This window comes from Ruditapes philippinarum, unplaced genomic scaffold (genome assembly GCF_026571515.1).
Source record: "Ruditapes philippinarum isolate M1 unplaced genomic scaffold, ASM2657151v2 ctg501_1_1_1_1, whole genome shotgun sequence".
Lineage (NCBI taxonomy): Eukaryota > Metazoa > Mollusca > Bivalvia > Venerida > Veneridae > Ruditapes > Ruditapes philippinarum.
Genome location: NW_026854871.1, coordinates 448918 through 521006, shown reverse-complemented (window position 1 = coordinate 521006; position 72089 = coordinate 448918). Strand labels below are relative to the sequence as shown.

General features: G+C 32.0%; 5 protein-coding genes across 7 annotated transcripts in view; 1 reads left to right on the top strand and 4 right to left on the bottom strand.

The window, feature by feature from the left end:
• LOC132741381 (GPI ethanolamine phosphate transferase 1-like) overlaps positions 1-15265 on the bottom strand; it is a 52131-nt gene extending 36866 nt beyond the window's left edge. Inside the window, exons 1-6 of one of the 3 annotated variants that reach the window (XM_060729532.1) lie at positions 15176-15265; positions 13505-13731; positions 13130-13251; positions 11897-11995; positions 10290-10396; positions 9318-9442 (exon numbers count right to left, since the gene is read on the bottom strand). In XM_060729532.1, the coding sequence (XP_060585515.1) occupies positions 9318-9442; positions 10290-10396; positions 11897-11995; positions 13130-13251; positions 13505-13731 (680 nt within the window). In that variant the 5' untranslated portion in view covers positions 15176-15265. The other 2 variants (XM_060729534.1, XM_060729533.1) reach the window with 2 other exon arrangements.
• A 4875-nt stretch (positions 15266-20140) lies between these two features.
• LOC132741379 (asparagine--tRNA ligase, cytoplasmic-like) lies at positions 20141-33833 on the bottom strand. Its single transcript, XM_060729529.1, has 15 exons — positions 33753-33833; positions 32514-32593; positions 31407-31472; positions 30374-30466; positions 28123-28209; positions 26887-27036; positions 26209-26295; positions 25495-25638; positions 24768-24923; positions 24339-24460; positions 23461-23596; positions 22965-23078; positions 22418-22549; positions 21545-21676; positions 20141-20864 (listed from the first exon to the last, which is right to left on the bottom strand). The coding sequence occupies exons 1-15, from the start codon at positions 33760-33762 to the stop codon at positions 20733-20735; spliced, it is 1641 nt and encodes a 546-aa protein (XP_060585512.1). The 5' UTR covers positions 33763-33833; the 3' UTR covers positions 20141-20732.
• Positions 33834-35615: 1782 nt separating this feature from the next.
• On the top strand, positions 35616-51689 carry LOC132741380 (isoaspartyl peptidase/L-asparaginase-like). The gene is made up of 8 exons (XM_060729530.1): positions 35616-35752; positions 39736-39949; positions 46175-46317; positions 46894-47057; positions 47924-48042; positions 48683-48793; positions 49179-49426; positions 50135-51689. Exons 2-8 carry the CDS (start codon positions 39763-39765, stop codon positions 50141-50143), a joined length of 981 nt encoding a protein of 326 aa, XP_060585513.1. The 5' UTR covers positions 35616-35752; positions 39736-39762; the 3' UTR covers positions 50144-51689.
• Positions 51690-52982: 1293 nt separating this feature from the next.
• Positions 52983-59085, bottom strand: LOC132741376 (acyl-coenzyme A diphosphatase NUDT19-like). The gene is made up of 4 exons (XM_060729527.1): positions 58881-59085; positions 57096-57985; positions 56089-56302; positions 52983-54993 (listed from the first exon to the last, which is right to left on the bottom strand). Exons 2-4 carry the CDS (start codon positions 57810-57812, stop codon positions 54752-54754), a joined length of 1173 nt encoding a protein of 390 aa, XP_060585510.1. The 5' UTR covers positions 57813-57985; positions 58881-59085; the 3' UTR covers positions 52983-54751.
• A 10611-nt stretch (positions 59086-69696) lies between these two features.
• Positions 69697-72089, bottom strand: part of LOC132741378 (acyl-coenzyme A diphosphatase NUDT19-like) — a 4770-nt gene continuing 2377 nt past the window's right edge. Inside the window, 1 exon segment of the mRNA XM_060729528.1 lies at positions 69697-71734. Coding sequence (XP_060585511.1) covers positions 71499-71734 — 236 coding nt within the window. The 3' untranslated portion in view covers positions 69697-71498.

The following is a 72089-nucleotide window of genomic DNA, read 5'->3' as shown; positions in this document are numbered from 1 at the left end:
GAACATGCGTTCTGCACGTCATCTTGATGTGGTAAACATTTGTCTGAAGTTTCATCAAAAATTCTTCAAAGGGTTGAAGAGTTACAGAGCGGACAGGATTTTCAATGTTAATGTCACTGTGACCTTGACCTTGGAGCCAGCCATGCGGAACATGCGTTCTGCACGTCATCTTGATGTGGTAAACATTTGTCTGAAGTTTCATCAAAATTCTTCAAAGGGTTGAAGAGTTACAGAGCGGACACAATTTCGTTTGACGCCCATCCGCCCATCCGCCCATCTGCCCATCCGCCCATCCGCCCGCCATACCCCAATCTAATAACCAGGATTTTCAAAATTGAAAACCTGGTTAAAAATAAAAATTATTAAAGGGCCATAACTCTTGACAACAAGAGCTGTCCGTAAGACAGCGCGCTCGACTTTTTTAGTGCTTGCCTATAATACAAAACATTGACAGTTAAGGGCCATAATTCAAATAAAATCTTTGACAGAATTACCTTCTCCTGGACATGTTTGGGAATCATGATTGTAAACAAGTATTCCAACTTTCAAATTAATATCTCAAACAGTTCAGTCAAAAAGTGGACTGGTACTAAAAACTTAACCAAGATTCTAAGTCGATAAAAGGCCTTAATTTTTAAAACAAATCCTTGACAGAGTTACCTTCTCTTGCGTACAGATGGGGGTAATGATGTGAAATAGCATTAAAAGTTTCAAAGCAATATCTCAAAGGGTTAAGGCAATAAGTGGATTTTACCCATATTCAATGTATTTTCTAAGTCAAAAAGGGCATAATTCGTCAAAAACCTTGACAGAGTTATGTCCTCTTGTCTGTTGATGAAGGTCGTGATGGTAAACAAGTATGGTCAGTTTCAAAGCAATACCTCCAATGGTTTTGAAATAAAGTGAGGTGGTACAAAAAACTTAACCAAGCTCAATACACTTTCTAAGTCAAAAAAGGGCCATAATTCTGTCAAAAACCTTGACAGAGTTATGTACTCTTGTCTGTAGATGGAGGTTATGATGGTGAACAAGTATGGTAAGTTTCAAAGCCATACTTGTAATACTTCTGAAATAAAGTGGGGTGGTACGAAAAACTTAACCAAGGTGTGACGCCAACGCTAACGCTAACGCCGACGCCGACGCCGGGGCGAGTAGGATAGCTCCCCTTTTCATAGAAAAGTCGAGCTAAAAATCATTGAACCAGAAAATTCTGACAATATGCACAACTAGACTTGGTACTGATCATTCCTGTAAAGTTTGGATGAAATTGCACCAGTAGTTTATGAGGAGTAGTTCGGACAAGCTTTTGTGTATCTGGCAACACACAGAAAAAAACACCTTTTTTATCAAAGGGCCATAACTCGGCCAAAAGTCATTCAACCGGAAAACCCGTGCAATATGCGCAAGGACTTGAGCTACAGATCAATCCTGTAAAGTTTCATTGAAATTGCATTAGTGGTATAAGAGAAGTAGTCCGGACAAACTTTAAAAAAAAAAAAAATTATTGAAGGGCCATAACTCTGACAAAAATCATTGAACCGGAAAATTATGAAAATATGCACAACTAGACTTGGTACTGATCATTCCTGTAAAGTTTGGATGAAATTGCACCAGTAGTTTATGAGGAGTAGTCCGGACAAGTTTTGTGACGGACAGACAGACGACAGACAGGCGACGGAGAAGTGATCCCTATATGTCGCCACTACTCCGTAGAGGCGACACAAAAACCCAAATGTTGAAGCTGAATGATGCACAACTCCGTGGTCAGGTGAGCTAAAAATATTTCAGTATTCATGCATCAGTAACATCAACACTGCAAATAGGGAACATTAATATACACTTGAATGGAAACTTGTTTCAGACTAGAAAAATAACCTTTCAGCTTGTGGAGAGACCATATTATTCAGGAAATTTATCTGAAACAAGTCTAATTATACTTATTTTCCCTGATGATTACAAAAAACAAGGAAATGTTATAAAAATCTTATATCCCTGATGATTACAAAAAATAAGGAAATGTTATAAAAATCTTATTCAAGTTCTCATTTACCAGTAAATTAATATAATCCTACAATTTTTATATATTTCGGTTTCAAAAAGTTTTCAAGGAAGTTAACGTGTATAAAATTATATTCATGTTGATAATATTTTTCAAGATTATTGTTAATTTTTCTATATTATTTCTACATACAACATTCAAAGTAAGTTTAAAACCTTATTTCTTAATACACAATTTTTCATTTATACAGAACAAATTATGTAAGAAAGTAGTTCAAGCAATATTTTAGACAGTGCTTTTAATTTTTGTGCCTCCCTTTCATCAATCTCTAAAAAGAAAATATTTGTTTAAATAAATTATGTATTTTAATTAAACAGAAATATAAATAATTATGTTTTACATTATAATGTATTTTTACAATAAATTGTGGTGTTATATAAATCTAAATTTCCACGTATCAGGTCATATGAAAAAGAAATATTTTCTCTTGATTATTTTCAAGAAATTTAAATCCAAAATTCAAAGTAAGTTTAAAACTTTATTTTATATACAAAATTTCTCATCAATATTGGATGAATAATGTAAGAAAGTGTTACATGAATATTCGAATGAGTGTTTAATTTTAGCGTCTCTCTTATATCGAAATTCTGAGAACAAACATTAAAATTTACATAATAGAGAAGAAAAAATACCACAACCAAATAGAGACAAATATACAATATTCTTGATCAATTGATATCTACACCAAATTATTTATCTTATGTTTCATAATGCCCAGATTGGCACTCCTGTTCTGTTCTGTTCTAGGACATAAAGGACAAATAAGTAACAAGTAGAAGTAATTGTGATAAAATCAATTTGACTACTGACTATAAGAATTTTCTCTTTTTCTAATATATTACAGAATGTTTCAAGAACCGGACTACAGAGAAAACTTATCATTGATGTTATCAGAGGTTTTACATGACATTGATGTCAATGAAAGAACAGTGATGGGAATGAGAAGAGGAGTCATGCTGATGGAGAGTATGAGAAATATCTTAAACAGTTTAACTGGTGTAATAAGTGAGTATTATCTAGGGAGTCGAAGTGAAGGTACAACTACTAGAGGACTTAATTCAGACCTTGATGTACTAGAATCTTCTAATAATTTCAATATAATACAAGACTGGTCAGAGTGGGAACATGGCAAGGTTAACTATCTCATGATACAGGATGAGAACACTACTCCTGGGTATTGTTTCTTACAACGACTCAGAAGTTATGAACCTCTTCCTCTCCCTTTTATAATTCCTAATGAACATTTAATTCTTGACAGAAGAGGAAGAATATTGCAAAAAAACACAATTATAAATGATTTTAGAATTGAAATGTTCAGATCTTCACAAGATGACATGATACACAGACATCAGTATATAGACGATTGGATGGACTGGGCTGTAGTTGATTCTCTACCTTTCTTGTATTTCCTACAATACAAGATCTATCGTCATCTACAAAGACATCAAGATCAACAACAAGCACTTGGTAAACTTATAAGAACCATAGTCACAGCTAAATACCTCAGACATAGAGAAACATCTCTAAACATTTTAGGACAATGTATGGAACAAGAAAACAGACCTCAAGCAGCATTAAAATGCTACATGCTTTCTTTTCGACAAAGGGCAAGGAACAATGTTGCAAACATCCATTTATGTAAGCTCCTTTCTGGCTTACTGGTTAGCCAATAAACTTAGATAAAAAAAAGAATGTATGAAGACTTTAGTTTTTAATGATATTAAACAGCTAAAATGACAAAATGTAGGCCTGTCGTTACACTTTTTATCACATATTATTTTGAAATATCGTTAAACATGTTAAATTGAAAGAATGATTCCACATTCATTGACTTGGAATATCTGACTTTACATTTAAGAGTTAAGAGCATATTGTGTAGAGGACCAGTATTGCTTGTGAAAATGTATTTTAAATTTTGGTTTATAAGGTGAAGTTTTTTTCAAAGCTTTTTTTATACAGTAGTCAAAACAGTTTAAGCTTCTATTGTTGGCAATATTTATTAAAAGTCTTGTTTTATAAATGTTTCTTGTAGTTCTTGTTCTTATTTTATAGTTTGAACCCTGTATACATCTGTATATAATCAAGTGCTTATTATATATATGTACCCTGTATATTAAATGACCCTGTTTAATGTAGTCATCAGCCACAATTGTCTCAGGTCAATAAGAATAATGAAATAGTCAACAGTAGAATGAACAAAACAATACAAGAGGGCTATAATGGCCCTATATCACTCCACTAAATTTCTAGAAAAAGTCACAATTCTTAAATGCTAAGGCAAGTCATTAGGAGGGATCAATTTCGATCAAAGGGGTATGACTAAATCAATTTGTATAGGTGTTCACTAGGCAATGCTATTATAATAGAAGATTTTTTGTTGTTTTTACTATATAAATGTGACGAAAATCAATGACCCCCCGGGGCAGGGGCCAATTTTGACCCAAGGGCTATAAATTGGAACAAACTTAGTAGAGGTCTACTTTTATTTGAACAAACTTGGTATTCACTCCCTAGAAGATTTTTTCTGCAAAATAATTAAGCTTTAGTTCTTTGGGGTAATTCTTTTTTTAAAAAGATTTTTGAAGTTGTTTTGTTCTGGTTGCCTTGGCAACCAGACTTTTTCATGGAATTCATCATTTGAACAATTTTTAAAGGTGATCTCGCACAGAACATTTCTGTAAAGTTTAGATGAAACTGGCTAGGCGGTTTATGAGTAGATGTTGTTTAAAGTAAAAGATTATGTATGGCTGTTCACAAAATTGCAAATCACAAAAGTTCACCTTGTCACTTTGTGACAGGTGAGCTAAAAAACAAGGGAATTTCATTAATTTGACCTTGAAAGTCAAAGTATACAATATAAATAAGTTTGTTTGTGAGCAGGTCTGCTTTTGTCCAAGTACATTGTATAAATCATAAATAACAAAATTATGACAATTTAACAAAAAGTCAATCATTTGACTTTGATAGTCAAGGTCACTTAAAGCTTAGGTAAGGTCTTCGCCTCAGGTTATTTTGTCAAAGTCTGAAGATAATCCATTTATCAATTATCAAGTTACAATCAATTATAACAAAAACCAATGAAGATTCAATAATTTGACCTTCAAAGCCAAGGTCATAAATGATCCAAGGTCAATTTGAGTTTGATATACATATAGGTTTTATCCTAAAGAATGTTTGTCTCATTGTGAAGTTAATCCATTCATTAGTAACAAAGTTATAGCCAGGTAAAGCAAACAAGAGGGCCATGATGGCCCTGAAGTCGCTCACCTGTATATAGGCCCCCAGAGCGGGGCCAGTTTAAACCCCAGGGCTTTTGTTTGAACAAACTTGGTAGACACCCATTAGAAGATATTTCATGCTAAACATCTAAGGTTTGGCTCGTTGAGTTTTTTAAAAAAAGATTTTTTAAGATTTAACTAATCACATACAGTCCGACCCCCGTTATTCGACAACCCTTTATTCGAATACCCGGCATTATCCGAAGTAGATCTGCGTTCCTGTTTTTATCTCTATATAAATCAATATAAATACGAGCGTATTATTCGAAATGCATTATCCGAATACCTCCTATTTTTCGAAGTAAAATTTCGTTCCCAATAATACAATTATGAAAGAATTTCACACCTATTATTCGAAGCCAGCTTAATTATTATTCGAAGCCAGACAAATTGGCGCAGATCCACTCAATGACCGGTCGACTTGTGAAAAACATCAACAGTCAGGCGTGTATTTAGACAATCATGATAATAACTCTTTGTGTGCTCTTTAATCAATTTTAATTACCGAAAATGAAAAGTAATGCACCGTGTCCGATTTTGTTACTGTTATTGCTTGAAGATGACAGCAATAATTTTCATACATAACGTTTATGTAAATTTGTCAAAACATCCAAAACATTTTTGTATTAATTGTAACGCTACATGAGAGCCTTTTTCCTAATCGAAAATACCAGAGTTTAGCTGTAAATACCGTAGTGACAACACGGCCATTATCAAGGCTTTGCGCGAAACGAAACGATACATAATGTAGAATAAAATGCAAGTATTTATGTCTTCAATGTCAATACAATAATTTTTATGCATCTTTTCTTTAATATTTATTTTTCTCAATTGATTACAGGAAGTAAGTGTGTTGTAAAAGGTAGTTTTGCTACGACTGGTCAAAATGGAGTAGTTTTCGTCTATCACAATATTCGGATTTCGATTATTCGAACCCATCGATTATTCGAAGTAAATATTCAGTCCCAGGCACTTCGTATAAACGGGGTTGGACTGTATTGTTAAAAGCAATGACACCCCTAGGGCGGGGCCAGTTTTGACCCCATTTGACACTCACTAGAAGATGTTTCACGCTTAATATCTAAACTCTAGCTATTTGGTTTTTTTTAAATCAGATTTTTAAGTTTTTGCTATACACATATAAGGAAAATCAATGTCCCCCGGGGCAGGGCCAATTTTGACCCTAGGGCTTTTATTTGAAACAAACTTTGAAGACACTAACTGGAAGATGTTTCATGCTTAATATCTTAACTCTAGCTATTTGGGTTTTTTCAAAGAAGTTTTTTTAAGTTTTTGCTGAACACATAAATAAAATCAATGACCCCGGGGCGAGGCCAATTTTGACCCAAGGGCTTTTATATGAACAAACTTTGTAGACACTCACTAGAAGATGTTTCATGCTTAGTAACAAAACTCTAGCTATTTGGTTTTTTTTGCAAGTTTTTGCTTTACACATATAAGGAAAATCAATGACCCCCGGGGCACCCATTAGAACATGTTTCATGCTAAATATCTTAGCTCTAGCTCTTTGGGTTCTTTAAAAGAAGATTTTATAAGTTTTTACTATATGCATATAGGGAAAATCAATGACCCCCTTGGGCGGGGCCAATTTTGACCCCAGGGCTTTTATTTGAACAAACTAGGTTGACTACCATTAGAAGATGTTTCATGCTAAATATCTTAGTGCTAGCTCTTTGAGTTCTTTAAAAGAAGATTTTTTAAGTTTTTACTATATGCATAAAGGGAAAATCAATGACCCCGGGGCGGGGCCAATTTTGACCCCAGGGCTTTTATTTGAACAAACTTGATAGACACTCACTAGAAGATGTTTTAATGCCAAATATCTAAGCTCTACCTTTTTGGTTTTTTTAAAAGAAGATATTTTAATTTTTTCTATCGGTTGCCATGGCAACCAGAGTTCTGCATGGAATTAAATTCTTTGAACAATTTTGAAAGGTGACCACCAAAGGAACATTCCTGTGAAGTTTGGATGAAATTGTCTCAGCGGTTAATGAGGAGATGTCATTTAAAGTAAAAGTTTACGGACCCCGGACGAAAAGCGATCACAAAAGCTCACCCTGTCACTTTGTGACAGGTGAGCTAAAAACCTTTAACCCCCCAGGGCGGGGCCAAGTTTGATACTAGGGACAAAATTTGATCAACTTTGGTATTGGACCTTCAGATAATACAATATACCAAATATCAAAGGTCTAGGCCATTTACTTTCAGACCAGAAGATTTTTCAAGTTTTCACTATATGTATATAATGAAAATCAATGACCCCCCGGGGCAGGGCCAATTTTGACCCGAGGGCCATTATTTGAACAATCTTGGTAGAGGTCAACTTTACATTGTTTCATGCCAAATATCTAACCTGTAGCCTTTACAAATTCAGAGAAGTAGATTTTTTTTAGGTTTTACAATATACATATAAGGAAAAACCTATGACCCCCCAGGGTGGGGCCAATTTTGACACTAGGGACAAAATTTGTACAACTTTGGTATTGGACCTTCAGAAGATACCATAGACCAAATATCAAAGCTTTAGGGCATTTACTTTCAGACCAGAAGATTTTTCAAGTTTTCACTATATGTATGTAATGAAAATCAAGGACCCCCCAGGGCAGGGCCAATTTTGACCCGAGGGCCATTATTTGAACAATCTTGATAGAGGTCTACTACACAATGTTTCATGCCAAATATCTAATCTGTAGCCTTTGCCAAATCAGAGAAGAAGATTTTTTTATGTTTTACTATATACATATAAGGAAAAACCAATGACCCCCCGGGTTGGGGCCAATTTTGACACTAGAGACAAAATTTGAACAACTTTGGTAGAGGACCCATAGATGATACCATATACCAAAAATCAAAGCTCTGGCCCATGTACTTTCAGACAAGAAGATTTTTTAATTTTGTGTTTTTTGAAATCCTTTTCTGGCCCTATGACCTACATATGCAACGGACCGAAACCATTTGAACAACTTTGAAAGGGGACCACCCAAGGATCATTTCTGTAAAGTTTGGTTGATGTGCAGTCATTGGTTTCAGGGGAGATGTTGTTAATGTTCAAAGTTGACGACGCACGACGACGCACGACGGACACAGGGCCATCACAATAGCTCACCCTGAGCATTGCTCAGGTGAGCTAAAAATAGAGGAAAAATATTCAAAATATAGGAGAATATAGGAAAAATAGGAGGTTTTTTAAAATATAGGATTCGGACCCAAAATATAGGAGTTTTATAGGAATATAGGAATCAGTTGACAGCCTGGGTCTCTAATAAGCTTGCTTAATGTCAAGTTTTATTACAATACCTCATTCCTAACTCTAGTTTATTATCCGGAAACTATTTTTCTACTTTTATTAACAGCAACATGTTTTTTGTTTGTTTTGGGTTTTACGTCACATCGACACAGTATAGGTCATATGGCGACATTCCAGCTTTACTGGTGGAGGAAGACCTCAGGTGCCCTTCTGTGCATTTTTTCAGGCACAAACGGGCACCTGAGTAGAACCACCGACGTTCCGTAAGCTAGCTGGATAGCTTCCTCACATGAAAGAATCCAAAGTCCCTGTCGGGATTGGAACCCACAGCGGTGAGGGGCAAGTGGTTTGAAGTCAACAACTTTAACCACTCGGCCACGGACGCCCCTAACAGCAACATGAGAAATCCCAATCAGGGTTCCCCATAACATTCCTAGTACAGGTTTCTTATTGTTTGTTTGTTTGATTGGGTTTTACACCACACCAACACAGTATAGGTCATATGGCAACGTTCCAGCTTTACTGGTGGAGGAAGACCTCGGGACCTTCTATGCATTATTTCATGTACAAAAGGGAACCTGAGTAGAACCACCAATGTTCTGTAAGCTAGCTTTCAAATGAAAGAATCCAAAGTCCCTTTCGGGATTCGAACCCACAGCGGTGAGGGGCAAGTGACAGGCTTCGTAACTACAATTATCTGATTGTCACATACCTTGAGTAGGGTTTGCTGGAGTGACCGCTGGTGTCTATACCCAGCAGATGAAGGAAAAACACAATCTTATCCTGCTGTAATTTTTTCCTCAATTCATCATCGGAACCACTGTCTTTAAAGAATTGCTGAAACAAGTATCACAGAAGATATAAAATGGAAACAAAATTCTCTATTTTGTTCAAATTGATGGGCAAAATCCCTATGAAGTACATTATTAAGGGTTACTACATTATTTAGGGTTACTTCTGTTACCACAGGAACTGATAGTGTTCAGTCTATGTTACCAGTATTGAGCCAAGGGTCTAATCTGCTGGCCTGCGTTTCATAGCAAGTCTGAAATGTATCCTAAGTCCTAAGACATAAAACCATGATTAGGACTAACTTTTAAGACTGTTTCAACAAACATTTTTTATCTTCTGTCAAATACTGTAGACTATAAACAAATGCATTCTCCTGAGAAAAGTTAAGAAATACAATAACAGACCCTTTGATTCACAATGTGTAACTGCCAATCAGCATTGCAATTCAGTAATTACAAGATTCTTAACATAGGTGTCATAAGTTAGGACATTTTCTTTGAAATACAAAATTATCTCAGTTTTGGTCATAAGACTGATTTTAGACTAAGGACTTTCAATGAAACACCACCCAGGTAGTTCAACTATGGAATTTTTATGCTGGAATCCCTTTAAACTTTGAATGGACTGTAGCAAATTGAACGTGAGGCAAATACACAAATTACACAAATTAAGCAGGTTAATGTTTAAATACAACATTTCACCCTTAATGCTTTAATATCATTCAAGTAACCCATGTAGAAAATGTATAGGTTTGTTCTGTCAGAAATGTAATTTTATAATTCAATTGTTTTTTTTTTCTCAAGGAAATCTGTAAAAATTACTGAAATTTACAATATAACAAATGAATGTTCATTTTTCACCTATTTGTAAGTAAAGGAAATAAGCACTTTACCTTAACCTCTTCAAATACCCAGGTATCCAGTTTTGTATGGTAAGATCCGCTAAAATCTTCAAATTCTGCTGGGTAGCACTTTGTGAACACATGGCCCCCACTAGCCCCTGTAATATATAAGGTTAATATTTCTTTTACAACATCTCTTTTTTATAATTATTATTTCAAGCTCTTGGTCAGTTAACAGATTTACATGTAGAAATGTTTTATAACAGTTTTTACTCTCTTTTGTCTCTTGTGTTTTTGTTTTTTTGTTGTTGTTAAGTCTCCAGTTGATTATTATATTAAGTCACAAAGTAACAGTTTGTTTGTAGACAGTTCCCATACATTTTCTGTCTTTCAGACCAAATAAATGTAGTTATATTTTGGTCTGATTTTGAATCAACTATGGATTCAAATATCAGTACCCGGTAAATAAAAATGGGTCAATAATGACTGTATACCAAATATCAAGAGGCTGTGATGTTACGGAAAAAAAACACTAAAAACAATCGAGTATTATGAAGAAATTGATGTACTTTAAACGAAATGCAATTTATTTCAATAACTTGACGATTTCTACTTTGCTCTTATCTTACACACTGAGCATTACTGTCTAAAATTTAACTTGGTCGGTAAACAGGAAGTGGATAAGCGACAGACCTGAAATCGAGTCCAACAGTATGAGACCTTGTGTCAATGCTGTATGCCAAATATCAAGAGGCTGTGATAAGTAGTTGCTGAGAAAACTGTTACGAAAATTTCCTACCATTGAACATTAATGTTGAAAATTTATCTAAGTAGCGAAACAGGAAGTGGATGAGCAACAGACCTGAAATTGAATCCCACACTAAGGGATGATGTATCAATGCTGTATGCCAAATATCAAGAGGCTGTGATAAGTAGTTGCTGAGAAAAAAACTGTTACAAAATTACCTGACTGTTTATGTCGAAAATTTAACCAAGTCTGTAAACAGGAAGTGGATGAGCAACAGACCTGAAATCAAATCCCACGGTATGGGACCATGTGTCAATGCTGTATGCTAAATATCAAGAGGCTGTGAAAAGTAGTTGCTGAGAAAACTGTTACAAAAAATTTTCCCTGCCTGCCCGCTGCCCATCATTCACCATATTATAACCCGGGTTTGCAAATGTGCAACCCGGCCAATAAAATGGATCCTTTTATATTATGTCATTTTAGCAGAACTGGGACCTTTATCATTGAAATTTGAATTTTTGAGTTGAAAATTTACATAATTGAGGAAAATAACTAAAATTCAGGAAAACATTTAAACCATAGATATTGTAAAATGATCAATGTATCAGTTTATGTTGCTCAATATTGTATAGTGTTTATATATAATATAAATAACTGCTATATCATGAAGATTGTAGGTATACTTTGCTTCAATAATCCCCATTTCATCCTCTATTGTCCATTAGATATCCCAGTTTCACATGTTTACTTACCAGGACTATGAAAGGAAACAAAACAGAGAATCAATTTTTTGTTTGCCCTGGAAATTTTGATAGCATTATCATATTAACTATAATTTTATATTCCACTAATATCTCTTGTATTAATCCTATCTTTAAATATACATACATACATTATATATTATAGTTACCTTTAGCAAACATTGGAAGTATATCTGGACTTCCCCATGACCATGTGTTTGTTGTCTCATTAAATACAGAGTCAAATTCTACAGGGTTTTCCTTCCAGCCTGAAATGTATGAAAGTAGATTAACATGAAATTTTGACTTACTGTATAATTTACTGAATAAATTACATTTGAGCCACGTCACAACAAAACCAACATAGTGCGTTTGCGACTAGAATGGATCTAGACCAGCCTGCGCATCCGCACAGTCTGATCAGGATCCATGCTGTTCACTTACCAACCTATTACAAGTAGAGAAACTGATAGCGAACAGCATGGATCCTGATCAGACTGCGTGAATAAGCAGGCTGGTCTGGATCCATGCTGGTTGCAAACGCACTATGTTGGTTTTGTTGTGAACCATTGTTAGTGTTGTGTAAGTCAGAGCTTCCAAACTTCCCACAGCAGTTCCTTTTATTCAATTATAAATCAAACTGGTACTTTTAGAAGTACCGGTACACTTTAGACATGTATATCTTAATATATACATAATTATCATGCACTAGTTGTGCAGATGACTCCTTCTCCTGGTTTATGTCAATCAATTAATTATATGATACAAACAATAAAATTGACGTAAAATAAAGCCATTTGAAATTGATTTGGTTTTCAAAATATTTATACAGAAACTTCAATGCATTATCATTTATTTGTTCACAGATGAATCACAATGATATTTTAGATTTTTTTTAGTTTTTTTTTTTTGAAAATTATGACAGACAAAACAAATCAGTAGCCCAGTGTTGATAACTTTAAACAAAACATAGGCCATCATTTGTTGCTAAGTGCAATAAAAGAATAAGTCCTTCGTAATTCAATAGCAGTTAAACAAAACATAGGCCATCATTTGTTGCCTAAGTGCAATAACAGAATAAGTTCTTCTAAATTTAATAGCAGTTAATCAGTTATTGCACTAATACATACATGTGAACTCTCCAACTTTTAGCGGGAGACTCCCACTTTCTGCAGACATATTTTCAAAGATTTTTCTTAAAATAAGGGGTTTTTTCACAAATTCAAGAAATCTTCTTATTTTTGATGTCAGACCTTTCTTCTTTGTTTATTGCAAATTCTAAAATCTCCCTCTTTTTGAAGTAAAATCTCCCACTTGATCATTAAAACAAGTTCACATGTATGGCACTAATGACATTATTGTCATGAATGTATTATCATATTCTACACATGTTAGCTGTTTACCTTTAGCAACAGCACTAACATCTTCATAAAATCCTGCAATAAGGGCCACATGGCCTGGCCTAGATTCTGTTGGCACCCGAGTATGTGAAACACCCCAAGCCCCTGTCTCCTCAATCACACTCCTTAAATATCAAGGTATCAAAAGATAACTCCAAAATAGTATTATGACCATCCATAAACATCTTTTTATTGAAAATAAACCATGCTTAGGAATAACATACAAGGAAATAATGTTAATAATGTAAATGATTTTTAGACTTAGTAATTTACATCTGTTAAAATCAGTTTTGAAATTTATTTCACTATATTTGATTAAAGTACCAAATAAATTGCACCATAAAATCATTACAATAACGAATGAAAACAGAAACTGACCTTAGGAAAGGTGTTCGAGTTTCGCCGTTTTCATCCAATTCAAACATTTTGTCAGCCCTCAGTCCATCTGTTGAGAAGAGTACAAGTCGTTTAGCTGGTGGAGTGGTAGGGGACGAATGTGGGGTCATGCCATGTACAATTGGGGATGTGAAGTAAATGTCAAATATTGAGTAGAAGAAAACAGTGTGTATCAACAAACCAACAGTCATCAATTCCCATGTTTGCATCTAAAAGCAAAAATGTAAACATATATCATGAGTAAAACACAATTTGAAATAATACAAGTAATATTTTCCTAAAACATGACATTCACGGTATTCTTTCTTAACAATGAGATACTCCAAAACAGTCTAAAAATAACTTTATATATACATAACGTTTGCAAAAAAAAAAAGATATTTGCCCTGAAAATGAAACATTATTTTTCTATATTCATTATCTATTCCTTAGAAAACAGATGAGAGGAAAGGATAAGGACCTTTATCTGTACATATTCACTGCATTGACCAATCCCATGTCATGTCAACTAAATAAAAGCAGTTTTATTTTTTTTTAGAAAATTGGTTTTTTTCGATGGGGAAATAAAAAAATAAATAGGGAAAATATTACTTTTAAAATAAAAATGAACGATTATTTTAGATTATTTCACGGTAGTCCAAATATTTAGATGTAACCGCGGATTTGAAGCTGTTTTTTACATGGATCAAATCCGCTTTAACGTCTAAAGATATCTATTGAAAAGTCCATAGCCAAATGAAAAACAATAAACATGCACAATCATTCAAACTTCTCATATAAAATGTTACAAATAATCATAATCCTACCACAAATGTGTATTTTCCTTCTCAAAATCAACTTATTCAAATTTTAAACAATTTAAAACAAATCCCTTGTAAAAATCGCGTAAACAGCCTCCACATTGGTGTGTACTACGCAATGCGGTGATTACTGGAACTTATTTTTTAGATGAAATTTTTACTGCGCCCACCTGTCAGCACAGAAAAAGTGAATATGTTCAGACTAATTTCGTACTATTGTTTTTTGAGTGACATCACAGCATGACCGGGAATTTCCAATATGGGGGTCACCACAAAATGTCTTTCATGTGTCTTCTTAAATATATTGATAAATAAACTACTTATCGTGAGTAATTATTGCATATTTTTACAGTTTTTGGGAAAATATGCTTCCGTCTTTTATGCAATCAATTGCTTTTTGTGATAAAAAGCATTTAAGTTGTGATTTACCGGTAAATTCAAATCGACTGGAGAAGCGTGTCGATTTGTGCTATGGGAAATTAGCCAGTTATGGAAAGACTTCGCATTTAAATTTTTCCAATAAACGTCAAAATGTAAAAAAAGAAAATGCGATGTCTTTCAATGAAGGACTAATTTCACGGTAAAAGGAAATCGAGCTCGCTTTGAGGCTTTGCCTTTTTCATATTATCTCAATAGGGTAAACAAATATTTTTTGGATTTGTTTTACAGTATCCAACCACTTTGCCGAATCGAAAGTACGAGATTACACAGGTACGAAACTGTCAATGTACGCGATGAAATACATTTTCAGGTACAGTAGTGCGACAAGACTCCTCTTTCTATTAATATGAGAATAAAATAATATATATAATCATTCAACATAACATCAATTGATAAAATGAAGTGATTATACCTCGTAAAGTGTACTTTGTTGATGAAATACTGAGAAGTCTACGTGAAACAGTAGTCTCCCTTTACCGGTATTTATGGTTGAACTCCACTAAATAATTTCCTTCTTAGAAAATAGTAAAAATGAGCCTCGAAAAACAATTTTTGTTTAAATATCTGTGGTTTTAAACAATTTTCATTTAATCTTGCATATTTACAAACAAAATTACAATACATAAGTTACATCTAGGATTGAGTAGAAAGCTAAAAGCTTGTTTGAAACCCTTTCCTGTAAAAAAAAAACCTCAAAAAACAACAACCAAAAAAGAAAAAAAAAAAAAAGAAAAGAAAAGAAAAGAAAAATAAATAAATAATAAAAAAAAACAACACCGTTTTAACAATTTATTTTACATTTTAGTAGCAACATAATATAACTTTTGTAATTACAGTTCATTGTACCTGCATTTGACATATATGTACAAATAGATGATAAATCACTATATACTACGTAAGAAGTAATTTGTAAAGACTCATACAGAGGAGCTGAGCATGTCGTAGGTCACAGAGATATATTCTGTATATAAGTCTCTGGTAAGAGGCAATGCCTAGATTTATATCAAATTTAAACAATTTCTCGACATGGGAGAAAGGGAGATAAATAGACAAAAAAAGAAGAAGAAAAAAAGTGGAATTAGAATGGAGACACAGAAAGTTGAGTAAGGGGTCACTGTGATATAATAGAAAGTGTAGTAATTGTTTAAGAGACTAACAATAATTAAATCTTTTATCAACCAAGAACTAACCAATTTGAAATGACTCTATACTGTATAAGTAATACCTCTATACTGTATAAGTAATACAATAATGTATTTCCTTGTGACAATATGCTACAGTTATTACAGCATGTAAAAAGGAAATACATGAAACAACGACTAAAAAAGTAAAAACAAATTTGCTATTTTAAACACATTACAATACAATAAAATGATTTACATGATCTATTCAATTGAATTTTCAAATTCATATGTATGCATTATGAAATTGTCTGCATGCATAACATTGTAACGTGTACCGAGCGGATGTACAACGAATATATAATAAATTTTTCTTTGGGCTACCTGCCGTTTGATTAGATACAAATGATTCTTAAATGATCAAATATTATAAACAATCAGCTTGAATTAACATTCCGTAATACACTATTAAATTATCAAAAGTCACAATACTGTAATTATAACACAATGAAATAATTCAAAAGCTATAGATATGACGCTGCAACCCGATAATTTCCTATAGTCCAGCAACCACCTCCCTATCTATGAAGCGAGGCTTCTATTAGATAGGAAGATAAGCTGCTGGTAGGGATCTATAACAAAGTTCCAACTATACAAATCTAATTCGTTTTAAATCTACCTCTGGATTTTTAATACCTATATGTTACCAATTCCCTGATAGCGAGGCTTTCAGAAAATGTGGAAATCTATAAGTACCCAGAGTCAAATGCAATTCACAAACTTAATATATTACCTCTACATCCATGAAGCTAGGCTTCAATTGGATATATATACCTTTTGCCAATTATTATTTTCTATCTATGAAGCTAGGCTTCAATTAGATATACCTCTATGTATGAAGCGAGGCTTCAGTTACATAGAACGACCTGGTCCCGGTGAATTTTTCTGCAGACTGAATAATTTTGCTCTAATCGCCGTATTTATACCTGCTGAGATGATCGCTCAAGCATGACTTTATTTTCATTGGCTGATAAGAATGATCTTGATCACTGAGACGATTATTATATTATATGATACCAAACGTTTATTAAAAATACGTATACCAAACGTATATTGTAAAGTACCGTAAATTAAAATACATTGTCGCAAAATAAACAAATAAAATAAGAGTTAAGTAGCACTAAAATCATTTCAGCAAACGATAATATTTATTTATTGCCAAAACGTTACAACATAACCCAGTACAGAATTGTTACCATAATGTAAGAAACTAATTAATTTTACAAAACTAGAATTCAGATCGGTTGGAAACAGTAATCTCTGACTGCTCTCTCGTGGACCTGAACTCAACCAGAGCAGGAACTGGGACAAGGAAGTTCCTGTAAGATCTTCCTGTGACGACACTCGTCCGAGTTCGTTCTAGGGTCACTCCTGAACCTCGACCCTCACGTGGAGCTAGGAATACCTAGTCTTCATGATAAGCCCTTAACGCAGGTGCCAGAGGCTACAGTTATTAACAGACATTATTTAAATGAACCTTTTCGTCTACTAAATGTACATCTGAACATGTAAGAAGATAGATGTGGTTGCTTCATATGACAGGTTACCATCGCCGAATAGAGGTATAGATAGGTTGTCACTTGTAATATTACGTAAGTTGTCAAGAGGTTCAGCACGTACATGTAGTGACTCGGGCCTTATTTTTTCTATCAAAAAGGCACACTGAGAGTAAAATATCAGCAAAAAAATGGTTCAAGATAAATGTAAGTCACTAAATTCTTTATATTCGAACTTGGCCCCTCTGAGTTACTGTCAGAGAAAACAATGTATGCCTCTATGCAATTTGTCAACATAGTTTCTTAGATTACTATACTTCAGGTCATGTAAAAACTTTTCTTAGATTACTCTTGATCAATGTAGAGGCACATTTAGCGTCTACAAATATTTAGTTAATTTGCCTTAGTACTTCTAGTACATCGAATTATACGTACTGGCAAATTAGAAATAGCCCCCTTGAATGTGATGATGATTATTTTTTTGTATATATTCAGCTAGATATAACTCTTTATCTAAATGAAGTGTAAGTGATGTAAAATTTTAATCAAAAAGCATTTCTAAAGCATCGCCTTTTTAGTGTTTATGTTAGACATTGTCAGGTCAAGACCATTTAAAGGCATCTGCCTTGTTTGAAAATTCTTCCAAAATCATAGTTTTACCCTAGAAATCGATAAAGCCCATCTCAGTTGATGACACCACATTATACATGACAATAATTTCTCCGCCAGGCTCTCAATCCTTACAAAATGATCTCATGCAATAAGTTAGAAGCTAAGAAAAGAGACTGGACATGGAATTTGAATTCGATTACTGTAAAGTACATCCTTAAAACACTACATTCTTCAAAATACATTGAAGTGACCATCTCAAAAGATTTGAACTGGATCCAACATGTAAATAATGTAACCATTCCATTATTTTGCACATCTGGCAAAAGACATCTTGCCTATTAAGTATCAAAGCGTACAGAGAGCTGCAGTCAGTTACAACTATGATTTCACCAGTAATTCACCAATATTTCATAGAAACTACAATGGAGTATTTTATATCAAAGAAGGGTCAATTATTATTAGCTATTATTTTCAAACAAAATTCAACGTTAGTTAGTCTTTGTAGACCACAATCACTAAAATCCCACAATATTTTTTTCTCATACTCCTGTCTCGTATACAATATCATCTGAACTCTTTCTTACCTAAAACTATCCGCTACTGAAATAGCCTACCAGGCCATATCCAACAGTATCAGCATTGACATCTTTTTCATCGGTTAATGTTAAACATCCTCCATGGTATTTTTCTTTTTGATAACTGCACTCTGTTCTTTTACATTTTTTCTTTTAACTGATGCGCCTATATAGTATAATATTTTAGACTAAGACTAATTATTTCAGTCAACGCCAAAAGTAGCTGTTATAATCTTCTTTGTTCGATAGTATGATGTAGAAGTACACAGTCGCTCAGCTAAATTTACATGTAAAATGGCTTCAAAATGATAATCTATCATTTTTGGACGCTGTAACACGGAACCAAAAAAAAAATCATTTAAGAAATACCCTCTCAAAAAGAAAAAAAGATAAAATAAACAAACAGAAATAAATAATAATAATAACAACACATACATTTTGGAACCCAGTAGGCCTTAACACAGCCCGAGTTCCATGTTTAGTTCAAGCACTACATAAAAGTTTTTTGAACACAGCCACCAGAACTGTGGCAAACTTCACTACAGCATTTGTTTGTACTACTTAAAAATCTGAAGTCATGATTATTTCTTTAAACCTTGGTGTCACAACTGAAAAATTTAGACCCCACTCTGAAAACCAACAAAAGGTGTAGGCTGAAGTGACCTCCGTTTATTTAACGAACCAGTATTAAAGAAACTAAAATATAGGAATACGGAATCCTTAAAGAACGCCTTAAACGACAAACTTGAAAATGTTGCAGGGCTCGAATTTATTGTGTATGTTCATGGGCGGTTATAGAAAGAGCAAGTTTCCATACATGCCTCTAGCACCGACTTATGTAGAGTTCATTTCAACATTTAAAGAGGAACATGGTTAAATTTTAATTTAGAAACATCCGCAGATGTGTTCATAAGGCGGTTATCATAATTCATCACTAAAAAAACTAAAATGAAATCAGCTTAAGTATAATGATACACTCTAGCTTTCGTCATACTCAGTAAATTTCTTCGTGACGAGTGTTCAAATCTTATTGCAATTCGCAGCAGGTTTCAATGGCATCAGGGCCATCTCCTTATTCATTGTCACAGGTTACTGTGCATTTAGGTGCTCACCAGTCGCTGAACAGTAACCTTTCGGCTCAAAATTCATAAATTATCTTTGGCTAATAATCTGGAAATTGCACGGAGGTAAATTATCACCATTTTTGGGTTTCAAAACTGACCTCTTGGACATGACTGTTGACATGACTGTGGTCCATAGTCGGTAAATACTTTGGGATGATTTTGATCATGTGTTTAGGAAAACACAAACAAAGAAAAATGACTAAGGCTTTTCTATCTGGTGTCTTTATAAATTGTCTCAATTGGGGCACATATTAACTTATCATGGTTGCAGAATAAGCTCTCAAAGCAGCCATGTGAATAAACTTCCATTCTGGTAATGAAACATTTGAACTATGCGCAGCAGAGAAGTTGGTTGTAGCTAGAGGCTGACAAAAATAAACAAAAGGATATTTGATATAATGATGTTTATTTCATACAAAGACATAGTAATGTGACGCATATAGACATATAGATAAAAAAAAAAGATTAAAGAAGATGGTTTGATTTTTAAAATTTCTCCATTGACACTTTCATAATATTGTTAGATATTACAAACTCTAAAAAATGATATGTAAAGAAAATAAGAAATTGTCCAAAAGTGTTAGTAATTAATATTTTAAGCACTTGTACTACTTTCATACCACTTATAAAGCTGAGGAGGAAATTTTCTAACATTTTTTTTTATCAAACTCTAGGACGTAAAAGAGATAAGCTGTTTTTAAGATGGTGTATGTTATTCGACGTAATTTGACTATGTCATAATGTTATTAAAGAATTTGAAAAAAAGAGTTCAAATATTATAAACAGTAATACAGAATTCAAGACTACAATATATCAAGCAATACGCACATTTATTATTAGACTAAGCCCATAACCACAATATCTACATTTCTGTTTTGTACCTCACATACGTATACATAAAATGTCACACATAAAAAAAAATCCTTAAACAGTTGTTGATACAATTCAACTATGTATTTCCGTTCATTTAACAATGATATTTCAAGGTCTGCAACGGTCGACAAATCTTGGGTACAGACACACTTCACGAATGTGATGTCGGTGCAGAATCCAGCATAAAAACCGCTCCAAACCGAGACCATATCCTCCGTGTGGGCATGTTCCATACTTTCTCTTTATAGGAAAAAGAAATAATATAAACGTGTATTCAATAACTAACGAAATATAAGATAGAGATTTTGATCGATATTCATGTATACGTGTTATAATGGATGTATTTTCATGTAAAACATACACGGAACTGGACTGTGTTTTCTAACTGGTCATTCTATAGAAAGTATATATATCCCATCGATTACATTTTCCGTAGAGTCGAAAGATGATTCGAGTTAAGTTGCTCTAGGCCACAGGCCACGTCTATTTGACATAGAAGGAGCGAAATATATCGAGCAGTTACGAGCTAAAAAGATATGCATAACCCGTGCTTAAAAAATACATATATGATATACATTGTACTCAGATATTAATGTGTTACGAAGATATTTTTCTCTGACATGCTCCAAAAAATACAAACAGAAAATCAATATACGGAGAAAGGGTCAATGTCCAAGTTCAAGCGGCAAAGACAAAATATCTCAGAGTCAATTCGGAGCCTTCTTGGTCTAAAGGCTAAAGTCGCTCATTGCAAATAACCGGCCACTCATTCTTAAAAGTGAAGAAGCTATTCAACTAGTTTAACTACCCAGCCGAGGTAGACACCCAATCAGAATAAATAAAACGTACAAAGTAGATTTATCCTCATGTCATATAAATAGTTTCGGGGTGCCTGAAGAAAGTAAATATACCAAACTAACCTGGTCTGTGTACCAGTAGTAGTTAGCAGGGTCTATTCCTTCCCGTTGGAAACCTTCCATTAGCTCATCGTACTGCCACACTCTCATCGACCCTCCTACAATCTCGCCAACATTTGGAAGCAACAGGTCAACCTGAAAATGTCCAACAATATTCTTTTCTTAGAAAATCATTTCATTTCAAATTTTATCTGCTAATGGCTAACAAAAGGTTTTTGGTTCCACCGAGACGACCATCCATGACTGAAACTTTATATAAAGGTCAGACTATCGTTTCGTAACATGTCCAGCGATTGGCTAAACATAGTAAAGGACCAGGAATTAGTTGAAAAACAATATAGGGTAAACCTTAAATTTCAATGGAACACATAAGGTGAGTTATTGGAAGTTCAAGCTATCGTTCACGTCCCTTATCACCGACTTTTAAAAGCAGAATTCAACATTTAAACATGAAAGTGATTTCAATATCAAAATACAAAAAATACCAACAGTATAGAAACATGGCAATGTGCATGGTACGTTGCCTAGCTCTTTATTGATGGCAAAGGCTTCATCTGGTTATGAGTTGAAATTCTATAGAAATACACTGTACTGTCACAAATCTATATAAGTGCACTGTACTTTTACAAACATATTTGAGTCCATATTTGAGCTGAATTTCTCATAAATCAATGCGAAGAACACCGGGGATGTAAATGACCATGTGAATGACCAAAATGAAATTGCATATATGCTTAATGCCTTTATGTTCAGTAAATGTCGCGCAGAATTCACCTGTAAAAGCTGCATACTATTCATGTACATTATATTATAAAGTCCGTGAAAGGAATAAAACTGTATAGACTACTTCAAGTTTATTCAAATAGATATCCTTACCGATTCTGTAAGTCTTCTGTCTTCCTTACATCTAGGCATGTAGAACGATTTTATTTCTGCTGGGAATTTACACAGAAATATCGGCTCATTAATCGCATCAGTCATCTTTCTTTCGGGAGCCTCGGGTATGTCCTGAACAAAGATATCATGACTTACAGTTAAAAGTATACAGGGTTAAAGAAAACCTTTCACTTGTTTATTTAAGTGAATATATCTTGTTAATTTTGTTGAATGTAGCGCGCACACTGCACTATGTCAATCATATACGTGTGCTTGTTGAAGTAACATCTCTGGTGACAAAGTTATCTTTATCATTTCTCACCTGTTTTCTGCAAGTGATTGTTAACTTTTCATCATAAATCAAATACAAAAATGCGCCTCGTCTAAGACTTGGACTCTGGACTCACAAATCTGAGGTTATTGAGACCTAACATTATATCTGACCAGAGTATCAAGCATACGGAACATTCTTAAAAAGAGAAAAATGCATTACGTCAGAACTTATGGGGAATTTACACAAATACATTGTATGTCCATGGACACTTACATCACCAAATTCGTAGAATGATCCATCATCTTTTGTTATCTTGTTTTCTTTCAGATATTTTAGAGCATCAGTGTATTCCATTCTTCTGAATGGCTTCTTCGGAGGTTGAAAGTCCTGATATTTAAAACAAAAGCTGTGTTAATAACTTATGATGATAAAAATTAATGCTTTTTTATTAACTTAATGTTTTATCTTCATGTCCACTCTCTTTGTTTGCCTGAACATATATAATACTGGTGATTAATAATCATGTTCTAAAATAATAAAAAGAAGTTGGCTTCCAACATTCAGAGGTGATTTCGGTTTACAACAACATATAGTACCAGGCCAATTCATAGACTCTGGTCGTGATGGATAACAATAGATTGTGTGACACTGTCTTCAATCGTTACTTTTTCATAACATAGACATGTATAGAACTTATATTGGTTCACACACGCACGCAATGCATGTACACTTTAATTTAAAGAAAGTCGATGATGATGAATATTTTTACCGGGTTGAGTTCATACACAATATGTCCAAATGGGGATTTTAATATCCTATCGACAACGTCACAGACTAAGTCTTCAAGTCTATCTAACAAATCATCGAACGATAAGAACGGACATTCGGCTTCTATATGAGTGTATCTGAAATAAAACACATCATATCTTTAAATACGGCAAACTATACCATATATATTTACCATATATTGTTTAATAGTAAAAGATAAAAAATTGTTTAACATTTCTAAAGATAAAATATCAAGACATAAACCGAGCTTTAAAGTGAAAACGATATTAAATAGAGGATAAGGTATCTTTATCTCAGTCTAAAATGATGATTAGAGCAGTAGATGAGTTGGTTTGATTCCAATCACATTTTTCTTGTTCCAGCATGAAAATTATGCTAATGATACTGTCATGGAAGTTATAAAGAGAAAAAATAATCATACGAAAATCAATACCAAGACCAATAAGATCTTAATTTTGGACAACCGTTAAGATAAATAAATAAATATTAAATTCCTAAGAATATAACATGCACATTGGAAAAAAATTACATAAACAATATTGGCTGCCTATTTTCCATGTTTTTTATGTTTTAAATGCATGACGTACCTTTTGATCACATTCATTTTCTCTTATCTAAGTATGACATCTGTACTCTGGTTAATAAAAAAGACTTAAAATGTAATAAGGGTCAAGCTAACACATACTGCGACTATCCAGCCAAATAGAATGCTTGTGTCCGCTGGTATCTTGACAGAAATGTAAGACCGTAGAGACTCTGACGCTCTTCCTCATACAGTAAACTCCCCACTGACCATGATCGTGACGGAACGACTGAATAACCTTACCCCTAACCTACCCTAAATTATCTATAACCTACTCAGCTAAATGTCTTCTGGTCCTGGATTGTTCAGCCCTGAAGGAACTCGCAATACAAAAAACGTCACCCATTGCCGGAATAGCTGTCTCAAGATACAGTTGTGACGATTGGGTTAAATACGCCTGTACAATAAAAGACAAAAATGTGTAGTAGTGAGTGAAAACGAAAATAAATAAATACCTCGCCACACAAAGAAAGAGACGAATACATGTCAAAACGGTGTTGAAAAAAATACATTGTAGAAAGAAACACATTTAAGGTCCTCTTACGAAACGTTATTACTTTGACAAAACTATTCATTAAAATGTTTTGTAACTGATGCACCAAGGTAACTTCACAAAATCAGTATGGCAAGGAGTCATGCTCGCCCTCCCTCATTGTAAACGTCTCATTATTGTAACATAAATATTAACAATCTTGTATACGTACCTGCTCACCGAAGAAATCCAGCTTAAAAAGTGTAGATCCCCCTTCTACTTGAGTCTGCACAAGTGTTGGTGCCGTGACCTCGAAATATCCACGACTGAAGTAATGTTCCCGGAAACAATGCATCACGGCTGACCTCATTTTTAAAACTTTAGATGTCTGAGAAAGAAACACACATTGAAAATAAATGTCGTTTTTATAGAAAAAAAAACTTAAATTTTTGCTCTTACTTGATCTAATGGTTAAAAAAAAGACTTCCCTTTAAATTTTGTGAAAAGGCCGAATTTAAAAAAAAGTAGTACGGGGAAGACAACAGTGAAAGTAAAGTACGGAATATATATGGGAAAAATATGTTTACAGCAAAAATTACAAAAAATGAAAATATGCAATTATGTCATCAATATTTCTCAATAATTCATTGATCAGTAAATTTTATATACATGTAATAAATATTTATGTTTTACCAATAATAATTAGTAATATATTTTATTAATATGTGAGCTGAATGTATATTTTACATCGTTTGGTATATTCAATAATGATGTTGAAGAAAAAAAACACACACACTTTCAATTCATGAAACAGATTAATAGATTTCAAACGGACGAATATGTGGTAAAATGGATGATATCGGGAGTTATGCAGTTCAAGAAAGCGTGTTAGAAACTGAAAATTAACACGCTTATTCCTTCCTGACTGAACGAGCTCAATAAAGCAGATTTGTACTAACGTTCTCTCCCCTGATCATTATATGCCTGTTATCAAGCTGTACATCAACATGTGCCTCTTCATTGAGTAAATTATCAGCTCCTCCTGCTGGCGATGCTCCAATCAGCTCCCAATAGTCCACTGTCATCTCATGATCACCTTCCGCCTACAGGTATACAATCATCAGATTAAATGGTCACGACAAAACCAACATAGTGCGTTTGCGACCAGCATGAATCCAGACCAGCCTGCGCGTCCGCGAAGTCTGATCAGGATCCATGCTGTTCGCTATCAGTTTCTCTACTTGTAATAGAGTTGGTAAGCGAACAGCATGGATCCTGATCAGACTGCGCGGATGCGCAGGCTGGGCTGCATCCATGCTGGTCGCAAATCCATTGTGTTGGTTTTGTCATGGCGCGGCTCAAATATATATAGTACACGAACTTAAAAAAAAATTACAAATCATTTACACAATGACCATTTCTACTAGATTATCCTAATCAGAAAATATGTACAGAAAAATATCAATCGTCTCATTTTGTCACCTTCACATTTTGAAACCGAAAATTCATGGGTTTAGGTATTACTTAAGAGTCGCAACTGGTTTATTACAGGAGGCATTTCCTTATTTCTCCAGTGCATGTGTTGTATTTCGTCATTATATTTCTTGTCATTTACTATACAGATTATCAAAATCATTATGTCAAGGCTATACATTACCAATGTTTTAAATTACCTTCTTTCCTTCTGGTAACTTTTTGATAACCCCATATACACATATAGCAGCTTCTGTAGCTAATGTCAAGGCATCATAAGTTTGACACTAAATAAAGGATACATAAATTATGTTTTATCAGAAAAGTAATGACTCATTCACTATTATTATTTCAATGTTTATTTATAGTTACTACTATTGTTCATCTTAAACATGTCTTATTCATTGTTCTGTAATTTACATTACTTTCTTTTGGGAAAGATATTTTTTGTTTGTGTTACATGGTTTCAAAGCATACTGAAAGCAACAGCTTTAAATCTAAAGTTGTAACAACAAAAGGAGAGAGATCCTGTGTAATATATGAAATATGAAATCATGCTTAATTAACCCTTGATGTCTTTGTCTTTCAGATGAAGCATCTGGGGACGTTTTTCAAGTCGACATATAAATAATATAAATAATCAAACGGGAACTGATAAGAAACAATAAGATTTGCAAACCAAACTATATCAATGTAAGGGTTAAATGTACTTTGAATTTCATAAAAAAGATTACGACATTATTAACTTTATTCCATTTCAAGCCATTGTTTGAGCGCAAGTTACGAGGAAATCTTTAAATATGTATGCTTATTCTAACATTGATCCTAAGTGCCATAAACACGAAATCATTAATTATACTAAAGATGTATTCATGTACCAGAAGATCTGTAAAAATACATTGCAAAAAGCCCGTGCCATCTCGTATCACTACAAACATAAGCGTCTTTCCCTGTCGTCGAAGACGGTGAACCCAGCCATAGATTTTCACACGAATATCACGGCTGTCTGTGGACTCTCGGACTTTAATCTGTGAGAATTTAATACAATACGTATTTAAAGATACATATTTAATTTCATATATTTTTCATGTACAACCTTTGCCGACGGAACTGTCGGTAGATTGGCTGAGTGGCTCAGATAGTTTACTTTGAATATTCGTTTCCTCACCATAAAAGGCATAAACCGAACAAAGTCAAGAGTCCCTGCGCCTAATTTTTTGTAACAAAGTGTGGTTTCGATAAACCGATTATTCTATCAAAACAAGTATAATTCATTTCTAATATTGCAAACAAATTCAATATGCGCATTTATAAAGAGGATTAATCTACAATGGGCCCAGTTTCAATAAATATTTAAACTGTTGATAAAAACAATAGAAATGTATCATTTGAATATTCTTACAAAATACAAAAATTAATGTATACCGGTATTTTGAATAAAAGATTGATCTACTTCTAAGTGATTAAGTATGAGCATTTATATAATGAATAATATTATTGTGTATATGACACACTATTATCCATTAAATACAAATGAGCCGCGTCACGACAAAACCAACATAATGGGTTTGCGACCAGCATGGATCCAGACCAGTCTGCGCATCCGCGCAGTCTGATCAGGATCCATGCTGTTTGATTACCAACTCTATTACAAGTAGAGAAACTGATTGTGAACAGCATGGATCCTGATCAGACTACGCGGATGCGCAGGCTGGTCTGGATCCATGCTGGTCGCAAACGAACTATGTTGGTTTTGTCGTGACGCGCCTCAAATATGTTATATCCGATCTAGTATATTAACACTTACAAACAAAATCCATGAATAACTCTTTCAAAGATTGTCGTCACGTGCTGTCACGTGTGATACTTAACGCTATCAACATAATTATTTATGGTATATCAACTTTTCATAAGTGATCAGTTCACTTTAAGCAATCGATAAATTTAAGGTAACTTTTTTATCAATGTGAAATACTGATGGAAATTAAATTCATAGAATATAATAAACAAGATCAACAGGGAAGGGCGGCATTCAATGAACGCAACACCAACACGACACATCAACACAGGACCACCGGCACACTCATCATTATTAAATCACACTTATCATTTACCTGCTTTGGGACTGGCAGGCTTTTATCATTAGAGATAGTTATCTTCCTAGATTCTTCTAGATTCTTCTCTCTGCGTTGCGCATCAGCCTGTGAAAAAGGTAAGACAAACTAACAACAGGCAGCAAATAAACATTCCTCCCTTTCGAGCACCCTCAAATCCAAAAAAAAAAAAAAAGAACACGCATAACATTGAAGCTATTTATCCAAAGACACCAACAATTTGTGCATGTTACATGCATTTTTAACATAACTCTATTTGTCACATAAAGATCAATGCTTAATTTGTTCATTATAACTCTTACTATATCTTTAAGTCATTAATTTCATGTCTCATTAAATCGATACTATTGGTTAAATACATTATTTATTCTATTCACAATGGTATGCAGTTATCATATCTACTCTAGTCTCAATTTCAGTTTGTCACATTTAGACAAGCTAAACAAATGGCCCTTACAACATATAATCATGCACAATTTTTACTGAAATGTTTTATTGAGATTTATGCGATTAATTAAAAAATGACCTTAGTATAAACTTTGCAAAAACTTAGCAATTCTTCGTTTTATACATTTATCAATAAAATAACGGAAAAATAGCAACTTCTTATAAAAAAATGGAGTTAGCAATAGAATGCTGAGTACTTCTTTAAAAATGGCAAATGTAAAAAATATAACATTTTTCATGAAATATCTTTATTTGATGAAAAAACAACATGAACGGAGTTCATTTAATAATCATATTTGGAACCTGAAGTATTGATACAAACGAAAGCATTCTTATTATTTGGACAAATTTACTTCGTTTACAAAATGACTTAAACGTTTGTATAATGTCTCGATGCAGAAAATGGTCTTACTAATGGTTGAAACAACTGGGCATGTAAAACTGAACATATTTTAAATTGAATAAAAATGACAAACATATGGATAAACCAAGAAGATATAACAATCAATTTTCAGCAAATTTAAAACAAAATACTGGACATTTACAAGTAAGAATGGTATACCAGTACTAGAAACCCTAGTAGGTTGTCGTCATACAGTATCTTTAAACGCTCATTCGAAACTGAAAAATATCTTAATAAAGTTACGTTCACTTACAAAATGTAGCAATAGCAACGGGACGATACGAAACGTAGAAAGAGAAAACAGACTCTGTGCGAATTGAAATTTAAAAGTGGTAGAAAATGAATTTCACTTTTTGCTATTTTGCCTAAAATACTATAGTCTACGTCGCAAATACTTAAAGTTACATTATGCTCATATTTTCATAGTCAAGTTGAGCTGAATTGACTTTATATTTAAAAAAAAGATTGACTGTTAGAATGGTGTTTGACCAACAGATGATATTTGAAAATGTTTAGGATAAAATTATAAATCTGTCTTAAATATAAAAAGACTGCCCCACTCTTTTTATAAAAATAAATTCTAATGGATATTTACAGAGAATTACTTAGTATCTGTGCATTATTTATTGTTTTGCGAAGTCAAATATTAAATCAAAATGAATAATTGCAAAACGAAAACTTATTTAAATATTCACATGTTCACTCACCATATACCGATGATGGGCATAATGTCACTTTTAAATCATACTATTGTCCCTGGTCAATTTATGAATTTGAAAATATAATGTATTCAACAAAGACGTACATGCCGAGCAATTTGTCAAAAATTTGTATTTTTAATTTAAAGAAAAAATGAACAACAGTAAGTATCTGCAATTTATTCAAGTTTTGAAGCACAAAGAACTATATCTGAAAAACATTTCAACTTTTTATGTCTATTAAAATGTTTTTTTTCCCATTACATGACTGTTAATTGGATTGGCTATAAATGTGCATTGTCATTTTATGCCAAATAAAAACCTGGAAACAAAGTGATCACTCGGAAGCATTAATCACAACAGAATAACATGAAAATTTCAGACTCAGACTTTGATTGTGTCTGTACATCAGGGATAATGAATAAGTGCAACATCCCTCACGCCCCCTAGCTCCGGCTTGAGCGGTACTCAGTTCTCAACACTTTATAGTGCTAACACCAATGATCCCAGGACCAGAAAAATATAACAACACTGAAGTGAATTACGGGACAATTTTTTACAACTGCTACACAGCACTTGACAGATAACAGATAAAAATCTGGAAACAAAGTGATCCCTTGGAAGCATTAATCACAACAGTATTACATAAAGTATATGTTATGTGATTATATTTTATTGTAAATTAATGGACTGGAAAATTTACCTCTCTTTCCTGGTTGTCAACTTGTTTATTGCTCTCCCTAAGCCAGATTTTTTGCCACTTCTTTATCTGTGACTTGGCTGCTGCTTCATATTTCTAGTTAAAACATATTTAAATTTTATGACATAATACTATAAAGAATTTGATATTTCACTCGTGTTGTTGATGTTTTTTTTTCATTTTCAGATGCTATAATTTCAACTATCATATTTGAGTTTTTTTTTTTAATTTCTACCGTCACCATTTTACTTCTTAGATTTCGTTTCTTTTTAAAAGGGCATTTAACATTTCAGTTTTATTTCATTTTCACGAACTTTTAATACACAACAAACAAATCTGACAATTACATGGAATTTCAAAAAAACGTTTTAAAAATCAATTATTTATATATTTGGTAAAAAAACATATACTGTAAATATGGTTAAATGAAAAAAAAACATATTCTTTCGATCATTTAAATCTTTAGATTATAGAACAAAAATATTTTCAATTGAATTTGAATTGTTAAATATATGTTCATACGATTATAAGTTGTCAAACATTTTTGTCGAGAACTATTTTAGTATAATTATACCGTCAACATAAATTCAAAGATATTTTGGAATTTTGTTTACACATCATACGCTATCCATCTGCTTTAGAAATGCTAAAATTTATCACAAAATTTGCACATAAATAGCATAGTTGAATACAATTCATAAACATAATAATATATGTACATTGTAATTATAACACACTATCATTTCATTTGTTTACTTAAATTTGCAATAAAAGGGTGAAAGAACGTAAAATAAAAAACAATCAACTGTTAATGTTTTGTGTAATAAAATCCATCTTACATATATGTGATAAAAATAAATAAATAAATAAATAAATAAAATAAAATAAAATAAAATAAAATAAAATAAAATAAAATAAAATAAAATAAAATAAAATTAAAATTAAATTAAATTAAATTAAATTAAATTAAATAAAAAATGACATAATTAAATAGATAAATAAATAAATGGGAATCAACTTTTCATAACATACTTACTTCTCCCTTTTCTTTTCCGTCCACGTAGATGGTTGGAAATGGTTCTTTCCCTGCAAACTTCATAGCCTATAAATATCATGCCAAACTGTAAATTGTCTATTAATTCATTCGATTAGTAGGACAACAATTTATAGAATGTAATACTATAAAGAAATAGAAAAAATACTAAGAGGATATTTTTTTCGTTTGAGTGAAATATGGAATATATTTTTACGAATCATGATAAAATGCCACATATTTTCTCGAGCCGGGACGGCGGGTGAAAATATGTGGCATTTTATCATGTTATGTGAAAATATATACCATATTTCACGAAAAACGAAAAAGTAACCTTTATATTTAATTTCATTATCAAAGAAAAATGGTTACGAACCCCCTTGCTTGCTACGCAACTGCAATTATACAGCGGCTCGCATAATATAATTTTATTCAACTCGTGCAATAAAAAAGAAGAGGACTAACAAAATGTCAACTTGAACTAGAACTGTGTCCAAAGGACACGGATGCCCCCACTGACAACATATATATGGTAAATAGTGAAAAAAATCAACAAAGGGCCATAATTCTGTTAAACTTGGTCGCAGCAAACATTCCTTCCTTTACTTCCATCTACACATTAAGGTTGTTCATCCCTGGAAGTTTAAGCAAAATCTGCCATCTGGTTTAAGAGGAGTTGCCTTCACAAAATTTCTATATGGGATATAATGAAAAAATCAACAAAGGGCCATAATTCTGTAAAATTTGGTCGCAGCAAAAATTCCTTCCTTTACTACCATTTACACATTAAGGTTGTTCATCACTGGAAGTTTAAGCAAAATCTGCCATCCGGTTTAAGAGGAGTTGCGTTCACAAAATTTCTATATGGTATATAGTGAAAAATTCAACAAAGGGCCATAATTCTGTTAAATTTGGTCGCAGCAAAAATTCCTTCCTTTACTACCATCTACACATCTGCCATCTGGTTTAAGAGGAGTTGCGTTCTCAAGATTTCGGGACGTACGGACAAACGTACGGACTGACAGACGTACGGGCGGACGGACAAGTGCAATGCTATATGCTCCCCACTTTGTGGGAGCATAAAAATAAGAAAGAAAATGTTTAACTTACTTGTAACACTGTTTTATACGGCCGGTCGACACTGCCATCGCCGCTCTCGTCGGAACCGAAACTTTCTGACGTGTATAGATCTGTATATGAATTTAGAGAATACTTTTACTTGACTAGCATACAAACATAAAAATGTTAACAATTTTCTAAATGCATGATGTGTAAAGAGTAGCAAAATAGCTTGTGTTGTTACAGAACTCGACATTGTGGTTGTCTAGTAAAGCTACGCAACGTTTACATTTTAGAAAATTGTTAACATTCTTCTTCTACATTACATACAATCTTAAATAACTTACATTTAAACTCGGACACTCCAATTTGTTAAAATCTTGCAAAATTCCGTTGATGGTCGGCCATTTTGTCGAAAACGAAAGTACAAAACCTACATCGTACTGTACCGCTCTCCTGGTTTCCTACGACTACGTGTGCAGAACAGACGACAACGGTGTCTATTGTTCGTAGGGGACCAGAACAGCGAAACAGTACGGTGTATGTTTTGTACTTTCGTTTTCGACAAAATGGCCGACAATCACTGTTGTTTTGCAAAATTTTAACAATTGGTGTGCCCGAGTTTAAATGTAGGTATATGATATATAGGAAAAAAAATTTTTACAAATTTTTTAGTTTTTTTTTTTGATGTTTTTTTTTTTTTTTTTTTTTTTTTTTTTAACTTCAAATTTTTTTGTGTGTGGGCACCAAGACTGGACGAGCACCTGTGTTTCCAATGAATGACAAATAAAGTTTGACACTTAAAAATAAGACGAACAGATGTGCAATACATTGAATCTTTACGATACGCATATTAAACGGGATAATTACAACAAAATGACAATTTGGTGACGATTAATTTTTTATATGTGTCAAAGAATTTTAAAAAATGGAACATTTTTTCTGGACAAAATGATTGAAACCATTATAATTTTTAATTTTAACCAAATAATTTTTTTTATTTTTTTTTACTAGATCATTAACACATTTTACTTTACTCTTTACTGCGCAATACCTTTAACTGACCTGAATCAACAACATATGTTTGAAAATATTTAATCAAATTCACATACACGTATTACTTAAATGCAGAATTTAGAGTTTCATGTTACAAATAAAATCAAGACAAAATGTATTTCTTTCTTATAAACAACTTAAGCTTTCAAAAGACAAATATTTTTTTTTAATCTTTGAAATGATGATTAAGATTAAAGCATAATATTTAAAACATTGTTAAATGAAAAAGTTTACCTGTAGACATCTCGCTCCTTCCGAAGGCAATGCTGATATAAAGTGAATATAGAGAATTTCACACTACTTAATCGTTCCCGGGACAAAATAAATTACACGTCAATGTACTTTCAGTTTTACCGACACGTCACATTTCATCATCTTTTCTCAGAAAACAAGACTCATTTCATTTTATAATTAATTTGATTGTACTCTGTCTGAGCAGATTTCTCTGAAAAAATGAATGTTCTTATTTCTTCGATATAAATAGAAATACTGTAAACTCGTTGTTTCAGGCACGAACGGGCACCTGAGTAGCCCCATCGACGTTTCGTAAGCTAGCTTGATAGTTTCCTCACATGAAAGAATCCAAATTTCCAGTTTGAATTCGAACTCACAGCTGTGAGGGACATGTGGTTTGAAGTTAACGACCTTAACCATTCGGCCACGGACGCTCATACGTCATGTGTTCGATGTTTACATTGGTCAAATATTGCTAATTTCTACTAGAAATGCTGAGTCCATAAAAGTAGTGTGTGTCTGAAACAATCATCTGTTTCAAATTGTTCTTGTTTGTAGAAAACAAATATTTTTGTTTTCGGAAATTAGATATAGTTTAATAATGTTTTTATCTGAAGCCTTAAACATATAGTACTTTTTAACTATACATGAAAAAGAGAATGTAACACCGAGATAAAAGGCGATGTACTGTTTTAAAATGGCCGACACATGTTGACTGTTTTGGTCATTTTATGTGCTACTGATTGAATATGTTGCTGTAAAACTCAACATTATTAAAAGTTATAGCTGATGACGTGTCATAATATGGTCAGTAAAATCTTTTATTTAAAAAAAAGGTCCACAGCGAGGTAAGAGGGGCATAATATGATGTTCCGCCTGAAGGAATGACACAATTTATTTGGTCAAACTATGTTTTTTTATTTTATTTTGAGATAACTTATTTGGCATTTGAAAATTGTTTGAACAAGCATTACTATTAACTTTACTGACGATGATGTTTATTAAATCAACGACCGCAAAAAAAGTCATTTGAAATATTGCGTTATATTTATCAGATTGGGATTGTCAAACGGTGCATGTCTGCGCGAAGCGGTACATTTGTCAATTTTAGGCTACCTATATGACCTTAATGTTTGTCAATTGATTACAATTTCAACATGGGAACGTCGGAATATCGCTTAAAATTACTGCCCGCAGTTAACTTGTGATGTACTTTACGAATTTTGTTTTGATACACTTATTTACGTAAAAAAGCAAAAATGAAGGCCTTCTTGAAAATAATTCTCAAATACTGACAGCATTATTTTTTATTTCTGCGTCTCACTTTACTTTCATTTTCGGTTTTCTTATTGTCTAGGCAGCTGGAATAAATATATATTTGGCTCTAAAGCTAATACATATACAAATATTTTCCCTCAGTTTTATTAAAAGCACACTATACCTCAGAAATCGTTAATTTTTTTGGGAAAAAAACTGTAGAAATATGAAACCTGTGTTAAAATGTTTTAATTTAATAATAGATTTAAAAGATAGATGTTAAGGAAATGGACGTGCAGTAGCTAGGTAGTAAAATGTAAACAAAGCAGTTATTTTCACATCCTTAATTAAATCAATTGCCAATTTGAAAAGAAGCAAAAGAAAGTCAATGGGCAAATTTTTTCAGATAAAATATATATAAGCCTTTCGGTGGCTTAACAGGACTAAAAGGTCAAATTTTCAAGGTTAAAGAAAAAGCTGAACTTTAGCCCTAGTTGTTGTTCATTATTGTAATGCCGTGAATAAGCAAAATAATAGTTTGATTTCATTATTTAGATAATTCTTTATTCCAAGTATTTTCGTGCAACATAACAAATGAGTTGTTTCTAAAAATAAAGCGCTTATAACGTTGGTACTAAAAATAATTGTTGACGGTTTCAAAATGAGGCTTCCGTTGCACTTTAGTAATATAAATAATGCGCATTTCTTCCACTGAACAACAGTGAGCGACACACGCATTTAGGGTGAGTATCTTTTTATTTTAGACTATTATATTAGACGATTCTTTACATAAATTTAAATTTCTAAAATAATTATTCATCAAAATTTCCGTTCAAGTTTATCATTTATGTATATTAGGAATTATTAGTTGTAAGTTATTATAAGTAACTATTGTTTTATTGTTATTATTAATCGAAAGCATCACTTTATTTTATTTCCTATTTCTCATTCATATTTAAATTAGTACTACTCAACCATGCTCTACTCAAAGTGTGCATTCTTTAAAAAAGAACGCAGGAGTAACTGAGATTTGCTTAAAAAGGAGCGTTTTTGGAGGGAGTTACATGTAAATTCTTTTTAAAGTACCTACACAATTAATTTTTCTTTTTTCAATAAATATTTGTGTTACAGAAAAGAAAATCCCATTGAAATTTTCAATGACAGGATAGAATTGTGCAATGATTAAAATTATCAATTTTGTTGTTTTTATTTAATTATTATCAATATTATCAGTTTTATTTAATTATTTAATTTATCAATTTATCTTTTTATTGATTGATTGATTAATTTATTAATTAAGTCACTATCCATTGTTTCCAATATCGCCATTCATATAAGTAGCGGCGTAGCCTAGTGGTGCACACATCGGAAAAGTAATCTAAGGATTTGATGGCCGTGTGTGTGTTCAAACACGTCAGGGGCAAAGCCGTTTTTTCCTTGAGCAAGAAACTTAATACATTCATGGCTGTAAAAAGTCGCCCCGTACATTCAGTCAGAGATGTTATATTTCCGATCCTTAAAGATCGTTCAGCATGACATAATTGTGTTGCTTGTGGTAATTTAGTTCTTTCTATTTGGCTTTTTTCTTGTTGGGTGGTTCCAGTATTCCTCACCTGAATACTGTTGAATCACCCTTAGGATATGCAGCCTGCTTTTTAAATTTGTCTTTTGACGTATTATCTGTGATATGCAGGCTTCATAACCTCTGACCCCCTTTCAAAATTCCATTTTATTTAGTTTCGCCCATTGTTTTCTCGTTTAGGGCACACGCATTTTTTTACTTGGGGACCATATGCCGCTTTTCATGGAATGGCACTTTGTGTCACATTGAATGTTCCATGATAACCGCCATATGAACACATCTGCGGATGTTTCAAAATTTAAAATTTTACCAGTTCATTTTAAATGTTGAATTCTGCTTAAGCTGGTGCTAGGGGGCGTGGACAGTAGTTTGCACTTTACAGTACCGTCCATGAACAGGCTCAATCAAACCTAGCCTGCAACATTTTCAATTATGTTGTGTTGGACTTTCTTTAGGGATTCTTGCTTTCTCTATTTTAATACTGGTTGGCACACACACACACGCACGCACGCACGCACGCACACACACAAGCTAAAGTCAACTAGGAGTCATATTACGTGTATTAATACTTAATCATGGTTGTTTTAAGATTATGCTCGCATCATTAAAACGAGTTTGTCATTATTCTTGTAGATTTGAAAATACAAATGTATATGATTTTCTGTAATTGGCGATATAGTCATTTATATTTAAAGCAAAGTTTCATTCGGTCTAAATATTAAGAACATGTGTTTCAAAAAACTTTTTTTAATGCTAGCATAGTCTTAAGAATAATTGTTGCGTTTATGGCATAAGACAATTGTTTTGTTTTTAGTATTTTAAGCCGTGCGTTTTTTAAAAGATTTTCAGGAAAGTAAAAAGATTCAACATTCAAATAATGATTGACATGCACTTTAAATAAAACATAATTTGAATGTATAGTTATCGTTACACAATCCCATTCCTAGAACGTTTGTAAAAGTTACTAAGTCTGTGTCCTTAAATAATTATATTGATGAATGGCAAACTAGCTTATACAATGACACTGGCTTGTATGTGCACTGTCGTAATAAGTTGCGATTATATAAAACTATAAAGTTTGAATATAAAAATGATTAATGTTGTAAAATGAGATTGCCACCTGCTCATCAGTCAGTCTTTTGTAAATTTAGATTAGGAGTATGGAGACCGGCCGTTTTGAGGGTGTGGGCATAGAAGATATAATTTGTCCATTTTGTAACGATACTTCCGTTGAAAATGAAGTACATTATGTGTTTAATTGTAGGGTTTATGATGATTTAAGAGTAGATTTGTACTCAAGAGCAAAAGAGCATGATAGTTTGTTCTCTGAATTCAAGATTTTGATAAATATACGTACTTGTTTTCCAATCAAGATAAAAAATAATAAGATATCTTGCCAAAACCTGCAAAAATATTTTAGATAGACGTAGTTTTAAACTTTGTAAATAAAAAATTGCAACAGATGTGGAATGTTTAAGCACATCCTTTAATTATCTTATAAATTATTCTTCAGAAACTTCTTAAATGCATGTGATCCGAAGTTATTATTCGTGCCCTTTTTTATTTTATTTTGATATACGTTTTACTAGAAATAATTGTATTATTTCTTTCTTGTACAGTATTTTATCACCATGTTTAGTTTACATAAACTGTTCGATTTTAATGCAATTTCTCTTATAATTCCATATGGAATGGCAATGCATCTATATATTTTGTTTTAAAAGATATATATGTATGTTTTTATCATGTATATACAATGATGAGATGTTAATAAATATACCACTGCCTACAAGTTATTTGCAATTAATGACTTTATTTGTAGTATTTCTACTGTCTGACTAACGTTTGTTTAAATCAATTCACAATTTTTTACTTTTAAATACATTTAAATAAATTCATGAAAATTAGCATGAATCTGGAGGTATACTGCATTAAAGAGCCAACGGAATTGGATTTTTTGTTGAAACATAAAAAGTTACGGAAATTGATTGAAAATTAGTAGACCAATTTATTTCATGAAAAATAATTTTCTTTCTGGAAGGTCCGATATTAAAAAAAGGAATAGCAACAATTATTCAATTGCAATATGCTTGTACTATCACTGCACTAGTGGTATACGGAGCAGTCGTATTTTAAAACCCTTATAATCAAAAGATAGGCAAATTAATGATATACATAAACAACATCAATGTTTCCATGACAAATTTGTAAATAACATGTTGTAAAAATATTTTACACTGAAAATAACCAAAAATACGATATTGTGATATTTTGAAAATAAATTTAAATTACGATCTAAGTTTCTGTTTTCTTGTAAGAAAATTAATAAATCAATTGTTTTATTTTGACATTGAAACCATGTCATAATATTCTCATGACCGAAGTTTCTTTTGAAATATTTTTCAATATTAAGTGTATTTGATAAACCTGACCAATGCATTATATACAATGCATCGACATGTCAAGTTTTTTTTGCATGAAATCGAAATCTATCACACTATTTCAATGACTTGCTAAACCGAAAGTAATTTTATTATTCATTAGTCACTTCAAGCTATACAAATATGAAGCAGCTCTAATCTGAAACAAAGTAATTTCAATATCCACTAAGCATTTGAAATAACACAGTAATATACACAGATAGCTTGGAAATAAACATTTTTGCGCAAATATCAATTGTTTTTGTTTCACCATTTGAATTAATATTTAATATTTAATATCACAAAAAATCAATAAATGTCTAACCTTTTGGCATAAGACAATATCTTCTGACAAGTTCTTTTGCATTTCGGAAAACCTGATCCAAAAGACATAGTCCAAACAATTAATACAAAGCAATTATTGCCATTACATGAAAAGTATTCTACATGTTAAGAAGCGCAATTGATATTCTCTTATTTTGATAAACCCTTTTCCTGTAGTATCACATTAAATCAGAGTCCGTCACTTAATCATTGTTAATTGATAACCCGCTTTTAAGCACATTAGAAGAAAAATTGAAATAAGAGTACGAGATTGCAGAATCAACCTCGGCTCTGATATTTATTTTTATCGGTCAAATTTTAAATTACTTAAATGAATGATAATAGTTTATTATAGAAAACTATCGAATTCGACATAAATTTTCTTTTTTTTCAACTTCAGGACAAGTAAAAAATATAAATATTACAAATGGAACCTGCAATAATTGTTCATGGCGGAGCAGTGAAGTTTTCTGGCGAGAAAGTAGGGAGGGCATTAGAAGGCACAAAAAATGCTGCCTCCAGGGGGTATCGTATTCTGATTCAAGGGAGGTCAGCTATAGACGCAGTGCAGGCTGCTATATGTGAGCTAGAAAATGACCCGACATTTGATGCAGGTACGCATCTTTATATTCATTTCTTAGATATCTTACAATTAACCCTGCCAGAGGGTTATTTATTTATCGATCATCTATTTGCCAGAAGGTTTTCTAAGAAATTACTATATTGTTAATTAATATAATTATAATTATTTGTAATTAGTATTATAATAATTATATATGTTTCCAAATCTGCTAGTATATAATAATTATTGTCGATGGTATAATTATCTATATATTTATTATCATTATTATTATTATTATTATTATTATTATTATTATTATAGTAACGGCAAAAGCCGTCCATATGGCAAATACGCCGAAAATAATAGGGACGGCATATGCCGTCCTTATGTCAGTGAAAGGGTTAAGAAATGTTCAAATTCGTTAGAAATAATTTGGTGCTTGATTCTGTTTTTAAAAAAAGTACTAGTAATATGTATTTTTTTGCATTTGGAGACAAAGAAAGGTCAGTGTGTTACAGATATGTTTTTTTTAAATAAACCATTCACACAAACTTATACAAATGGCATTATTTAGGACACAGATTAATATATCACATAGTTTGGTTTAGTCTTTTTGAAAATCAAGTCGCTAAGAAAACGTCAGTGACATAGAAAGGAAAACTAGCCTTTGATCCCGTTTTAAAAATTCAAATATATTAAGTTTCCCCAATTGTTTTCTGCTTTAGAGTAAATTCGTTGTTTTACTTGAGGACAATGGAATGGCACGAACGTGTCACATTGATTGTTTCTGGTAACCATCATACGAACTCATCTATGGATGTTTCTTAAATCGTCATTTTACTTTACGATTCTGTGTTTAATATTGAGATCTGCCTAAGTCGGTGTTATGGCCCGTGGACGGTAGCTTTCATTTACCACTACCATTCACCAGCAGGCCCCTGAACCATGTTTTAAAACCTTGCTGGTTTGGGCACTTCTTGAAGATTTGACGTTTCTCTATTTCATCTGTTGCTTCTCCTTTTTAAAGATAATTCTATAACATAATATAGTGAAAGGCTGATTTATTGTAATTAATAACGCAATAAATGATTGCAGATGATTCTAAATTCAAAATTTCACAATTTTTAAATGCTTAAATTTTAAATTCTGCTAAGTATGGACGATAGTAACATCCATGAACAGACTGAATGCAAAATGTTAGCTATAGAGATTAAAAATGGCATTTTCATATACATTGTATTTGTATATTTATGTCTTAGCTTGTTAAAGTTATAAAACAAAAAGGTGAAAAGTTGAAACAGTTCTTTAAATAGTTTTGTTAATTTGAAATACACATTGTCAGTAAAATTATTAATTTGTTGAGTTATAACATAATAAATCATGACCTGTCATTTTATTGCCAAACATTAAACATATTTTTTTTATTAACCCAATGTAACCATATAATTTTAACCAGCCAAAAGAAATAAAATATAAATCCATTCAGTCAAACATTTTCCTTTTCACCATGTCTTCAGTGTCATTTTCTACCGATGTAATAAGTGTTTAAGGTCCAAACTTTATGGGTTTAAGCTTGTTATAATTTTTCCATTCACGGTAGATTGTTTACAATAAAGGTTTATAACGCACCCTTTTCTCATTAACATATGCAGCAGCAGGAGATTGCATTTAATAAGTGCATATTAAAAAAACCCCCTTCAATCAGGGCGCGTACTCACGTGACATCATGTATTCCTGCGTGCGCAGTTGTTATGCAAGAATGATTGGTCAATGTAACAAGAGCGATCAGTGATCACATGTGTCGCCTCATGATGGCCAATTTCATGATGAGACAAGTTTTGTGACAGACGGACAGACAGATGGACAGTGCACAACAAGACTTGGTACTGATCATTCCTGTAAAGTTTGGATAAAATTGCACCAGTAGTTTATGAGGTGTAGTCCGGACAAGCTTTTATGTATCTCGCAACACACAGAAAAAACACCTTTTTATCAAAGGGCCATAACTCGGCCAAAAATCATTCAACCGTAAAACCCGTGCAATATGCGCAAGGACTTGAGCTATAGATCAATCCTGTAAAGTTTCATTGAAATTGCATTAGTGGTATAAGAGAAGTAGTTAGGACAAACTTTAAAAATAAAAATTATTAAAGGGCTATAACTCTGACAAAAATCATTAAACCAAAAAATGCTGACAATATGCACAACTAGACTTGGTACTGATCATTCCTGTAAAGTTTGGATGAAATTGCACCAGTAGTTTATGAGGAGTAGTCCGGACAAGCTTTTGGGTATCTGGCAACACACAGAAAAAAAAACACCTTTTTATCAAAGGGCCATAACTCGGCCAAAAATCATTCAACCGGAAAACCTGTTGGACAGTGCACAACAAGACTTGGTATTGATCATTCCTGTAAAGTTTGGATGAAATTGCACCAGTAGTTTATGAGGAGTAGTCCGGACAAGTTTTGTGACGGACAGACATACGACGGAGAAGTGATCCCTATATGTTGCCACTACTTCGTAGAGGCGACACAAAAATAGTATCGACTTCATAAGCAATCTATCAATATGTCACATGTACTGACTTAGACCCCGAGGGCGCGTACTCACGTGGCATCATGTATTCCTGCGTGCGCATTTGTTATGCAAGAATGATTTTACATCCGATTGGTCAATGTAAAAATAGTATCGACTTCATAAGCAATCTATCAATATGTCACATGCACTGACTTAGACCCTGAGGGCAATTAATCGAGACGAATCGTAGAGACACTCCGTAAGAAAATATGATAAAATTGTTTCAATTCAGTGTATACTATTTTTAAACTTGTTTTCGGTTTCACATACAAGCGTTATAACAAATCTTGAGATTAACAAAGACATAAAATATATCTTATAAATTCAAATAAGTTCAGAAAGACATACAATATAATATTTTCTAAGTTCATATAAACAAGCCATTTGACATTTTCAGAAATTAATTTATAGGGGTAAATATTTCAGCTTTTTTCTATTTTACATATAGATATGTAGTAATGGGATTTTTGAGTTCATATAATCATAAGAACATTAATTTTCTTGTAAACAAACAATGTTATGAAATTGTTACAATCCAAGTCTAAGTTCACATGAATATTCAATATAACATTTTCTGAATATATAGATAATTTAACATGCTCTGAGAGCTTGTTACAAGTTCACATGTACAGACAATATATCATAATCATTTAAAATCTTTAGTCATTATAAAAAGACATTGAACAAAAGTTGATTTTTGGATATATATCTATAACTTATACAAAACTAAAAATACAAAAATGGAGAGTTGGCATTTCACATCCATTTACAGGAAAAGAAAAAAACCCTAATAATATGTCTTCTGAAAGTCATGAATTATGTCTTTGTTAAAATTATTGTAGTATATATATACCTTGTTACAATGATTTGCCTGTAATTCCAGATTGAATTCGTTTATATAAAAGAAATATGTAAAAAATGAAAAAACATATGTCTATTTAAATCTTGAAATTATCTAAATGAACTAAATCAGACAAATACTATTCTTGCGAAGTTCTAACAATATAAGATGTTAAATGCATAGTTCTAACATAAGCATATGAATGTTAAAAACTGAAGAAAAAAGAGGAAAAATAAAGGTTCAAGAGTGTCAGGTGGATGTTGGTTTTTTACTTTTAACTTGTTGAACAGAAAATAAACATTAAAAAAATGGAGCAAACCATGATTTAGACAAAAAAAATCAAGCAAACAGTGATTTAGTCAAAAATCACAGCATTAAGTTATATATTAAGTAAAAGCATATATAAAGTAAACATTGTACTGCCTTTCCTGTGTCGGTGTAAGTGATGCTAGTCGGACCCAAATTATATTTAACTTATTTAGATTAATAGTTTAGACAGCGACCAAATGTTCTGTTTTAAAATAGGAAAATAAATGCTTTTTAAAAGTTGAAAAATCAAGTACTGTCATTTTCATCTTACTCTGATATATATAGTATTTAGCAAGTATGATTAACTGGTTTATCACAGATTTATTTGTTAAATTACCAAGAATAATATCAAGTTTAGACCAATTAACATTTACCGCAGGGGAGGATTGGTTCAGCCATGTCTTTAAATTTTGCTAAAATATCTGAACAAAATTACATTAAAAAACAGGTTGGGAATATGTTTCAATAGCTGTGTGACAAAATGTACACAGGTCATCTTGTCGTAAGCAAAAGTTGATTAGTGCCTAATATTCTGTGATTAATCCTATATTGAAACCATTGTAATTTAGTTACATATAAAATTTTAAATGGCAACTTGTTTACATTTATTCAGTGTTAAGATCTCTTAACCATTTTGATTTAGAAACAATATAAGTGGATTTATATACAAGTGTATCATATAATATTCTGCAACCCCTTTCTGATATATTCATCATCTTAATAAATAAAGGTTGTAATGGATTTACTTCTTTTATTGAATTATGGGAAGTTCTTAAGGAATCTAAATATGGTCTAAAAGAGTGTATGATATTATTATAGTGTAAAAAGTTTGTGGTAAAGAAATATTTGTTTTGAAATTCCTGTAGAGTGAACATCTGCCATTTTCATTCATAAAATCAGGGGATCACCTTGTCTACAGCCTCTATGAATGAAGAACCATTCAGACAAATGGCCATTTACAGTGACACAAGACTGAATGTTATTGTAGAAATTTTTTATCCAAGACTTAATGTCTTCATCAAAATTAAAAAAACTCTAAAACCTTTGACATAAATTGCAATGAAATAAAACCAAAATCAGTGGCAAAATCAAAAGCAGTGGCAAAATCAATAAGTAAAAACATTGCTGGACGCCCATTTTGTTCAGTAAAATTCATTAAATCATAAATTAATCTGATATTTTCCCCAAGGAACCGACCTGGAATAATTCTGTTTGATCTTCACTTATTAAAAAAAACTTAAAATAGGTTTTATTTTGTTAGCAATTGCAGCAGAAGCCATTTTATATGAAACATTTAAAAGTGATATAGGTCTCCAATTTATTGATATTAATTTGTTTATCTTTATTACTTTTTGGAATACAGATGATCACACCTTGTTTCTGGGTGATTGATAATTCACCTTTTGTAAAAGTTGCATTTATTGAACGGGTTAAAAATTGACCAAATTTTGACTAAAATACTTTATAAAAGGCGGCAGTAAACCCAGAATTGCCTGGTGCTGAATAATTTTACATTTTTATAAACTTAATAATAATTCATAAGATTCAAATTTTCTGCCAGGGATAATTTTTCATTTTTTGATAATTTTATTTTGAAATTAGGGTGAATGATATTTTCAAGATCTATATCTTCAGTCTCTTTATAAGCATATTAGTTTTTATAATAATTTTCAGTTTCTCTCAAAATTTCATCTTGGTTTTGTAACAATTCACCAGACTTAGAATATATTGAATTCATCAGTTTTAATGTAAAATTTCTATTATCTAAGTTACATAAAATATTGAGTAGGTTTTTCAGCTTGTAGAATCCATTTTGCTCTTGATCTTATTAGTGATTCTTCTAATTTCTTTTTGGTTTCGTCTTGGTAAGCAAGTTACAAATCAATGTAATATATAGAATAATCATTTGAAACAGCACGGGCAATTCGGGAATACATGTACAGATAGATATTATAAAACAGAGAGATTAAAAGAATCCCTAAAACATTAAGTTATTATAATTTGTCTAATTAGTTAAAATTAAAATATGCTTTTGGTTTGTATAAAAGAAAACCAGGTATAGTATTGACCTATAAACCGGTAGTACGTTTGCTTGTTTTCACATAAATACTTTGTCATCCGCTTAAGTCATACAGCTCGCTAGTTCAATCATGAGGCCACATTTCTCTATGATATTTTGTCTTGCTCACTCAATGACGGGATAGTTACCCAGGAAAGCCTAATTGGTGGCTCGAACGCTGAAATATAGAACCGCTGTGATATGAATAAATAATGTGTAAAACTAGAAAATCCACAACAACAACAACAACAACAAAAACACAACAACAACAACCAAACAACAACAACAAAAACGACGACAACAACAACAAAAAACAAACAACAAAAACAAACTTAAATTAAAGTTCCTAATTAGAACCTTATCCTTAAAAGTAAAGTAAATACTTATTTTGTCACTGTTTTATGTAAATATATATTACAGTTAAAACTTTGAAGAAGGTTGTACAAATTCAACCATGTGATAAACAGATGTATTTTTGGCATTTAAAGGTACTGGCTCACCTCTAACATCAGAAGGCGATATTGAGATGGACGCCGTTATAATGGACGGTAGAACATTGGAGTCAGGGGCTGTAGCTGCCGTGAAAAACGTGAAAAATCCAATTGTATTGGCAAGAATGGTAATGGAAAATGTATGTACCCTTAATTCACTCATGCATGTAATCACATGGCTAATCAAATATGCTTTTGTTCAAATGCATAGTTATGGGGGTCTATTACTATTTTAAAGTGGAAAGATCTAAAAAAAAAAATAGAGCTATCCTAGTATCCTGAGCGTTGGCGTAACCATTTTTGTAAAAAAATTGCGTACAACCTTCTACATTTTCAAAATCCATAGACATATGGCTTTGAAACTTTGCACACTTGTTCAAAATCATGCCTCCAACGTGTACATAGAAGCAAATAATTCTATCGTGCATTTTGAAAGAACTAGGCAGCTTTTTTCGATTTAGAGTTAACCTTAAAGTTTGCGTACCACCTCAAATATTTTCAAAGTCTATTGACATATGGCTTTGAAACTTTACACATATGTTCACAATTATGCTCCCAACCTGTACACCAAAGAAGGTAACTCTATCAAGTATTTTGACAGAATAATGTCCCCTTTTCGACTTAAAACTGATGTTGTGTACCATTATGCAAAATATCAAACTCGTTCCACATAAGTGCTGTGTTAAACATTTACTAAGTGTTTTTTTAATTTACAGACGCCCCACTGTCTCTTGGTAGGACAAGGGGCAAATCAGTTTGCAGACGAAGAAGGAGTGCCTAGAATTTCAAAAGAAAAGCTTATTACGGAAGAAAACAGAAACAAATTGTTAGAGTTCAAAAGCTCATACGGGAAAGCTGTAATGAACGATTTTAGCACAAGGTATTTTCATTCTTAGATATGATTGAATTATATATGAAATACAAGCTGTTTTTGGCGAAAAAGGTAATAAACTAATAATCGTGCTTGACATAAAGACAGACAGGCGAGACAAGGGAAGGCAAGGCAAGGCAAGAAAAGAACAGACAAGATAGAATGGCAATGTATAAATGTATTCAAAGATTTATCACTCTCATTTTCATATTTAGGTTTGAATGAAACTTTTATAATGCATTAAATGATTCGTCACTGTCATTGTTATACAATGTATTTAGATTTGAATAAAACTCTACGTAAATATTCAAACTTTCTTGTCAATATTACTTAAAATGTTATACCTTGAATTTCATAATTTTACACTTATTCCAAAGAACGTAAAACTATTTGAGGAGATGTGTATATAAACATGAAGCGACCATATAATATACTATTGTTTAGTTTAAATGGGTAAATATGTTATGTCACATATGATATGTAAAGTGTTGATGTACTAGAAAGCATTTTAGCAGATAAAATTTAAATGTCCTTAGTTACCTCTTCTATTTTATTCGTTATTTCTATTAAAAGAGAAAAGATGATTCATAAATACATTCTACAAGAACAGGAGGCATGACAAAAATTACCATGTCTCAAAAACGATGAAAACATGTAAGTTGTAAAACAGTGTGCTGACATAATTATCATTATCACCAGCCATAAAATAACTTTCGTCAAAATGTTGGACTTCACATTTATCCTATACTGCTTTATCCTTTAAAACTCTAGCCAGAAAGAAATGTAAATAATTCAGCTTCGTAAGACAGCCTTTCAAAATACGAAGCTGAATTATATATATAAACAATAATGTTATAAACTATATCTCTTTATAGGGACCATGATACTGTTGGGGCTGTAGCTATTGACAAGGATGGTAACATCGCATTTGGAACGTCAACAGGTGGTATAACAAACAAGAGGCCTGGCAGAGTCGGGGATAGCCCTTTAGCTGGTATGTTCGTATGTTTTCAGTTAAAAAGTCTATATTGCATAAACTTCAATTACTTGGTAATTAAAGTATATACTTAAATTACTTGGTTATTAAAATGGAACTGATTTACGAAAATATCGTCTTGCATATTACATAATTTCATTGAAACTGTTACGGAGGATCAAACATACTATAGGAAATGTTGATTGATGAGGATACCACTTGTCAGTATTTGTTAATCTAATTCATAGTTTCCTCTACCGGTTGATAATTGATGTACGTTGTGAATTTTAGAACTGTAAGAGGCTAAAGCTTACACAATTTGGTAATGATAATTTGATAAATGATAATTTAATAAAAGGAAAAATTCTGAACACTAAGTCATTAGAAATTTTTACGACTAGTCTTTCTAGAAATTAAGTCGGAAATTGCCTGATTATAATTATTAATATTATAATAATTGTTGTTTCCTTCATTTGTGCATCACAAATAATAAAGATTTTACCAGACTTTGACACATGTGATGGTAATACTTTTCTACACTGAAAACCAAGTGATGCTTATGCGAAGCTTCAATGTTTGAAATACAGTGTAGTGGAATTTCCCAGTTCATATAGATTACATTAAACAATTAATTACACATCTTGTCGTCGTGTTACAGGAATAGGCGGTTATGCTGACAATAAGGTCGGAGGTATCTCATGCACCGGTCATGGGGAGTCAATAACTAGAGTGGCTTTGGCATATGATATCATATCAAAAATGAAATATGGTGAGATTTTTATTTTGTTTTCTCATTGATTGAACTTTTAATATCCAATTTTTGTATTAATGTTTTTAATTAGACAGCATTAAATAGTATATATATCGTCTATAACCTTAATGCATCATTGACTTCCATATATGAAATGACGTGATGCCCTAGATGTTTGACGATATAAAACTATATTTATTTGTTTCATTAGAACATTTGTCACATAACTCTCTATAAGTAACATATTTTACAATATCTGTCTTGACAAGACTTGGATTCCGTACACGCCGATACAATGCAGCTTCTGCGCTAAAGTTACTATTTATGCAGAAATCATTAAAAATAATGAGCATTGGATCGATCTAAACATGTTAATTTTATAACGAATCATTAATGCTTAAAGCAAACATGACCATACAAGCCGCAGCAGATGAGGCCTTAAGCGAAATGAGTGAAAAACTTGCAAATGCTGAGAATAATTTCTCTGCCGGGGTGATAGGCATTGGCAAGGATGGTGTGCCGGTGTACTCATTCAAAACAGAACAAATGGCTTGGGCCTGGGCCAGAAATGGGAAGCTGCATAATGGCGTTAATCCCGGAGATGATGATGTATACTCTGTTGAGATTGACAGCGACAGCACTCTCATCAAGGTAGCTAAGAATGTTTAAAAGTATCAATCTCGACAATTTTCAAAATCATAATTCCGGTCAACAATATGAGAAAACGCTTTCACACGCCAATAATAATATATGACATTAAATAAACCTATATCATACTGATACAAAAGTATTAATATAGAAAATCAATGAAACTTGGTGTTATTTTGTATTTTTTAAATTTCGGTGACAATTTTCTGTTGCCTTAATAATTACGCATGTAATTTTTCATTTTCTTATTTCTTATTCAAATTTAAATTATCGGCATTTCACGCTTCCTCGTTCACGAGACACTGTTTCTTAACATATACGGATCTTACTTAAGTGCTTGCTATTCACCGCCTGAATCTGTTTTTTTTATTCTATGTTATTTTTTTAACATCAACACGTTTCTTTTAATAACACTGTCTTAAATTTGTTTTTATTATCACCAGATATATCACTGTAATGATGTATAACATTAATACAATAAGCTGTGAAAGCATATTCGTCTGTTTTCTGTACATGAATGCAGCTAAGGACATGCAGTCAAAATGGTTGATACAATATACTATAATGTTGGTATTCTTTCTGACAATTAACAACATAAACTCTTACACATACATGTACGTATTTATCTATCATGAAAAAAATGTATTTTGCGAATTTACTTCATTTCTTACATTGGTCAACATTGGTTAATTTTGTTTTCATTTTCTTCAGGATGACTGATTCAGAGTAAATACAGATTAAGTGAGGAGGATAGGGGGTACATAATAATTGAAGGAGATAACATTCAAACAATAACACTCCTTTTATAAAAAACTGAATTGTATGTCTTGTCTTAAATATATATATCCATAGTTATTCCTTTTGATGTTTTACATTATACATTAAAAAATTTTTATACATTCTTTTGTTTTGTACAGACTTCATATATACATTCTACTAATGTCAATTTAACAGTTTTAACATTCCTCTTGTTTCCATGACAAATATTATATCGTTCTCTCTCATGATTATTAGTCTATCTATTTAATCTGTCTACCATTGTTCCCTAGATAAAATATATATTGCACAAACTAAACTAGTCAAATGAAAGACATGATTTTGTTAACTTTCTTTAGACAATGTTGTCGTCCCATGTTTCTATTAATTATTTCCAGTGTATTTTATGATAAAGTTAAAATCTATTTCCCCTTAAAATACAAGTCCTGTAGTTTCAGATACGATCTATTCACTTCTCGTAAGCTAACATGTTGTGTTTTTTTCCAAAGCTCGGACCATTCTATGCTTTTTATCCATGTCTTATAAATTGTTTTATACATTTGAATATTCGTTGGCCCTTTATCGATAATTATCTGAATCCTGTGTCTATAACTTAACTTAACGAACATAATACTTGCCTTCTTAGCCATATATCGTTAGTGACGATTGGTTAAGGCTTAGGAGTAGGTTAGAATCTTAATGAAACAATTTTTATAAAGTCAATGTATTTTTTTTTTCTTTTGCAAAACTTGCCTATTATTTTCTGTGCATGCCAATCATCCATTGTGTGCCTTTATATATTGAAATTATGAAAATTACATAAACATTATGATACATATATACTTTAAAGCTATGAACTTTAAAAAAGACACCAAATATAATCAAATGACTTGTCAATCTAATCAAATAGAATCTTATTAAAATCTATTGTATGATTAAACATCAATAGGTAAATCATAATAAATTATGGAAACTATCGAAAAATCTAAAAAAAAAATCAGTTTCAGGTCAATAATGCCAAACAATAAAGTCTCCTATAACACATTAATTTATATACATGATAAAATTGATTTCATTAATTCTTTAGGGTAATTAAGTACGAATATTCTCAAGCAATACATGTGTCATATAACACGTCAGTTATATACATGATAGCATTGTTTTGGTTAATTTTTCAGCATAATTAAGTACACCATTGCCATCGGTATGGGCATACACATCATTATTTTCTGTGTCATGATTTTTTAAGTGATAATTTTTTGTTGCTTTTACCGCTTAAAGTTTCCATTGAAGGATATGCATATAAATATCTAGTTTTATGTTTATAAATAGATATGTGTGTACAAATTGTATTACAATTTTAAATTGTCAATCATATCTATCATTGATAAACTTTCAAACATGTTTCAAATTAATGAACATATCAAAGTTCTCTCTATATATTTTTTATTGATATATTTAGCATTAACATGTATTAATAAACAGAAATAAAACCAATTTGTATATTGAATTGAAGTTTCTTTCTTTATTTACTACACCGACCATCTCCTATGTAAGGCTCTTCTTTCGCCATTTAAAAAGTTTAATTGCAAATCTGTAAACTAAAATCAAAAATGCTTCAGCAACAAATTTTATAACTGTACAAACTTTGCTGCGGTACATTTGTTAGTGTATACAATTTTATTTTAGTTCGATTGTGTTGGAAACTATAAGCTTATTGAAACATTCTCGAATCCGGTCCTACCCGTACTTAGCAATAAATACAAATTTTCTGGCTCAAGGAAAAACAGATTGCCCCTGACAGACTTTAAACCCACGCGGTCAGCAACCCTTTAGATTACTAGTCTGACGCGTTAACCAGTTGGCCCTGTCGCCACTCTTTTACTTTTGTTACAGTCTTGCAACAATTTTTCTTAAAGCTAATTTATGTAAATGTTAGAAATTGCCCTCGGCGGCCTAAAATACTAAATAAACATACAGGCCGGAAAAAGGCAGGTCCGTTACTCTAAATAAAAATATAATTTTATTTTTCTGTATATTTACATTCACCTTACTTTAAAAACTAGTACTGGACAAACACTTAATCTAAATATATATGACAACATTACTCAAAAACTAGTACTGGACAAACACTTAATCTAAATATAAGTGTATTTGAAAACAGTTACTTTTTGGGTTGTTAGAAAGGAAGTTGCACAATCAGCCATGAGTTGATGAGTTGTGTCAACATTTAGATACTGGCACCAGGATAGGTAGGCCAACCCAACTTTTCTCTGAATGAAAACATATAATTTTATTTTTCTGTATATTTTCATTCACCTTACTTTAATACACATTAGGTATATTTTAAAACACATACACAAAAATCTGTGACACAACAAAAGATTTATAATGTTTACAATAGATAATCTCATGTAAAAAATATCTGTTACAATTATTCGTTTTTTGCAAATGTCACTACTTAAATGTTCAACACTTTAAATAAAAGTTTTCATTTTAAAAACACTTTCAATAAAAGTATAAGTTTTCATTTTAAATTTTAAATTTAAATTTTGTGTTCCCTATGTCTTTTCCCTTAACTTAAAAAACAAATATTCAAGGTGTAATTTATCTCAGGAAACCATTTCTACTTACTTTTCAAACAAAATAAATCCTTTATTGAATGATTCAAGAAGTTATCTGACAATGTGCCATTTGGCTTCAGGTGACAAAATTATACTTCAGGAAAAGTTGTGAGCCTGCAGTTTACAAATATGAGTTTTTTCCAAGCTAATCCACCCGATACAAACAAATTTTGAAGCAAACTTAGACCGTTTATAGCATCACAGTGTACTATTTTTTCACAATAGATAAAGCAACCTGTTTGGCTTATTTTCGCAACCTGTTGGGCTAATTTTCAAAGTTTCAACAGTTAAAGTTGTATTATATCCTTGATTAGCTTGAAAAACCTCAATTATATTTAAGTTCAGAGAAAATATACACATCTATGTGGATCAACACATTATATTCAATATTCGCTCTGATTTCATTTCATATTATGTAAATATTCTGACCAATTATGTTGACTAATAAATAAGTCTATCAGTATACACATGATGGCAATGCTGACCTTGTATTGTTCATCTTGTGTTCTTGTTAGATAAGGTGACAATACATAATCTTTGTGACACACTGGGGCAGGGCCAAATATCTAGGTTCTGAACTACCACATGAAGATTTAAATGTATTTTTCTATGCTAAGTCAAGGTAATGTAAGTGACCACAAGAAAACAGGCATGCAGGAATGTATATCTACTACTACACTTTTCAAAACACCAGAAAAGTGTTTGAAATGTAAATGATAGTGGGGAATATTTTTTAACTGACTTTCCTGTTCAAAATTGTATTTCACTCCTTTCCTTCAAAGTTCTCAAGTGAAGATATTCAAATGAAATCTCATTTCACTCATTAAGAAGAAAGAAGTGGCAAATATATCTATGGGTCTGTTACGGGTACTTAGGAAGTTTTCAAAGACTTTTTGTGTTAACATTGCACCGGCACAGTAGATGTCATGTGGTGACTTTCCAGCTTTACTGGTGGAGGAAGACCTCAGGTGCCCTTCTGTGCAATATTTTAGGCAATAATATGATAATATATATTTTAATTTTATAAAAGTATCAAAATATAAAAGATTGGTTAAAATACAAGCAAGTGTAAGCCCCGAGAACCTACACCTTGAATCAAGTGACCCTCAACTCCATCCAAACTAGATGATAACATGTGGTATATACCCAATTAATATGAAATACATCAATAAAGGCTATATTACCAAGTGTAAATTTTTTTTAGCCCTGGTGACCTTGACATTTGTGACCCCGTATATCCCCTTAAAATAGCAGTGCACTAATGTTCCTTTTAAATATGAAAGACATTAGTCTGTATGAGCAAGAGTGAGTGAATCTATTTTAGTATCAGTGACATTGACCTTATCCTGAGTATAAAATTAGAGCTACAGATGGTTTATATTTGCAATAGACCAAAATTGTTTTTGAAACAATAATAACAAAAGTTGTAGTATTTTCCAATAAAAGTTTTACAGATTTTTCTGTGAAACGGCATTCAAGAAATTGATTTTTATATATATTCTGAAAGTTTTCAACAATGCATCAGACTATACATGTATGCATGGATACAATTGCTGTTAGGCATACAGCATAGGATTGTGATTTCCCCTTTTAAATATATATACTAAACCATTCTTTTTTCACATCTAAAATACACAAAAAATAATACATTTCGCAGTGAATGAATTTTTAAACAATTCACCCATGTGTAAACTATGTTACTATTTTAGACATAAAGAGTTTCTTCCTTCCGAAATATATCGGAACATTATATATTGCTAATATTTGGCAAGTTTGTTCATTGTATATTTTTTATTGTCATATCATAAAATCATGAAGCTGAAACAATGCGTTTTAATTTTATGACTAAATCCCTCGTATTTCTATGTAATTATGTGACCCCTCTGCTGAAGAGGGTGTGGCCAATTTTCACCCCATTGGCTATTTTGATCAACTTTTATAAATTCATTCACAAAGTAGAAACTGATTTAAATTGATATTCCATTGTTCTGTCTATAAACAAAGGACTAACTTGACCATCAGCCATTTTTATGTTACAAATAATTGTTTCTTCCATTCCTTTAGGACCAGATGTCATTTCTGATCTATACATATTTGGATACTTGTTTCGAAGACTCAAAACTGTTCCCTCTACTTTCATTGGCGGTTGTTCACCTGTATAGTCTGGTGTCTCCGGGTACAGATCATCACCTGTGGGGATAATTTGAACACCTTATCAAAAGCTTCTTACTTTCGATAAACATATTTTCAAATAATTTTTTATATGATTTTAAAAAACGAAATTCATTTATCTAAATTACTATGTATACATGTATATAACAAAGTAAATAGTATGTTCTTTTAATCAAAATATCAAATATGCTTAACAATGCAAAGTTCATTAAATTATACACATGAAGTATACATTAAAACATTTTATAGACAATAAATGTAATACGATTGACTAAATTTGATCTCATAAACAGTTTCAATCATCCATTAAATGTTTAAACTACATGTACAGGGGTTGGATAAAAGAAGTCAAACATTACAAGCGTATAAATTATGGTTTTAGTTTTATGCAGTCGTCCTGTCTCTAACGAATCACGCCAAACGGCGTGTTTTCGTGCGGCGCATTGTCGCTTGGCAAATAAGTCAATCCTTCGATTTGAACCGGGAGACAATGTGACATCGCGACAACACGCCGCACGACAACGCGTCGTTTGGCGTACATCGTGAGAGACAGAACGTTAAGACGAAAGTCCGACAACGCGCCGTTTGGCGCTTTGTCCTGTTGTCTCTAGCGCCAACACGACGCACTAAAGTGTTCCAAATCAGTCACTTTCCTAAACGCTTAATTTGTTGGGGGTATAATGAATAAACAGATAAACTCGTGCATTAAGTTGTATTTCAATATACTTATTTTATTTGACTTTTTATTAAAGTGATTTATTTTATGCTTTGCGTGCAATATATCTATCATTTTGTAGAAATTATTAATGCTATGGGCCAACTATTTAAGCTCCAAGATTCATAGTTTTTCTCACAAAGCTAATTATTTCCCTATCCCATTGCATACGTCTACTTAAAGTGGGTGACGGAAGGGGCTGGACCAGCTTGACCATATCGACACGATGTAATTTGCTTTTGTAGAGGTCCACTTGTGATTTTAAAAGATTATGTTGTTATTAATGCATGAGACGACTTGATAGGTATACCTCCTATTATGATCTCAAAGACATGCCCAATGTAATAACTAAATATATTAAAGCTGAATAAAGAAGAGCTAAAATCGGCAAACCTTACCTTGACATATATATAGTACCCCGTCATCACAATAACAAGTTACAGGGTAAAAGCATTGCGCCCTGCATGCTGATCTTTCCCATGAAAATTGTTTTAGTTTTTCTGCATCAGAAAAACGAAGGATCCTACCAAGCTCTATTATTTGAGGAGATGCCAGATGAAGAGGGTTCTTTTCGTCTAGATTCTTGAGAAGAAATCCACTAGCAGATGTCCACTGAAATATCCAATGTCGCTGTTATATTGTATTGATAAGGTTAATCACTTAATTACAGCAATCACTTTATTTAGCTTCGGGTATCACTTAGATAATTTGTTGAAATATAAACTTTTTTGGGGCTGCGTCCTGTGAACGTTACCTTTGGCTTGTTGATCTTTATTTTTTTTTATTTTTAACTTGTTAAGGTTAATGAGTTTTTTTATGAAAATGCAGCACTCACAAGCCAGCAAACGTCTGTAACAACTGTAACATATTTTTAATATAACTCTAACTGTAATCAGAAAAAGAAATCTCATTTGTCTAAAATCAATTATAAACATCTAGAAATGAGAGTAAAAGTCAGTGACTAAGACTTAGAGATGTTGAAATATTGCATGACTATATATGCCTCAGGTGTGAGTTTTCTCTTAATACAATAAAATGTTACAATAGGGAAGTGATTGGCAAGGGGTATATAAAAAGAATAATACTTATATCCCGTTATTCGCTTATATAATGATATCAAATGTGAAGTAAATTGTATTGATCAATAGTATGCTTTTGATGACCATTGGAAATATTACTCTGCCTGACACTGCACAGTTTTAATTTGTGGACTTACACAATTTAGTATTATAAAAACTCCCTTCAGTATGCTTAGCAGTAGAATTTTCCTTTATAATAAATTATTATATAAATAGTTGGCATCAATGTTTCCACAATCACCATACCTTTCATCCCCACCCCTATGACTATCTTGTGTAAAAAAGCTTAGTTTTGTTCTAATTTAGTATTACTAGCATTTTATTACTTCAAGCTCTGTGGTTTCTTTGGCACAATGTTCAGCATTAGGTGTGTAGTCAAGGACACACAAATAAAAAGCTGTGTCATATCTCCTTGCAGTTGTCTGTCCATGTTGTCCAGGGAGAATTGGTGTGAGCCAATTTGACCATTCATACAGTGACCATATGTCTGGCAACAGATTAAGCTCTTTACACATAGCAATAAATTGTGATGCATCATTGTCTACCCTTTCTCTCCATGGTTTCAAAATTGAGTCAGACAGTACTGACGACTTTCCAGAAATAGGATGATCTTTTCCAGTGATTTGTTCATTTCTAACATGATTTAGATCTCTAGCAATTAAAACACCAGATTCTTCAAACGTCTCTCTAATCGCACAAATTCTGAAAGCCAGTTCACTGTGTATTTTAGAAAACTCTTCTGGTCTAGTTCGACTGAACATATAAGCACCTTTTCCACCACGTTCAAGGAAGATTTGCATATTTTTCACAACATCCTTTCCAGCTTGGCTAAATAGTTCCAACCATTCAGGTGAAAAATCAGAGTCATGAGCCACACCTCCTGGAAAAACGTGCAATTTTGGCATAAATTTTGACTTGCCACTTCTCTTCAGCATCAACACCTCAAAGTTTGTCGTCTGATACGACGTGACAACTGGTACCATGGCTTTAGCAACAAGTAGCAGAGTCGCAGCTTCTCTCCAATGCTTCAGAACATGTGACATTGTTTGCAAATATTGTAATATTCATTCAACTTCAACAAATTTCCAAAGTTTTGAACTTCTGTATTCTTATTTCTGCAGATCGTTTTATTTTCAATCCTACTGATATCGAAGCAGTATCCGTCGGCTAGTAGTGTCCGATAATCATTGATTCTCCACTTACCATTATAATTCGGCTGTAAGTAATATTAAAGAATTGACCATGGCAAATAAATTTTTTCCAATGACTTTGAGAGGCTAAATAGAATTTATTAGCATGAATATATATGATTTACAAATTACTGATATTCTTTCAACAATATTGCACCGGTATAGTACGAAATGTCATTCATTGACATGCATTTAAAAAAAACTTCTATGAGATAGCTTCAGAACTGAAACTGATGAAAATGTTACTTATTAATCAGACTTGTCTATTCCACATACATTATCTTCTTATAAGTGGAAAGGAATATCAAATCATAGTTACGTATCTGTTACACCGTTCTACTTTTAACAAATTGATGAAAAACCACGAAAACGTACATGAATATTCATAAACTGTTTAAAACAGCTGACAAATAAATACTATGTCTCAAGCAGTAGTATATATATCCAACAGAACATACAGGATCATTTACAATAATTGTTATGTTTCTATTGTTGTCACGTGCAGCTTCAAATAGTCAAATAACAATTTTAAGGAACTGAATGAACAAACAAGAACATTTGAATAAAGACACTCGTCTATTAGAATACGTAACAGCTAAAGTAATGCGAGTGTATCATAGTGTAACTTGGTTTTCTTTATTAACCTTTGTCGTTTTGAGCCTTGAACATTTAACAAAATTATGATAACAGAACTAGTGGTATCGCTTAAAGTAAACCAACATAGCAACAACCAATCCATATATACAACCACCTCCGAGATTCATTTAAAATTATTTTATTATGTTTTTTTTTAATAAGCTACAATGCTGTTATATACTTAAACCATAGTTTTGCTGAAGATTTAGTAACATAATTTTATATTAATTATTGCCCAAATCTTTTTCTAAACAGATACGTTACTATGATGAACAGATACGTTACCAGAAGTTATACAATCCTCTACATTTTATTTTAATACAAATCTTGCAAACAAATAAGATATCACATCCTTGAATTCACATATTCTGTTTCCAATAAAAACGACTATGCTTAGGTCAGGGCTGGGAATCAAAACTGCGTCGTATCCTTCTAAATGTAAACAAACGCCGCCATCTTGGAACGAAAAAGGTATGTTTTGTTTATAACTCTTTTTGTTGGAAATGACTGAAAACCAGTCCAACAAAAAAAGATATAAACAAAAACATACATTTTTTCGTTCCAAGATGGCGGTGTTTGTTTACATTTTGTAGGATGAGACGCAGTTTTAATTCCCAGCCCTGTAGATTATGATGTAAGTTTTACACGAAACCATTTCAATTAATATTCAGTTAGCAAATATTGGTAACGCAACAGTTGGTAGCGTATCTTTGCAAAAAAAAATCAAAATATTCATATTTTAAAGCATGTATTGAAATGATTAAATTGATGCATAAATGCGATCTAATTTTACTTTCAAGTAATGATTCTCAATTGGATATCTTAATAACGTATCTGTTTCATTAAATATATAATTAAAATTGCCCCCAGCATAGCAAAGTTATTTTGGTTCTTGCATGTAGATTTAGTCAAAATAATTCTTTAATAATGAATTATTATAAATTTGCCAACTATTGATATGTGACAAGTTCGCATATTATTCTTACACAGGTTAAACTGAAGTGTGGTAACGTATCTGTTCAGTATTTGAGGGACATGCATTTTAGCTTGTGGTTTTTCTTTTTCACTGTAGCTGCTCATTTATACATTCCAAATAAAATCTAATAGTAAAGAGTATTTATTCACTGCATGCTTGAGGTACAATGATGTAAAAGCAATGCACTTTTGGCATTTGCCTGCACTTTTTTCTCAGAAACGATAAAAAAATCCAATGATAACAGAACTAGTGGTATCGCTTAAAGTAAACCAACATAGCAACAACCAATCCATATATATACAACCACCTCCGAGATATCAGATAAAAACATTGGCAATATGACCTTTAGAAATGTTTCAGTCATTGATTATTTGATATCATCATTAGGTGGATACCCACTATTAAATGACTTCCAAATAACTGACCTTGATAATTTATACTCAGATGGTCACGCGCTGATACAATGTCAAATTAGAACTAAAAGCGTAATGTCAAACAATACTATTAATAAAAATACAAGCAAACCAAAATGGAACAATGAACTTGCAAGTCATTTTGTTAGAAATATAAATACTGAAAATATTATTAAAATAAATAATGAGATTTGTCAAATGTCTGGAAACGTTGATCAAATTCATATAGATGATTTATCTTCAAAACTGGCTAACATTTTTCTTTTTTTTTTTTTTTAATTTGTAACTTTATTTTCTGATTTCACATACAAACATTATAACATATCTTGAAATTCACAAAGACATACAATAGTATATAAATGCATATAAATTCACAAGGACATTACATACTTATAGTATTTTCTAAATGTATATGAACAAACATTAGACATTTTCAGATACTTCTTTATAATTTACAGTTAACATTTGACCTATTCTCTATTTTACTATAAATGAATAAAGCAATGTTTTTTTTTTTTGAGCTCGTAAAATCAAAATGAACATTGATTTTCTTATAAACAAAAACTATTCTCTGAAATTGTTACAGTCTAAGTCTAAGTTTCGATTGAATATTCAATATTCACCTTTTCTGGGTATATAGGAAATTTAACATGTTCTGAGACTTGTTACAAATTCACAAGTACATACAATAAATTATAATCATATACAATTCTTAGTCATTATAAAAGACATTTATTAGGATATATATCTATTACTTATACAGAACTAAGAAAACAAAGATGACTAGAGAGAATATTACATCCATTTACTGGAAAGGAAAAAAACAACAACAATAATATGCCTTCCGAACAGTCATGAATAATGACTAATGTCTTTGTTAAAATTATTATAGTATATATACCTTGTTATAATGATTTGCCTGTAATTCCAGATTGATTTTTTTTTATATACAAAAGAGTTATCTAAAATATGAAAAAAACATATGCATTAAGGGGTCAATTTAAATCTTAGAATTATCTACATGAACTCAAGCAGAATGACACTATTCTTGCATAGTTCTAACAATATAAGATGTTAAATGCATAGTTCTAACAAAATCATATGAATGTTTAAAGTTTTGAAGAAAAAAAAAAATAAGAAAATAAAGGTTCAAGAGTGTCAGGTGGATGTTTTTTATCTAGCTTGTTGAACAAAAAAAAAAAACCATTTAAAAGATGGAGCAAACCAAAAGTCAAGCAAACCATGATTTAAACAAAAATCACAGCATAAAGTTATACATTAATTAAACACATATATAAAGTAAACAAATATACTACCTGTCCTGTGTCGGTGCAAGTGATGCTAGTGGGGCCCAAATTATATTAAACTTATTTAGATTAAAAGTTTGGACAGCGACCAAATGTTCTGCTTTAAAATAGTAAAAGAAATGCTTTTTAAAAGTTGAAAAATCAGGTACTGTCATTTTCATCTTACTCTGATATATATAGTATTTAGCAAGTATGATTAACTGGTTTATCACTGATTTATTTGTTATATTACCAAGAATGATATCAAGTTTAGACCAATTAACATTTTTCTTAGTAGTGCCAACATAACTTTTCCCGAAAGGAAAAGATTTCACTCTTACAGCAAAAATCATAAACCATGGTATGGGTTCGAGTGTAAACAGGCAAGGAAACTTTATAATAAAGTATGTAAGAGATATTGCAAACATCCCACTGAGGAGAATAGATTACGCTTACAAGAATTATGTAATAAATATAAGAAAATAATGAATAAACATTTAAATAAGTATAATAAAAATACCGAATCAAAACTTAGAAATATGCAGAGCAAAAGACCGAAGGATTACTGGAAATACCTCAATAAAGTCAATAATAAGCCAAATGTAGAAATGCTTAGTTTAGAATCTCTATACGAATATTTTAAGGATGCTTATAATAATGTTGAGCATGACACCGATGAGTCTGAAATTATCAACAATATCGATATATCGTATAATAACAATACTTTAAATTGCCAAATTACAAGGGATGAAATAGAAAAATGTATTAATGCACTTAGTAATAACAAATCTTCTGGTTTAGACAATGTGCTTAACGAATATATAAAATGCTCCAAAGAGAAATTGTTGACCACCTATATCTCTTTTTTCAACCTAATCTTAAATACTGGCAAAATACCTACTCAATGGTCTAAGGGGGTGAAACAGACAACCCTGAAAATTATCGCCCTATTACATTATTAAGCTGCATAGGTAACCTTTTTACATCAGTGCTGAATAACAGAATAAACTTGTTTTTGGAGGAAAACAATTTATTAAATGAAAACCAAGCGGGCTTTAGGAAGAACTATTCAACTTTAGACCATATATTTACTATAAATTCTATTACTGAAATTTTGAGAAAAAAAGGGAAAGAAATTGTTTTGTATATTTGTTGATTTTTCTAAGGCCTTCGATTCCATATGGAGAGTAGGTTTATGGCAAAAATTACTAAATACTAATATCAACGGTAAATTTATGAGGCTAGTGTTGAACATGTATAATAACATTAAGTCTTGTGTTTCCAAAAATAATGAAAATTCTGCCTTTTTCGATTGTAATTGTGGGGTATGTCAAGGGGAAAATCTATCCCCTGTACTTTTTTCACTCTTTTTGAATGATTTAGAGAAATATCTTGAAGATAGAAACAATACAGGAATTATATTTTCTACCCAAAGTCAAGATGATGAATTCATTAATTTCCTAAAAATTTTAGTTCTTCTTTACGATGACGACACGGTTTTGATATCAGAAGACCCGAAAAAACTTCAAAAATGTCTTAATGATTTTGTCACGTATTGTAATACTTGGAATCTTAATATATAATGCCAATAAAACTAAAGTATTAATCTTTGGCTCAAGGTCTGATAGAAATTTCTCTTTTAAAATTGGGGAGATGTCTTTGGAAATTGTTAGCACTTATAAATATTTAGGGACATTGTTTTCAAAATCAGGCAGTTTCTTAAATAACAGAAAACATTTAGCACAGCAAGCAAAAAAGGCTATGCACTTATTGTATAAAAGAATTCATAACCTAAATTTGCCTATAGACCTTATATTTAAATTATTTGATCATACTGTACTGCCAATTTTAACATATGCATCTGAAATTTGGGGCTATGAAGACCGAGAATACATTGAGAGTTCCTTAGAAAAGTCTTACATCTTAGAACAAGTACACCCCTGCAGAATTTGGCAGATACCAAATTAATATTACAATTAAATGCAGGATGATTGGTTTCTGGAACAGATTAATATTAGGAAACAGAAACAAAATTGCATACAAAATGTATCAATATATGATTAATTGCCAAGATTTTGAATTTAAATGGCTCAGCTGCATTAAAAGTATACTTTCAAATACGGGTAGGAATGACTTATGGCTAAATCAGACAAATATTCAGAGCAAAACGATCAAATCTGTTATAAAACAGGTACTTTTAGATCAGAATTATCAAATGGGGCATGAAACTTTACAACATTCAAGCAAAGGGAGAAATTATTCTCTATACAAAGAAAATATATGTCTTGAAAATTATTTATTGACTCTTGATAAGGAAGATTTTATAAATATGATTAAATTTAGAACAGGAAACCATTTTTTCCCGATAGAAATCGGCAGATGGGAAGGTACAGATATTTCTGAGAGAAAATGTTCTCTTTGTAGTTTAAATGACATAGGAGATGAACTCCATTATCTGTTGAAATGTACCTTTTTTGCTGACCACAGAAAACATATATATTAACAGATATTATTATAGGAATCCAAACATCATAAAATTTAAAATGTTATTAACGAATTCAAGTCCTATGCAATTACAAAAACTTTGTAAATTCATTCAAATACTATTTGAAGCAATACGGAGGTAATTAATGTTTGTAACAAATCATGCAATATAATGTTTGTCAGGCAAAAATAATGTTTATTTATATTTTTCGAAATTCTGTTTATTGCCATTATGTGTTCATATTAAGACTTCATGTTTGCTTCACGCTGACTATTGTTGTCATCTTTAATATTCTATATAGAATGTATATTAATGCCATAAAATGCAAACTGTATAATAACGCAATATATACTAGTAACCCGATTCTACATTGCAAATCAAATTAACATTAATGTTCCCAACCACATTCCCTACCTGCCTAAACATGGCATAAGCCTAAAAACGCAACACAAATTAATAAATTAATATAAGAAAAAGTGTTAAACAATTAGTTTTACGCAAAATACCTTTTCTCTGTTGACAAGTATGCAAATTAATCCATGTTTGTTTTTGTTTGTACTTTAACTTTGTCACGATTCGCACGATCTAATTCAAGGTCAACAAATTTGAACCAATCTGATTAAGACTGAAATAGACAAATAGACACGAATGTCAATACACCTACAACTGTCTATAGTCTGTTTTAAGATTCATACCATTTTCACACCTGTATATCTACGACTAATTGTCGCATCAGCCCCCCCCCCCTCCCCTCACCAATGTACTTATTATAGTAACTGAATATTTAAATTTACTGAAAATATCGCTTTATAATACTGTTTGCATACACCACATGTCATGTTTTTTGAAATTTGCATTTACTCTGTAATCTCATATGTCTATTGATTTGCGATAATAAAGTATTGTTCTGTTCTGTTTTGTTCTGTTAAAACAATATTTTAGCTATAGGCTATATACGAACAAACTGCCTATATACACAGCGAAAGCTTCGAGCTCAACCTACCCATCCCCACAAACTATAAAAATATGTTCTGAAAGTAAAAACTATTAAAAAAAAATGTGCACACTAATAATTGCAGATTTCAACTCGCAAAAATTTTCTTGTTGAACCCTCTAACCACTACGCTATTCCAATAAACGTGTTCATACACACTTTTTTCTTCTATATTGCAATAGAAAATTAATTGAAAATGTAACAATTGAAAAACTTCAACTTCAACTTTTACAAGCAGGTGTGCTTACCTTTTTCGCATGGGGAATTTAGGTGAAAGTGTTTATACAGCAGTTTACCAGTACTAGTTGCTTTTACTTTTTCAAGGAACTTATGACTTCAGTACATACCAGAGCAGAGGTAAAGTATATCTATTGCATATGTGTATTTCTTTGTTTGGGTCGTCAGACCAAACAAATAATGGTCCCGGATATGCTAAATATTTGCAAAAACCGAAAGTAGTCCGAACTCCTCGAAGCGGTTACTTCCCTTTATGAGTACACTGACGCCGAAAAATTAAGGGGAAATTACTCCCGTGTACAAACAGTAAAGATTGTCAAATGACAGGCGCAATAATTTTCAAGCCTTCTCGGGGAAGAAAAAATAGTTCCCGATTGGTCGTAGAAATCTGTGTAATTCTTTACAGATATACATGCTTATATTAAGCTCCATGATTTTTTACATCAGTGTTAAACAACAGGTTTACCGTGAACAAAGTATCTCGAGATTAATAAGGATTATAAACCCTAATTTAGAATAATGTCGTTTTCTTCAGGTCATTTCTCATAACTTCCCTGTGGTCGAGGGGTTACAGGCTCGTTTATAGAAAACGAGAGGTCTGGAATTCAAATCCCAATCAACGCAAATCATGTTGTTTTTATTTATTTTCTTATTGTTTTTTTTAATTGTTTATGCCAAATAAACATTGAATTGAATATCATTGCAATTACTACATTTATAACACGGGAAACAGCATTGGTGGCACTATATAATCAAAGGGCTGCAAGCTCTGTGGTATTTTCTGATCTTTTCAATCTAAATCGTCACTGTATACATAAATGTATCTGTATTTTCCTGTAAAATTTATTTTTATGTACTATATTTCATCTTGCAAGCACAAGAGTTTGATACATACCGGAATTTTTGCATTAACTAGAGTTGCAATCAAAAAATATTTATGTTCATAATTTTCGATCATGACCAGCCACACTTTATCCTTGCATATCATTGGCTACTTCCTTAACAAAGACACTTAAAAAAGAATTTTTTTAAATAGCTGACCTCGACTGGGATTTGAACTCCAGGCCCCATGTTCACAAAGAAAAGATCAGGATCAGGATCAAGTGATCCTGATTTTATTTCCATTGTTTTATGTTACTAAAATTTATTGGAATTTATAGGAATTTGCTGGAATAAAATAGTAAATATTCAAAATGTAAAAAACTGCTGATTTGCAAAGAAATCAAACTATTTGGAATAAAATTAACAAATAACAAAACAAATACAAAAATATTCGGATCAAAATAACAAAATAAGGATCAATTTTAGGATCAGGATCAATATTTGGATCAACTGTAAAATGTCCCGTATCTTGTAAAAATAACAATAAATTTATTCTAAAATTTCATTAATTTGCTACTGCAAGTCCAGTTTTATCAAATTAATTTTAGATATTTAATCTATGAGGATAAAAAATGAAGAATATTAGAGGTTTTCAATTTGATCCTGATCATGATCCTGATCCTTAAATCTTTGTGAACACGGGGCCAGACCTCTCACACACTAGTCAAGCGCGTTACCCCTGCACCACGGAGAAGTATGAGCCCTGAGTAATATAAACAATGCCTGAATAAAATCAAGTCATTCTAAATTTAGAACTTCCATTGCATTTCGGGTTTGTAATCCTTATTAATTTCGAGGTATTTTGTTCGGGATAAACCTGTTGTTTATAATTGAAGTAAATAATTTAGCAAAAAATCTTCTCGCCCAAACAGTCCGACATGTAGAATCTATATATTCCACAACTCGGCAGTCAGATTTATGTGTAGTATTCGGTAATCGACATCGCTAAAAATAGCATTTTCATTTATTAAAATCATATTCATCCGCGTAATTTGTTATTTGTGAGTGTGCATTTATTGACAATTCTATAAGCCAACGCTACTTTTAAACTTTCAATGCGTTGTAATTTGTTGGATACTTGTAACAAAATAAAAATATTTCTTTCTTTTAAATAGCTAGTTTTAAGCTGTTTTGAAAACTACTTGTTGTTAGGTTTGTCGTGAAACTTCTGTGTCAGAGATTTAATGTTAGCTTTGTATTTACTGATCTTCGATCAGAAAATACAAAAACAAATTGCTTTATAATCTCACAACATTCACCTTTCTGACATTCATTTACCTTGATAGCGAAGGTCATTTAAAGCTCAAGGTCAAGGTCTGTTCAACCTTTAAGAAGGTCTTGTCCAAAAAGTTGTTTTGTCCAAGTTATAATGAAGAGAATCATCCATTTATTAATTACCAAGTTACAGTCAATTAATATTATTAGCTGCTAGCAAAAGTATGTGAAAATTCAATAATTTAACTTAAAGGTCAAGGTCATGAATGAGTCAAGGTCAATTTAAGTTTGATACACAGGAAGGTCTCATCCTAAAGAATGTTGTCCCTTAATATGAAGTCAATCCATTCATTACTATCAAAACTAGAAATATCGCTGAATGCGATTCATACCCCCACCAATGTCCTTGACAGAAGACGACTTGGAAAGGTGGTTAAGGGAATAACTTTAGTGGCACAAATACATATACATAAAAAGAAATTATCTCTGGTTAAAAAAAGACAAATTGTACAGGTAATAGTATAAACATATATTGTCAAATCATGTTCAAGACAGTTACAAATAACCTTTCATTTTCCCAATGTACTAAAACAAAAAAAGCAGTGAAGTTAAGAAAATTAAGCATAATCATGTCAATATGTAATTCAGAGTTCTGCATTTCCCCTTGTTGAGGTGAACATTTGAGCAAAGTTTGAAGAAAATCTTTCAATTAGTGTAGGACTTACAGAGCGGACACGACAAACTGTCTAATATTTGATTGTTTGATATTTGACCTTCAATTGTGACCTTGACCTTGAGCTGACACATAGGCAACATGGGTTCTGCACATCTCCTTATTTAAGTGAACATTTGAGCCAAGTTTGAAGAAAATCCTTCAATTGGTATAGGATTTATAGAGCGGACACGATAATGGAGACGGAGGGACGGACGGACCAACGGACGCAACAAAGGGAATCCATTATAGCCCCCCACATTTTGTGGTGAGGGTATAATTAAAGCCAGTGACAGCAAAAAAATGACAAGAGGGCCATGATGGCCCTGAGTCGCTCACCAGAAACAACTGCTATTCAGTGTTGGAAATTATCCATTGTCACTTTTTTTCTGATGTTAAATTTGAGCCAATCAAATTAATATGAGCAACCTTGATAAAAGACTACCTAATAATGCTACAAAGTTTGGTGATCATCTATCAATTATTTCAGTAGGAAATGATGTTCAAAGTTTTTCTATTTTTTGCTTAAGTGGCCCCTAAAAGGGGCCAATCAAATTTATGAGCAAATTGAGCAAAATGAGCAAATTTGATAAAAGACTACCCAAGAATGCTACAAAGATTGGAGATCATCCATCAATTAGTTCTGTAGAAATAGACATTTAAAAGTATTTTTATTTTTAGCTTTAGCGGCCCCTAAAAGGGGCCAATCAAATTAATATGATCAAACTTGATAAAAGACTACCTAAGAATGCTACAGACAAAATTTGGTGATCATTCATCAATTAGTTCTATAGAAGAAGATGTTTAAAGGTATTTCTATTTTTAGCTTTAGCGGCCCCTAAAAGGGGCCAATCAAGTTAATATGAGCAAACTTGATAAAAGACTACACAAGAATGATACAGACAAAGTTTGGTGATCATCCATCCATTAGTTCTGTAGAAGAAGATATTTTAAAGGGTTTTTTTTTCTTTTTTTTAGCCCTAGAGACCACAAAAAGGGCCCCCAAATTTCCCCAATTTTTAATATGACCCAAATTTTGAAAAAAAGGACAAACCCAAAAATTTGTTTACAGACAAATTTGAATCACCCCATCAATTAGTTCTTTTATTTAAAAAAGATTTTAAAGTTTTTTTTTTTTAAAATTTTTTTTTGCCCCCAAAAAGGGGGCCCAAATTTTTAAAATGAAAAAGGGAGAAAATTTTCAAGGGGGACTGTCCCCAAGGATGCTACAGCCCAAAATTTTTTAAAGGGTAAACCCTACCCAGAGGGATTTTTTGACGCTTTTGACACGGATCCCGGGAGAAACCCCCCTTTTGTTTACTAATACCCTCACTCTGACCTTTCCGCCTGGTGAGCAAAAAATTTAAATTTTAATTTAAATTTTTAAAGGTCAATGTCTTTAAAGGGAGTAAAGGGTTTCAAGATCTGTCTAATCCTTTTTAAAGTTTCTTCTAAAAGAATTTGTTATGTTCAAGGGTTTGCATACAAATAACAAAGTACTCAAGCCCACTTTATAGCAAAAATTCAAAGGCAAAATTTTAAAGACATTTGACCCTTAAATGTCAAAGGACCATTTATGAATAATAAAAAGTCCCCAAGGGTTTTAGTCTGGTTGCTTTGAAGGTCTTGTCCCAAAGCGTTGTTGTGGCCAAAGTTTAATTAAGACAAAACACTAGGAAAACATTTAAAAAGGGTTCCCTGATCAAGGTTTAAATGTTTTGCGAATTTGGGCAACGGCAACAGGGAACGCCGCCATGACCTGAAAACAATACCTCTTCTTAGGTAATAAATTTAGTACTGGTCAAACCCAATTTGAATTCTGAAGATTGACATTATATATTTCGAAAAACAGTTTCTTTCTAGGGGCTATGAGAAACGAAGTTGCACATTCAAACACAAATATGACAACCCAAATTTTCTCTGATAAATTTTGGAGAGAAAAGAGATAATTTTTACTTTTCTGTTTATTTACCTTTACTTTACTTTACCACACATGAGGTCTGTTTTGAAACACATACACACAAAAAAAGATTCATAAGATTGTCAATAAATAATCTCATATAAGAAATATAAATTGGTTATTTGTGAACGTATTTCGTTCAACTCTAGAACATACAAAATTCAACATATCATACTTATTTCTTAGAATTATATTGACAATTCATTGACAAGAAAATAGAGAAAATAAACAAAACAAATATGCTACTTCAAAATGACAAATCACAAAATGGCTGTAAATATGGTAACAATTAAAATGAAAAGTCCCTGAATCCCGCTCAATCTGTATGTTAACCTATTCTTATACCTTGTGTGTCCTCCCATGGCTATAACAAAGTGTATTGTCTCATGGTTATGACGTAGTTTCTCATGTAGGTTTGGGAACATTTCTCCATTCATGAATAAGGGCTTCCTCGAGTTCCAGCAGTTCCTGCATCCCAAGTCACCAGATCTAAACATCACACTTGTCCGCTGAATTGAACAGGCATGTGAGAAAGCAAACAGAAGCCACTCACAATTTGCTGGAACTCGAGTAAGCCCTTGTTTAGGAATAGTGAACTGTGAGGCAGAGGTGTTCAGGTTGTATAGCCAATTGGGAGGACATACAAAGTGTTAGAACTGGTTATATACATACATATTTAGTGGGATTCAGAGACTGTTAATTTTGTTATGATTTTTACAGTCATTCTGTGATTTTTTCATTTTACAGTAGCCTATTTGTTTTGCAATTTTTTCTATTTTCTTATCGATGAATTGTAATAATAATATAATATAATAGTATAATTCTAGGTAGTGAGTATGATATGTTGAATTTTGAACAAAGTCCATTCACAAATAACCTACTTAATATACAGACAAATGCAAGTGTTGGGTTATAAGTGCCTCTGAAAATAGTGTCACCCCTACTGAAAGGGCTAGCCATTCCTGACTTATGAGACACTTTTCGCTTGCATACCATGTACCTACGTTTAAAATAAACAAATAAATATTCCATTACACCAGTCAATGAGTTTTTGATCAATTCACCCTGAGTGTTAAATCTGTTAATACTTAAGACATAAATAGTTTCTTCCTTCTGAAATATATCGGAACACAGTGACTTTCCCCTGTGTTTTTACCACCGAAATAGGTATATATTTCCACTAAAAATGCTAATATTTACCCTTAAATTTCCCTGTGTACATTCTTCACTTAACAGCAGCTGACTTATATCAGCTAAAAGACAGACAGCTGTCCCTATAGATAGACTCTGCTATATACCATGCATGTTAAATCGAATTGAAATTCTCAGTTGGTAGAATTTGATTTTCCACTTTTCTGATTTATTGCACTATATTTTCCCCTTCAAAAAGCCACAGGTTGTTTTGAAAATTGAAAAAAAATTACTGGAACATTATATTTCTATGTAATTATGTTACCCCTCTGGCATGGGCATATTTTGAACAACTTTTATGAAGTACCAATAGGCGATGCTACAAGTCAAATATTAAATTTGTTAGCTTTGTGCTTTTCACATAAAAAGAACTCTTTGAGCCACACAGGCATCCAGAGTTTTGCATCGAATGGAATTATTTGAACAACCTCGATAATCATACAGTGTATTGATTTTTGAAAAGATGTTTATATAAGTCCCCTGGACAGAGAGTGATCACAATAATTTAATACCTGGTTAACATGGCCTATAGAAAAGTAATGTCTTATTTATTCACAAATTCGAAGCTGGTACATATTCCATTGTTTTGTCTATAAACAAAGGACTAACTTGACCATCAGCCATTTTTATGTTACAAGTAAATGTTCTTTCCATTCCTTTAGGACCAGGTGTCATTTCTGATCTATTCATATTTGGATACTTGTTACGAAGACTCAAAACAGTTCCCTCCACTTTCATCGGGGGTTGTTCACCTGTATAGTCTGGTGTCTCTGGGTATAGATCATCACCTGTGGGGATAATTTAAATACCTGATCAAAAATGTCTTACTTCAATAAACATCTTTTCAAATAAATGATTCATAAATGATTATATTAAATACAAAATGCTATTATTCATTGATTTACACAACCATGTATATATAACAAATAAGAATAGTATGCAATTTTCATAAATAGATCACATGTGTTTTACAAGTAAAGTTAATTGTATGTATCACAACATTAAAATAATTACTGGACAACAATTGACATAAATTTTTTTTTAATTATGATTGATTTACTTTCTTCTTGAAAATTCTTTTAGCCAAACAGTTTCAATTACACATTAATTATTTCAACTACATTTTCACAGTTTAAAAGTAAA

What these genes read in the sequence shown, in the direction of transcription:
- LOC132741379 (XM_060729529.1), bottom strand. An exon ending in GCCTGCCAGTCCCAAAGCAG is followed by an intron (nt 27,037 to 28,122) that starts GTAAATGATAAG and finishes AAATTCTCACAG; the next exon opens with ATTAAAGTCCGAGAGTCCAC. An exon ending in ACCAGAAGACATTTAGCTGA is followed by an intron (nt 23,597 to 24,338) that starts GTAGGTTATAGA and finishes GTTTTATTTCAG; the next exon opens with ATACACTCATATAGAAGCCG.
- LOC132741380 (XM_060729530.1), top strand. Translation starts at nt 39,763, where the DNA reads ATGGAACCTGCAATAATTGTTCATGGCGGAGCAGTGAAGTTTTCTGGC. An exon ending in TGACCCGACATTTGATGCAG is followed by an intron (nt 39,950 to 46,174) that starts GTACGCATCTTT and finishes TGGCATTTAAAG; the next exon opens with GTACTGGCTCACCTCTAACA. An exon ending in CATATCAAAAATGAAATATG is followed by an intron (nt 48,794 to 49,178) that starts GTGAGATTTTTA and finishes TAATGCTTAAAG; the next exon opens with CAAACATGACCATACAAGCC.
- LOC132741376 (XM_060729527.1), bottom strand. Translation starts at nt 57,812, where the DNA reads ATGTCACATGTTCTGAAGCATTGGAGAGAAGCTGCGACTCTGCTACTT. An exon ending in AAGAAACCACAGAGCTTGAA is followed by an intron (nt 56,303 to 57,095) that starts GTAATAAAATGC and finishes TGGATATTTCAG; the next exon opens with TGGACATCTGCTAGTGGATT. An exon ending in GGTACTATATATATGTCAAG is followed by an intron (nt 54,994 to 56,088) that starts GTAAGGTTTGCC and finishes TTATCCCCACAG; the next exon opens with GTGATGATCTGTACCCGGAG.